At 34.4% G+C, this 72,089-nt stretch overlaps 1 protein-coding gene and 1 non-coding gene across 2 annotated transcripts; both read left to right on the top strand.

Annotated features, from left to right (window-relative positions):
• Window positions 1–4,843: 4,843 nt before the first annotated feature.
• Window positions 4,844–4,915, top strand: Trnam-cau (transfer RNA methionine (anticodon CAU)). The gene has a single exon. It is a non-coding gene; the product is annotated as a tRNA-Met (tRNA).
• A 2,251-nt stretch (window positions 4,916–7,166) lies between these two features.
• On the top strand, window positions 7,167–14,709 carry LOC127878600 (uncharacterized). The gene is made up of 2 exons (XM_052425123.1): window positions 7,167–7,943; window positions 13,876–14,709. The coding sequence occupies exons 1-2, from the start codon at window positions 7,167–7,169 to the stop codon at window positions 14,707–14,709; spliced, it is 1,611 nt and encodes a 536-aa protein (XP_052281083.1).
• Window positions 14,710–72,089: the final 57,380 nt, after the last annotated feature.

Below are 72,089 nucleotides of genomic sequence, written 5' to 3' on the forward strand. Positions count from 1 at the left end.
TATTTACAAACGAAAAGAAGACGACTACTCAATGCCTATGCATAGGCGTTGCTGGAGTTGCCGTCTCGATTAACTTGTTTATTGTTTGTGTTTTTAAGTCCCTTATTGTAATTTTAGCGTTGCTAATGTTCGTTATGCCCTTTGTAGCGGCATTCACAACGCTAGTAGTCTTAGCCACAGACATGGTCACGCCTTGGTGGGAAATGCAAAGGAGTCCCTTAGTTATATCAAAACCTTTAGGTAACAAAGGTGGTATCTTGGTTAGTCTAATCTCTCTGTTTTTACAACAGTCTGTGCAGAATTTTGCAATTACGGCATTTTTGGCTTCGTCATAGTACCCAAAACTAACTCTTTTGATGTTACAAATAACGCAACAAGCGTTTAATCCCAATTTTTCCCTGTACAAATCCGCCACACTTTTTCTACCCTTATACTGCATCATATGGAGCGCTTTTTTCTTGGACCCTGAACAAAGTGCGGCAGTCTGGTCTAGTGCTCTAAGAATAGTCATTTCCAAGATCGTGATTTTCTTTTTCTTAATAACGGCCTTTACTATTTTATTGTAGATGCGACAAATCGCGTCTGGCATGTATTGCGTAGCGGCATGACCTAAGGCAGAAATGTCTTCGTCGTTTAATTCTTCGTCGTTCGTCTGTTTAGTCGTCTGTTTAGAAGTGCTAGGGGCATGCATGTTTTCGATTTTGACTACGTCGCTTCCTGGCGCGAATTGGGGAGACCACAGAAGGAACGTTTTTACGTCCTTTGTTGTGATATTATTAACCTGGTTTTCCGCGTCAATCAAGTCTAAGTCATAGATCAGCGATAAAAACAATGCTGCGGGAGTCGAATCGGCCGTAATTACCGGTTTTGGTAACTCTAGTTTTGTCTGTTTCTCGTCTTTGTCGGCACCTTTATCGGCACAAGGTAACTTAGCCAATACGAGTCCCATGCATTTTGAGGCGAATCTATTATAATTTTTACTCATTAACATAGACTTTTGGTCAACGGGGAGAGAAGCTTGGGGGGCCGCGATTCGAGAGATTGACTTCATAATATCGTCTTTGAAACGTATTATGTCGTTTTTCACCGTCTCGTTAGTCTGTTTTATGTCAGCCACGTCTTTTGTTATGTCGTCGGTTTTGGTCGATTCGTTAATAACATTTTCTTGGAAAAGCTGTCTGTTCTCGTTCGCCAGTTTTTCTGCGCGATCTGCGCTCGTCTTTATAGTTTCGATTGCAGTCATTAACGACTCTAACTTGTCGCTTATCTGTCCGAAGATTGCTCCAGCAACCTTCTGCATGGCATTATTTACAACTTCTTTTATGTCAAAGTCGAGAGGCGTCGTCGTCTTGGCTTTTTTCATGGGAGGTTCGTCTTCAACGATAGACACGTCAGAATACTGTCTCGAAACCGTCGGATTTTGTACGGGAGAAGATGTGGGGGATAAAGGTCTTTTAACAACTTTTTGCGACTTAACGGCTTTGTACGCTATTTTGGGCATTTTTCTCTTTAACTCCGATAGAACCTTGACCGGTGACATATGTACCTGAGGCGTAGGTGTTGGAGGAGGTTCGACATGAGTTAAACCGAGGTCATTAGTGTCATAAATGTCCATGTCTGTAACGTCGTCGGATTCTAATGCCTCGTCATTCAGGGGGAATAATTTTTCATTATATGTCGGAGTTGGGGGCGCATTTGTAGCGAAAGGTTTGACGTTGTCGTCGTCGTCTTCGTCGAATACCATAGGACGTAATTTACTTACGTCTACGACGACTTTAAAAACATCGTCGTCATTGTCGTCAATAACTGGCTGTACATCGTCAATAACTGGCTGTACAGCACTATAGGAACTAGAGTCGCTTAGTGCTCGGTCCGATAAGGCGTCAACTTCCTCGTCAGTCAAAGTACTGAGTATTGCCTTATTAGTCATTTTTACGGAATCTGGTAATTCCGTAAAGGTGGTGTCGGCGACAACATCGGCGTTTACGTTTTGTCCGATGTCGTCCTCATCGTCGCTAGCGCCGCTACAGTTCTCGTCGTCACAATACTCGCTACCACTTTCATTGTTGTCGTCGTGGTCGGAATTCTCGTTATCTCTATCGTCGTCGTCACCCTCGTTCTCACTTATGTATTCGTCGTCATGTTGATGTGAGGTCGTCGGTATCTCGTGCACATTCTCTGGTTCTAGGTCATTTTCCTCACTGATTATAGAAGCCGCATTATTGGCTTCTTCGGGAGGAAACAGAGACCTCTGTCTGTTCTCTTCGTCCGGAATTATGTGGGTGGGAGAAGGGTGTCGGTCGGTGTTTTCGAGATGTGCGGTTGGGGACATTGGTACAAACTTAAGTTTACTATCTACTTTCGACTTAAGGACTGACATTAACATAGAGTCTTTGAAGCTGATCTTAGCGTCAACGGGAAACTTTTTCCTTAAGGCTCTTTCTACTTCAGTAATTTTTGATTTAAATTGTTTTGGGTCTACGTCTATCTTTTTGGGTGTCAGTACTTTGTCGAGGTAATGTATGACCTTAGTGTCCCATGTATTCTTTGATATGTAAAGTGGGTGTTGTTTTGGGAAACTCTGTCGAATTGCCATACATATGATCATGTTTTTTGGGTCAGCGTAGTCTTTGTCCGTCTCGTTATACATTTGACTGAACAAGTTATTAAGCTCGTAACATTTTTGTCGTTTGGTGTAAAATTCTGGTACATTTTCCACGAAATCAGTAAACATTGCTACAGACTGGGAGGGATTTGCGCAAAGTTTGCTAAGGTCCATGAAAAAATTGACAATATCTTGGACTATAAGATTCAGTTCGTGGACCGAAAAAGTGTCGAAAATGTTTTTCTTAGTGGCTAAGAAAGCACAGTAAATTAGGAACCTGTGCTCCTTGAGTGACCTCCTTACGTCGTTGATTTTATAAGCGACGATCCCCTCTAGAAGTTGAGCCTGCATCTTCTTAAGATCCGGAGACGTTTCGTCATACCGGTCGTCGTACATGTCCCCCAAAAGGGCCCTTATCGCGAACGGAACCGTATAACGATTCAACCTCCTTAGCTTGTTAAACTCTCCCAGACTGCCCAATTCTATTAAGGAGTCGTACCTCGTCTGCAACCATGGCATGGGATCTTTCTTGGGGTTGTCAGATCCGGTTCCGTTCTCCAGCGTTATCAGCGTGATAACGCGAGCCGCTATCATAAGTTTGTAACCCTGAAAATATACATACATAAAAGGGGGTAAAGTAAAGTGAAAGAAGTATATATTCCACGTAACGTATTAACAATAATGGTTTCGATATATGTTTACGAAAAATAAGCATTAAAATCGCTTTATACGTAAACGAATTTTATGAACCGATAATAGTAAAGGAAAACGAACATGTATAATTCTTACCTCTGATTGTATATCTATATCCTTTGCCGTCTTCTTTGAGGTTTCCGCCTTCTTCGAGGTTTTTGTTGCTGCAGATTTCATTGTAGTTTGTCTATTAAAGGGGCCTTTCACTGGAAAAGTAGCGCGAGATGCTTGAGTTGTATTAGATTTTCTAGCAGTTTGTTTTGTACGTGCCATTTAGTTGTCGTCCTGAATACTAAGAACCAAAAAAAAACTTTAATATTGAGTAATAAAGCGAAAAAAGGAAATGAAATAAGTCTAACACTACTTTATTAAATTAATATAATATCTAAAAAAAAACGAGGCATTATAATCACAAACTAGTTAAAATTACGAGAAGACTAAAAAGTACATAAAATAAAGTAAACTGATCAAAAACGTAATGAAAAATCATCAAGATATCGAAATAATGAAATTAGTAAAATTAGCGACGAAACGTACTAAGGCCTTTAAATCGTGTAAAAAACCTACAGAGTTTGTGCAACACTTATTAAATGTAATCTACAATGTGTGAGTATAATTAGAGTTCAAACAAAAACTTATAGATCTAATAAGAGTTGTAACAAAACCACTTAGTGTATTTTATTAACGAATCAAACCAATAAGAATTAAATATGTACAAACTAAACAAATTCCAAAACTAACAGTTAGAAAAATAATCAAAGTCTAAATTGGACTTAGAATATTTCGTCGCATTGTAAAATAATCAGAGTCCAAAAAAGACTTTGAAATTTTTCACATAACATACTTGTAAAATAATCAAAGTCCAAAAAAGACTTTGAAATTTTTCACATAACATACTAGAAAAATAATCATTGGACTTAGAATATTTAGTTGAAATATTCTGAGTTCAAAAATATCATAGTCCAAAAAAGACTTTGAAAATTTCGCATAACATATTCCAAAAATATCAGAGTCCAGAAAGGACTTAGAAAAAAACATTAGCAAAATATACTTACAGTTTTTTGCTGCTAGTAATATCCTAAGTCCAAATATTCACAAGACACTTCTTTTCACACACACACACTATTATCCAGTATTTTCACTAGGGGTATCCTGTTGATGTTATACTGCTTGGAACGCTGTATTCCGATGATTAACCTTCAATACAACTGTCCCTTATATACTACCAAAACAAGGGGGGGGGATTTGTGTAGACCCCTCCCCCTATACCATAGAATCGCTAGTTTTTTTAACTTATTAATAGAAACAATACTAGTCTCGGGTAAATTTCTATAAGGACGAGAAATTAAACGCTCCAGTTTTTACCAAGTCCAGCGGAATAGGGATAAATAGCAAACACCAACTACTCGTCAAAAAATACTAAAAAAAAATATTTTCTAATTTAAATTTAATCAAAAAATTTAATACGCGTCGTCGTCGTCTTCTGAGCTCATCAGAGAAATTTTTAGCGATATTTAAAAAACTATACGGGTTAATAATTATTATAGCAGAATGGCGCAGTGGAAGCGTGCTGGGCTCATAACTCAGAGGTCCGAGGATCAAAACCTCGTTCTGCTAATAAATTTTCTTACAGAGTTTTTTCCATTTACTAAAAATTTGACGAAGTTAATTAACTTCCGATAACTGTAGTATTTTATACATAATCCCACAATTGTTTAGCCAGTTTAGTCGTGACAGTATAACGTGTAGTACGTTACATTGTGGCTGCAAAGGTTCAGGTTCGACTCCTGATCGCGACATCATGACTTTTAAATCGAAAATTATAATAACTACAACGCGCCCTACAAAAACATTTCGAAATAAGGTATTACACGCAACAACTGTAATAAAAATACCAAAACGTTCGGATGTATCAAAAAACGCTTTAACAGATATACCGTCTCCGGGCGTTTGCGTTAATGCGAAATCGGTTAAGGATATAAATTTTTTGTCAAGTTTTGAATTCCCATTATTGAGCGATGTGAATGATTTTTGTGTTTCGTACGAATAATAAAAAGGTTAATTAAACGACTGAAAGCGTATTTTATATATATATCAACCTAATTTGTGCTAAACATACTTTTATTTATAAAATGCGTTCTAAAAAATGGTATTTAGGGTTTTATTTTGATCAATCGGACTACGAGTCGGATAATGTTTCTGATGAAGAAAACGGGACTCCAGTGATTGTTGAGGATGATATAACGCCAAAATCAAACGCTGACGACGGAGATATAAAGGAAGAAGGCGAAAAGGATTATGATAAAAAGTACGGAGACACCGATAATAAAGACATAATTGAAGAAGAAAAATTAAAAGCGATCTCGCCAGTTGCTAAACTAGACGATTTATTGGTATACGATACGGATGTTAAAGTCGTTACTTCACCTATAATTGACGGTAAACCCGGTTTTTCTATAATATCAGTAAAACCAAAAAGAAGTCGTATTATAACTTATTCAAGCAGCGATTCGGATTCGCACTTGTCTCGTGACGAAACTAGTACTACTAATAGTGTTGCAAATACTAAAAAGGGTAAAAAAGGTAAAATAACGAAACCTGATGAAAAAAATGGTGATGAAGATGGTTTTATTTTTAATGTGAAAGTTATTGATGGCGGTAGTTCCGACGAAGAAGAATACGATGACAGCGATCAATCTGACGAATCGTTTATAGTTTCAGATAGTGTCTCTTTATATTCATCTGAATGCGAAATAGATTCCGAAAACGAAAACGACTCCGATTCTTGGGAAGAAGAAACGGTTAGTGGTTCTGATAACGTAACTTCTAGCGAAGACGAAATATCTAAACCAAAAACTACTTATACTAGCGTAAGTGAAAAAAAACGAAAACTATCTACAACGAATAATGACGACGATAATAATGCGTTAGAGCCTTATGACGATAGTCTGGATAAAAACGTTGAAGACACCTCTAAAAAGGATAGTTTACATTTTGTAAATGTTAAAAGAAAGAAAATAAAAACATAAAACCATGTATTTTTTGTCGTTTTTATTTTAACATAAACAAGGGAGACAACTGAAAGCAGTTATCTCCAAACATAAAAGGTGTGTAGCGCACAGATAATCTTGTAACTAAAAGCTAAGAGTTTTTATACTTGGTTAATTGTTGAAGTATAATCTTCCGTATGTTGTGGTTTAACAAGTCGCTATTGTCGCTGTTTAAAATCCACAGCTTGTGCTTTAGCATAAGGTCTGGAATTTCTTTTGTTGACATACTGGCAATAACCATCATTATGTATTCCGAATATCTTCTAGTTTCGTCTTTAGCGTGTCTGGCTATGTATCCTTCTCGTAATAAAGGCCATACGTCTTTACAGAACGATTCCGAAATAACGTAAATGACCACTATAGCTTTATATATTCCTTCGTTTACAGTTTTAATCATTGATTTGGTTATTTCTTTGTCTAAAATAGCGAGTTTAACGTCTAGCATCGGTTTACTCGAATCCTTTTCAAGTATATCTTTGATGCGGGAATTTACAAGAGATTGTACAGTATTCTTAGCGTAATCCGAATCCTCTTTTGAACAAATTATTAAGAAGTCGAAGTCGCTCATTTTTAAAATATATCGTATTTTCTAACGTACGTATAATAAATATATAAACAGATGTGATAAAAATCTCTTAAATACCATTAAAGCGTGTTATTTATAAAAAGGGTAATTAAGTTTACTAAATTACCCTTTTTCATATATTGTAAATGTGTAAGGTTATATATTACCATATATGTTATAAAAACCATCTACAATTAAGTTTTAAAATTCGTTTATATGATATTTTATTACGAGTACAAACAACGACTAAAAAATGGAACAAGGGTTTTATATTACTACTGATAACTATACATGCAACACTGCGGATAATCTCGGCAATGGGGCTACAGCGTCAGTTTATCTCGGGCATAACCGGGAAACTGGAGAACCAGTTGCTATGAAAATTTTTAAAGATTCGAGCGAGTTTCATAAGCATATGAAAAAAGAAATTGAGTTTTTGAAAACTATAAATCATTATAATATAATCAAATTTATTTCGAGTGAAAAAGAAATGCTGAACAAACAACAAGTGTTAATTCTAGAGTACTGTTCAACGTCTGTCCATAAGATGTTAGAAACTCCCGAGTATAAATACGGACTCGGCGAAAAAGAGTTAGTATTATTTTTAAGAAACATTACTTCAGCAATGAATTATCTTAGATTGTATGGATATGTGCATAGAGACATAAAACCTGGAAATATACTAAAAAGAATTGACGAATATGGACGAAACTCTTTTGTGTTGGCAGACTTTGGTGCGATTAAACAATTATCTAAAGATGAAAAGTACTACTCTATACAAGGTACTGACGAATATTTACATCCTAGAGTTTATAAAGCTGGAGTGTTAAAAGAGTTTCAAAGTTTCACAGGTTATACGGAAGCTTGCGACTTGTACAGTTTGGGAGTAACCATATATCATGTAATAACTGGTCAATTACCGTTTCGACCGTTTTTGGGACGATTGGATAAAACAACTATGTCAAAAATAATCACCGAAAAAAAACCGGGTGAAATGTCCGGTATTCAATACGAGAAAGGCGGACCAATTGTGCGTTCTAAACATTTTCCCGAATTGATTGTTTGTAATAGATCTTTTGCAAACGTATTGAAGCCTTTGATAATAGACATGTTGCAATCGGAGCCTGAAGTTATAACGTTTGAGGATTACTTTAAACGAATTGATGAAATATTAAGCAGAATAAAAATGTCCGTTTTTCATCAAGAAACATCATTACTACACTCTATATACTTACTAGAGACGGACACTTTATTAAGTATACGGGAAGCTATATGTAAAATAACCGACATGCATACCGATAAACAAGTGATTTTGATAAATGGTAAAAACATAGATATGGTAGCAAGAGGGTTTAAAACGGTTGGTGACTTTCCCAGATCCATAGTAGAACAACGACTATTTCTTTACGATTCAACTATATCTGAAGAGTATAAATATAATTCAATGTACGACCAAACGCCTGACACACCAAACTTACCTCGTGATACCACATCGGAATACGATTACAATGTTGCGTACGCACACGCCTGTGTAGCGTGTTACACAAAACGGAAAAATAAAAATATTCAAAAAAGACAACGACTGCAACGAGAGGGGTGCGTTCAACTGTATAACTACGTAACGGACTTGTTACAACAAAGTTATTATTCGGTTTCATATTTCGAAACTATCATCGATAATTTTAATAATAGGTTATTTGTTATAAATACTAGCGCTGAAACCGTAAATCAATCGGAATTAATAAACGACGAAGTTATAAATCTGGAGTACGGAGATATTTCCAATCTACATGCTAACACTGACTCCGCTAATAAATCAATAACAACTGCTATGGAGCGGTTAACTGAACTAATAAAGTTTGTGAATGAAATGCAAGATAAACTTACAAAAAAGGTAAACCCCAGTATTATAACTGAAGAAGGATGTTTTCCTTTATCCGGATGTTTCATATCGGACACATGCGAAGATAAAATGAAAAACTATAACAAAAAAACACTAAACTTATATTCATCGTTTTCGCATTTTAAAGAAAGAACGCGGTATTCTCCTCACAGACAACTTGTTCACAACGCTGAAAAAAAACAATTGAGTAATAACGATACTCAAATGAAATTGCTACATCAGTTTCATTGCGTTGGTAATTTAGAAAAGCTAACCAACGCAGGGAAAAAATATGTAAACTCTTTAAAACATCACGCTTCTCAAATATACCAGAGTATCTATAATGTAAGTGTTCTAAACGGTAGCGTAAAAAATTTGAACACTACGTTACGAAGAATTGAAAGATGTTATACGGATTTGTTAAACAAACATATATCATCTCAACACCAAACGAACATCGATAAATGCTGCACTAACAATCATGGAAAATTAGGAGAAAAACGAAAGTTACATCCATCTATATTAACTGAACTCGAGACTATAGCCAATGGGCAATTAGAAATAAGCAAAATAATAAATGAGAATTCCAAGAGGATAATAAAACTTGCTAGGCAAACCCCGCCCTTAAACATTGAAGATATAGGTCATTCTATAATTACGCGTGATCATATATCGGAATCCCAAACGCAATCACCTCTTGGAATTCCGCAGGAATTACCCTTAATTTTGTTATTGGAAAGCCCGGCTGAGAGCTATATAGCGGACTAGTTTGTTCATTGTATATTAGTATATATAAATCGATTAATCGTGAAATAACTTTATACTATAAAACAATGGCTAGCGTAATAAAACGTACGCTATCAAACCAGTCTGAAAAACGTCAATGCGAAAAAAAACAAAAGTATTCAGCATCGGTTATAGATCTTTTAGGACCTAATGTGCAACTTGTAGACGATTACATATCCAGCAATCTAGATACGTTGGTTGACGAAAATTCGATAGACCGTCTTTGTTTAAAACTGAAATCTGTCGACTTAACGCCAAAAGAAAACGAGGATTTGTTGGGTCTAGCATTACGAGTCAACAATATCCTAGAGTCTAATAGCGACGCTACGAGACAACTCGACATAAATGCTAATACGAATAGTTCAACAACCGATTCTAAACTAGACATCAGCAAATTGCAAACCGATGCGTTCACTAAAGACGAAGATGGAGATACGTTTTTGCATGTAGCCATAATTTTGAAGTCAATAGAATGGAGCGCTATATTTATCGCTTTAGCGAAGAATCAAATCGAACTGTCTCTCTTTAATAGAGATTTACAAACTCCTCTTCATTTAGCGGTTATTACGCGCTTGGAAAACATTGTTCGTCAATTAGTCTGCGGAGGTTCGGACGTAACGGCTGTCGACAAAAACGGAAATACGCCGCTTCATATAGCGTGTCGAGACGGATTAACGATGATAGTTGAACACCTGGTGACGCCCGTAAAATACAAAGAAGTAAAAGGTCTCTCTTATACGCCTCTGTACCAACCGGTTCCTCAAGATTTCGATATAGCGAACTATGACGGCTTAACCTGCCTGCATCTAGCGGTAATGAATAACCACGAGAACGTATTGGGAATTCTCTTAGATAAAGACATAAACTTAAATATCGTTGAAAGGAAAGAAGGAAAAACCGCTCTTCATATAGCGGCCGCTAAAGGAAACATCAAAATGATAAATATACTGGCAAAAAACAAAAAGGGCAACATAAACGCTCAAATGTACAACGGAAAATCCCCTTTAGACTTGGCTTATGATTGTAGACAAATCGTAGCGAGTATAGTTTTAGGCAGTATTGGAGGGAAACGATTTGTTGAATGCACAGATGATGAATTATAAATTAAAATATGCAAAAATAGTTATTATTTTGAAACTGTATATAATGTAATATGTGATATATGTATATATGTTTTAGTGTATATTGTTGTTTATTCGCTTGCAATAGTTTGTACAGAATTATACGATATGTTAAGTTTTTACATTTCAAATAAAATATATAAATTTAACTATACGTCGTTGTTATATACGAACAAGCGCGTTTCAGAATTATCAACGTAACTTTATATTTTAAAACACCATTTGAGTTTTCTTAACTCGAGTCAACGAACGATTTTAATACGTTTTATTGTCAAACGACATGTTACTACATATATAACAATACGCATGCATAAACTTATTTACGAACGCATAACAAAAGTAATGTTTTAACATTTATACACTTTGCAAGCACCCTTTACAACAGTCTTGCACAACTCGCACCTACGCATATGCGTACCTTTACCACAATCTTCGCAAGTAATCAAGTGTCCGCAAGGTAAAAAGACAATACTCGTTTCTTGTCTCAAACATACGACGCACATCTCGGCCATTTTTAATCTCTTATTTTCTCTAATTAGTTTTTTCTTTTTTAACAGTAATTCCCGCGCAGCCTCCGATTGAGCGTTAGAGGCTCCCGCTATAGGTTGTTCATTGTTTCGAGTAGTAGTAGTAACTCTTTGAGCGGCGCCGCTGGGCGGCATACCGCGTTCGAGGTAACCTAAGTCTTGGTTCAAAGACGTTAACAGGCTCGTCAGTTTAAAATTGCCGCATTTTTCTTCGTCGTTCGTAACGCTAACGTTGACTTCGGGGTTTCTGGTAAAAAACGGACAGTTGCGGGACATATTTCTATGAATCATCGCGGGATTGTCGAATTCGCTCAACTTCGGTATGGTCACGCCGCAACAATAACAATGGACTTCGTAACCGCCCTCATTTTTGTAGTAAAGACCCGCTTTCGCGTACCTTATCGCGAAAATCGCTCCGTCCCGCGGATACCCGATAAACGAACGTAACCGCGCACTTTCGTACTTCATAGAGTCTTTAAAATCACGCCCTTCTTCCGCGGAGGCCATTCGTTCTTGCGTCAAAGACTAGTCCGCTACATGGCGTAACGACGCGCATAACCTAAAACGTAGCCTCCTAAAACATTCCCTCTCTATAAAACGCACTCTCCTCTAAAACATCTAAAACGCACCCTACGTTTGTGGAAGAAATTTTTGCAAAAAAATAAAATACGTTCGAGTGGCGAGCGTACGTTTGTGAGAGAGATAAACTTTTGTGGAAAAAATAAAATACGTGGTTTGGGAGAGCTTTTGCTAAAAATCAAATACGTTTGTGACGGTCGTAGCGTTCTAAAAATGTTTTTTGAGCGCGCGCATATTATATAGATAAACAAAAACGAAAGTCGTCAGCGAAGGTTGGGGATTTCCATTTTAAAACCTATATATAGTAGGGTATTTTGTTATTGGGATTTCGGCATTACCGAGTTCTAAGTTTAACTTGTCGCGGAATAAACGTTAATTGAGATATCTTTAATGGCGTGTATATATATATAACGGTTTACGCGAAACGATAGACTCGGGAAATGAGTAACTACAATATTGAAAAAGAACGATTTATATCGTTTCAAAATGTTCCCGATGATTTGAACAGCAAAATATGTAGCCTTCGTCTATCTAAAAATGGTTTCTTTTATGCTGGAGAAACGCTCGGTATATTATGTTACTTCTGCAAGTTTCGGTATAGGCCTAACTTTTATCTAGAAGACTTTGTGACTCTTCACGGGAAAATGTCGCCGTTTTGCGCGTTCCTCAATGGTAAAACTACGAACAACGTTCCTATGCAAAAGCCTGAAGACTTGCTTCCGTGTTTTTCCAGAAGTAGACAAAACGCAGAATCGGCCGACTCAGATCGGCAAAAATATCCGCATCTATACTATAAGCTTAATACGCGAACGACTTATGGTGGTAGTGATGTCGCCGCTACTACTTTCACCGCCACCACCACCACTACTACTAGTACGGCTCAAGGCTCAACTGGAAGTTCGACCGACGCATTTCGCCTAAGACATACGCCTCAAAGCCATACGCTTATTACACAAACAACATCTAGTGGCCGTACCGCTACTACTACTAGTACGGAGCATCAATCTAAAGCAGCGACTGAAGGCGCAACTGGGAGCTTGGCCGACGTAGCTCGTCAAAAACATTCGCTTCAAAACTCTACGTCCTCTACGTTAATCAATAATTTCGCTCAGAGCCTACCCGCATTTCAAACATATATTGCGCAAAAACCTGAAACAAAAAGCGAAACGTTAGGAGCTCGCCCTAAAACTACGACAGCGCCCGCAGAACAATCGGCGGCGACAGACTTCTTAAACAGTCCCGAGTTGCAATTCGCCGTATCCTTTGTGGCTAAAGCCGAGACGTTAAGACAAGCGATTGATGCTAACAAAGGAAAGGGTTTACCCGAAAATTTTGAAGGTTTATTTTCGGACATGTACCGTCAATTGGAATCGCGAGTAGGTAGTATGAGTCTCAACGACGACAACGGTGAAACTCCCAAACATCCTCAACTGCATCCTTATTTATGTAAGCAACTGCAAGAAGGAGCTCAAGTTTTACTTTTTAATAACCCGGTACCGTTAGCGTTACCGAACGCTGAAGACAAATCAAGCGAGCGCAATATAAAAAAAAAGAAAGCTGCGAGACGTAGAAATAACAAAAAACTAAACGCTATACGAAAAACCACTTATGTCACCGAAGCGCCTACATCTAAAATAGAAAGTAGTACGCCCGATAACGCTGTTCTTACGGATATTGAAATCAAAGCGATTAATGAAGAAAACTCAGAGATGAATTCGCAAGTAAACTGTAAGGTGTGCTTGGACGCTGTAGCGGTAGTATTACATCAACCGTGTAATCATATATCTGTGTGCGAAATATGCGACCATAAGCTTCGAAAATGCCCTATCTGCATAACTAGCATAACGGGACGAATAGTCTGTTTTAAATAAAGGTTAATCAAGTTATAGGGTATATAAGATACAAATTTTTTTTTCGTATTTTAATTTATACGTTCGTTTTCTAGCGCGAAGATGTATAGGCTAAGAAAACGTAATGCGGCCGCTTCGAAAAAATTGCCGAGTAAAAAGCCTAAATTGGTAAAAAAAAAAAGATAAAAACGTTACCCATTTTGTTTCTGAAAAACAGGTAAAAGCCAATTGCGAGTTAAAAGAGTTAAAGACTATTGGAAAACGCGTACGCGTAACTACGATAGATCAAGCTAAAGACTCTAGTTTCGCAAAAGTATTAAGGTGGGACTTTCCAGTAAATGCGCAAAACTTTAGCGTTGAAGATGTAGAACCGCTTGTGCATAATGAAATAGTTGCTAGCCGCGATGATAAAGAAAACGATGATAAAGAAAACAATAATAAAGAAAACGATAAAAATGAGAGCGAAACGGAGGACGAGAGTGAAGAAGAATCTACTGAAGATTCATACGACTCATATCAGGAAAGGGAAGACCGGAGACGAGAGGAAAGACGCGAGAACAGAAAGTATCAAGAAATAATGTATGATCAACGAAAAACTCGAATGGCGGAGGCTAAAGATTTTAGAATCGAAAGCCATCGTGAAAGAATTGCGAAAAAAGAAAAGCTGTTGCCTAAACTCGGCATTTTGCAAAAACAAGTAGACGAGGAAAAACTGGACAAGGAATACGCTCAAAGAGTGCTTGACAATATCGAAGTGAAAATTCCGAAAGTTTTAAAATCTACCTTCTATTACCCGAAAGCAATAAGTAAACTCGTCAATAAACTGGAAAAAAAACGAACCGCGTACTCTGAACAGTTGCGAACGGGAATTTTCGATAAAGTGTTTATGAACGAAAAGCTCGCTGAAGTCAAACAAGCCTTGGATATAATAGAGCAGGACGATGCCGATTCTTTGATCGCGCCGCATAACGAGAGTCATTCGTCGCAGTATAGTCCACTACCCAGTACGCCTTCCGATTCTACGACATTAAGCTCTACGAACGATTCTTGAAAAGGCGTAAATTTGCGATAAAAAGGGTTAATAGGCTGTAAATTTTGTATATATAGATATAAATAAGTATATGATGCAAATGACGAAACGTATAAAATTAATAAACTACCAACTAATCAATTAATTAATTATGAATTTAGATAATTTCTTAAATGTGTTGAGGAAAAGAGAATGTCAACCTCAATTGATTATCGTAGAAGACTTTCGAGACTCTAAAGATGCGTCGCGAAAATCGATGGCCGAAGAGGTTGCTGAGCGGTTGAACGCTACGTATTTTAGTCACGGAGCCCGCAAAGCCGTATATATTTCGTTCGAAAAACAAAAATGGATACGAGATTATCCAGTGAGCTACGTGTACAATAGACAGATAGGACTCAAACCTAAAAGCGGGTCCGAAGTGACTCGAATAATAGAAGAATCCAACGACTTCGTTGCGGATTTACGGCGCGTCATAAACGCCGAACTCGACAAAAATCGATGGATCGTAATGGAACGGTACGTGCACTCTCACATTTGCGAAATCCTAGAGAGAAATTTGGTCAACTTATCGCTAAGGTACTGCGAAGTGATGTACGGACAATTTCCAGTTCCAGACGTTATGATAGTGGTTATCGCGCCGGACGAAGACCTCGGTGCGCAAGAACGTCTAGCGAAACATCGACTACGAACCAGCACCATTAGACTCGCTAAAGAGCACGGGACTATCGTCCATATATGCGAGGACTCCGAAATAATACCGGTCACGATTTGCGACAAAATTGAAAAAATGCTATGCTTTATGCCTTCGAGTTCGATGTTTCTACACATCGATAGATGGTTAGATAAAACGAATTTATATTATTGAAGATTGTTAAACGCATTATATTTAATATGTATGTATGTATGTATTTGCTTGTATACGTTTGCTTCGTTAATACTTTTGCGTATATGAAACGGTTTTGTAACTAATGTATATTATTATATGTCTGTATTGATTAAACGAAAAAACTTAATCTTATTGTTGTTGTTTAACTATCATTTCGTTAAACGCTCATTTTCAAAAAACCAATGCCCGTAGTATACATCGAGTTTTCAGCTAGCAGACGACGATTGGACAACGTTAGTCTCTCCGTCTTAGGAATCCCATTAGGATATAAGAGTATAAATGTCTATATATATATATCGACTAATAAAAACTCTCAAAATGGTTAGATACGAAAGGTTTAAACTCTGGTATTCCAGACTCAAGACAACAATTAGGAGTACGAGTTTATTATTATAATTTTATTGTTTTTTTTGTAAATGTTTAAAATTAACGCCGTTATTTGTCACAACAGAATTTTAACGATTAACTGCGTGTATATATATCGCGCTTAACAAAAGTATAGCTATTTAGTTTAAGAGTTAGTACATATATATAACAGCGTTTTTCCGTAATTTAGTATTTTTAAAAAAGAAAAGAGTTTTTGCGCAAAACCGATATATAAAGTTTTTAGTCAAAACGATATCGCTATAAACTCTTAAAACAAAATGTATTTAGTTTTATATCGAGATTCGTTTGTAGTATAAACTGACATACAATAATAATAATATATTATTAAGTAATATCAGTTTTCTAAATAATCGTATAGGGGTATAGTTTATACGTTTCGTTTCTTTTTACTCATAAATGAAGTAAGGATTGTACGTTATTCTCGTAGTAGTAGTAGCGGTTTTTTGTTACAAATTCAAAATACGTATACATACATACGTACGTACGTATATTCATTAAATATTGGTAGTTTTATTTGTACGTATCGGGTTTTATAACTCGATAAAACGAGTTAAAGCGCTGTTGAGTTTTCTTTTACTCCGTTATATATCTTTTTACAGTTTAACGAATACGTAAAGAGTCGTGCAGCCCGTAAATTCGAGTATAAGGCTAAAGGTAACGGGTTTCATACAAAGGTTATTAATCGTTCTTTTCTAAACTACCGTTTTTAACAACAAATATCGAGTTATAGTTATATTTTTGTTTAATACATAAAACGATAATAGTTTTTAAACATATGTACATAAAATACATAACATGTTGAAAGTTTACAAACGCACACAAATCATCGTCGTAGTAGTAAAAGTTAATATAATTAATAAAAAGCGTCACATTTCTTCTTTTTAGATTAGTGTCCAGTTAAGCGTTCTTTTTGCGTTCGAGCAAAGGTTGGCTTTGTCCGCCTTCGACGTCTTCTTCGTCGCTCGACTCTTCATTATCGCTCGTTTCGGTGTTGTCGCTGGATTCTTCGTTATCGCTCGTTTCGGTGTTGTCGCTCGATTCTTCGTCTCTGGCGCGGGCAGCTCCTTTCTCGAGGTCCTCGTTCATGTTCTGAGAGTTTACGATGAAGACGTTTGCGGGTTGTTTAAAGTCGAAATTGGTCGCTGCCGCTTGCAGTTCGTCCAGTTTTTTTTGCGTTACATTAGGTTCTTGCGTTACATCAGGAGATTTGTAATAGTTTTGACAGTCCCAACAGTTTGGACATTCATCTTCTCTTACGTTTGTTTTCTCTACATTTATAGTATTATCTGGTGTTGCTTCCGACGACATTTTAATGCAAAATGTGCTTGCTGTAGTAATAATACTTTAATTTCTAACTAAATAATTTTTGCTTTATATATGTTCTTGTAGTTGATTAACCTTTTGTTGTCAACTAGTTTATAGGTTAATTATTTTTATTTTGTTCTTTTGGGCAGCAGGGACAGTTTTGGGGAAATCCAAACTCATCGCAATTTACTCCTGGAACTTCAAAAAAACTTGTAGGCAATATCCGTTCATTTAACTTTTTGCTGTTGTTGGGTAAGTTTAGACGGGGTTGCGTCGTATTATTGTTATTTATCCAATGGGTAATATCTTTTAAAATACTCTTATCGCTCATGTTTAAATGCTTTAAATATAATGATGATGTATTTCAATTTGTTTATAGCGATAGTGCCGATAAGATGGTTCAGCTAGCTTTATCCCGCAAACATAACATTTAAATCAATATATCGTGTTTAATATAAACACGTTTTAGGTATATTAACCTTTTGTTGTCATTTTATTGGTGTAACGATTAAAACGTTGGTAATCTATCAAGTACTTATTTAATTTATGAGAGAAATATTAAACAAGTAAATCTCACTCGTTTTCACATAAAGACGTTAATTACACCAATAATTAATACAAAAACAACGATTATTAACATAAACCGGTAAAATTTACTCATCGATGTAGAAACAAAACTTTCAGCTCCTGAGTAATGGGTGATATTTACGGGAAATCTAAAACTGTAATGAGGAAGCGTTTCGGTTGTCATTGTCGAAGTAACGGTTTTAATAGTGTTCGCTCCGGTAATTACAGCGCTAAGAGTACTAAGTGTGTTACTAAGACTAATAGTACTCGTAGTTGTTGTACTAGGTGTAGTAGTACTTGGAGTAGTAGTTGAATTAGTAGTAATAGCGGTCATTGTGAAATCTGTTGTAGTGGAGGTGCCACTGCACGCAACTAAACTTGCTAACAATAGCAACGCTATAGCGGCTACAAAAACTTCATTTTTTTGTTTTTTAATAGCTATATACTGAATATTTTACATTTTCAAAATGAAACCAATAGCTATCATCACAAGTAACGCAACAAAACTCTCCGGTTTAATCAAACCGCTAGAATCCGTTTGATAAAATGTTAGGTTAACAGGAACAATAAAGTTATCATCTTTATCCGGGATTATAACGGTGGTAGTATTATTAGGAATAGCAGTAGTAGTAGTGGTGGTGCTAGTACTAGCAGTAGTAGTAGTAGTAGTAGCAGCAGTAGTACTAGCAGTAGTAGTACTAGCAGTAGCAGCAGTAGTAGCAGCAGTAGTAGTAGTAGCAGTAGTAGTAGCAGTAGTAGTAGTGGTGCTAGTACTAGCTGTTGTAGTTCTTGTAATTGGTATTGATCCATTGACACATGTTTCACCATTTGAGAGAGTCTGATAAGGCAACGAAATTGAGTTGGAACAACTAAGAATATTTAAATTGCCGATTTGTTTTAAATATACAACGAAACTTTTAGTAGTCATATCCAAAACAGCAAACCATCCCGTAGGAGTAGTACACGCTAAAAGATGAGCTGCATAACCGTCATAAACAGGACTACAAGTAAACGATGGCATAAGATCTACCGGAGGCGCTGAATCTTCGGGTCGTTTATATTGATACGCGCTACTAGCAAATCCAGTGCAAGCGCAAGAATGCGTACCTGGAGTGGTTGTTGCCGATATTACAGACAATAACGCCACAGCTAAGACAGCTATAAACACCATTGTTATTGTTTTATATGTAAAATATAGTTAATTTTGTATAAAAATCAAATATAACACATACTCGCAACAAAAAGCGAAATACGTAAAAGACGTCACCTATACACTATTATAAATTTTGTTAATGAACAATATTAAATACATACAATAAAACAAAATAAAAAAAGGCTACACATAAACTTTTATAAATAGCGTTGTTATAAAGTACGTCAAAAATCACTTGGGTAATTTTAATACAGTTTTAGTTATTATTTCTAATACAATAGACAAGTAAACAACAAAAAAGCATATATGTGTATAAACACTACGGAAATAAAACGAACGATTTGTCCAAAGTAACATTTGCATGGTTTTTAGTTTCTCATGTTTAGCATAGTTTCACTACGCCCAATTGTATTCTTCACGGGCGCGCAAAGCAGGTCTCAAAAATCCGCAGTGTGGAGCCAGTTTAGCGTGCTCGTTCCAAGGATTATCGTCTGGTAGCCATTTATTAAATACTGATCTACACCAATAACATTGAACCGTATCTGGTTCTTTAACATAAAGAAATCCGGCTCTGGCCAATAATTCCGGCGTTTGAAAGTTTTCCTTTGAATATGAGGATGTAAACGATTTTAATCTAGACTCGTAGCTTGCGTACGTAAAAAGGCACGCGGTTTTTTGAAGGCGACCATGGTAGTTTTTTAAAATATCGTCAATAGCGGTTTGGTCTTCAATTTCGATTAATTTTAAACAATATTCCTTTTTTTCCTCTTTTGTTATCGGAATATTTGCAGAATTGTAGCCTGACGCAAAACCGCACTCTGAACTTAACAGCCGATGCCTTGATTTTATGTCAAACTCACAGACACTAAAATCTTTCATCGTTACTCGGCAAAAAACGCACTCAACTTCATCATTGTTTGTCGTGTACATAAACCCATTTGCCGCTAGTTTGAATTTATGCACGTTAAGTTCTTTAGACCAATTTGGATGGTCATACGTTTTTAACCGTTCCATTTCTCTGTAATACTGTTCGTAATATTCTGAAGGATTTTCAGCGACGTCTTCGCCTATGTCTTGATCATCATCAGAATGTTCTCCGTCAGGATGATAATTTTTTGTACACCCCATGATGTTAATAGTTAGACGATTTTTATTACGATAAGACATTAAAATACACAAATTGAAGGTTTACGGCTCGTTAATACTTATATAGGTTTATACATGTTTGGTTAACCTTTGTAATGTAAAAAAGGTTAATTGCCTGTTGTTACAAATGTTATCCAAAATAGGTTTTTATACTTTTTTCTTTTCTTTGTCTACACATTACGCATTTCTTTATTTGTTTATCACATTCAAAACACGTGGCAATATGTCCACACGGAAAAACTAACATACAATATTCTTTGTCCATACACACTTTACATTGTTTCATTTCTTTAAGTTTTTTATTTACTTCTTCTTCTATAGCTTTTTCGTTTAAGTCCGATTGCAATGCGGCATTGAAAGCGTTTGATGCAGAATTATCATCTTCGGGAAGTGTTAAACGATTTGTCGCTTCATCTTTAAATCGTTTAGGACTCGCTTCAACTGTTTGATTGGTATTTAAAGATGATGCTGGTTTTTCCTCTTTGATTTTTAGCTTTTGATTGAAAGTGTTTGAGGCAGAATTATTATCTTTAGGAAGTGTTAAAAGATTTGTAGCTTCATCTTTAAATCGTCTAGTACTTGTATCAACTGTTTGATTGGTTTGTAAAGATGATTTTGATCTTTCACCTCTGAGTCTGAGCTTTTGATTTAACGCAGTTTCATAATCAAGCATATCTTCATCTTGATTTTCTTGCGAGTAATTACTACTAGCGCCGTTAACAGTATTGCTAAGGTTTTTAAGTGCGTTTTCGTCGATTAATACCGCGCTCTGTCTTAACCCAGCTTGTTTAAACTCCAGTGACATTTTTAAAGCGATTTTTTTAGCATTTTCGTCTTCGCCTATGTCGTCGGAACATTGGACGTTCGAAAACTGAGATTGTGGATACGGGTTGGCTGATTTATTTAAGGTTTTAGACAAATTGTTAGCGTGTTTTGTAGAGTACGTATTAGAAAATGAACAGTTTGGAGATAAGGTACAATGAACTATAAAAGGGTCTTCCGTCCATATAACGGGATCATAAGTAGCTTTACAGTCTATACAAGAAACTGTAGAAGTAGCCATATCTTTGTAAAAAAACCCCGCTTTAGCGAGCGCAACGAGAGTGTCGTAAGGCAAATTTTGGCGAAACTTAGAAAACGCAAAATGCGCATCAAAATGTTTTTTGAATATTTTTTTAGACGACATTTTAAATGTTTTACTGTCATTTACATGCATATTCGTTGTGTATTTTATATATATATTGTTCAATTAACCATTTAGTATTCTTAATTTTTTATACAAAAAAACACGATGGATATGATTCCCGTTGTACCCATAATAGTAAAGCTTAATACTAAGGGTAATATATTTTTATCCATATCAGTCTCTACCATAGATTCGCAAAGTACTTTTTTTTGAACTGCAAGCTCTTGAATTATAGCCGGTGGTCCATTTTCTACATAATATACCGGAGATCTGTCCATCGTCATATTTGGACAAATATAAAACGTATGATATATAGGAGGAATAGCTTGTAAAAAAGTTACTAATTTTAAGTGAGGTATTATTCGTCCGTACCACTTTCTAGTACAATTAACCGACAGGTCGCATAAACCTTCGTAACTCTTTGTAGCATCTTGTTGATCTGGCATAATAGTGCAACATAGTTCTTCTTCTATATACAACAAATCCGGAGAAGTTCGTAGCATTTGTATATTGTGATGAGCGATAAAATGATTCGTATATCTTAAGTAAATATGTTGATGAGTAATATAACACAAATCAACTAATTCAACTCCGTACACGGCCGTAGTTGTAGTTAGCGTTTGTTGAGCATAGTTCAAATGCAAAATTAATAAAAACATAGACGAATGTAAAATAAGTTTCATTTTATTACTTATTAACAATACAAACAATTTTTATATATTGTAGTACATATATATATTATTTACGTTTTATACATTTATTTAAAGCATCTAATATAACAAATAAAATACGTCCGTTTATTTCTAAGTCATTGGGGGGGGGGGGCGGCGTCCCCTTTTAACACGATTAATATCCAATATATGAAAAAACACACTTCAGAAACATTGGTGGTTTTCCTATACTCTTTAAGAGCTTCTCGTAAGGCAATATGGATAGGAGTTATATTTTGCTCGTTTAACGCGAACAAGGTTCGTTTGCTTGCGTTAAGAAACACTTTTACAGTTTCTAATCGAACTGCATCTGTAACGCCAGATTTTTTACAAATAGCTAAATGTAAAGGTACGTTTTCATATACATCCTTTACATACAGATGCTCTTTTTTTAGTTGTATCAACTTATGAACTGTTAAAGGTAAACCATGTAAAGCCGCTAAATGTAAGCTCGTCCTGGACAAACCATCTCGTTTGTTTAATGTAGATTTGTTAAAATTCACATTTTTCAAAATGGATAAACTTTCAGCTTCTTTTTTATTTCGAATCGCAAACTGTAGATTTTCAATTGTAGGTTCTAAAACGTCTATCGCTGTCGTCGAAACGTTATTGCTCCACAGCTCTAGTAATTCATCGGTGCAATTAAACGATGATATATATTCCACATCTTCGATATTCATAAAATCCTCTATTTCGGAATATAATGGGATTGAATTAGGATAAGAATTCATTGTATTGTTAGTAATATGTTTGCTAGTATAGGTATATAGTAAATGTTAATATAAACTATAATTTTATAGTATAATATATATACGCATATATATTATCGGCATTTTAAAGCTCGCTAAATAACCTTTGTAACAATTTCACTAGTTTAATATCCAAATCATTGACAGTTTTCCTTTTATCGTGTGTCGCTAGTTGTTCAGCTACATGCAAATATTTCACAACATACAATTCCGAAACATATTGTAAAATTTCCATCGCTGACTTTTCATAGAAAAAATCTTTTTCAAACAATCGGTTGCTAATCGACCTAACCATTTTTTGAAAAGGTTTTCTTTTTATTAGATTTTTATCGGTTGTTTGATATTTTTTAATTTCCCGCAAAATCTTTAATTCCCTTTTGGTTTTTCGCTTTTCTTTAACACTACTGGAAACGATACCAGTTTTTTGTTTGCCTCTTATGTTACTCTGTTTTAAAGCAACTTTTTTTTTTTTTGTTGTAAATAACTGCCTTTTTACTGGTAATTTTCTTTTTAATTTTTTTTTCTCTTGTTGTTGATCAGCCATCAAAGATAAGGCATTTATCACGTTCCGAATCTCTATTGGACTATGCTCCTGTTGAGAAGATACGCGTTTAGGCGATTTTGATTTGCGATTCTTTTCAACGTTTACAATTTTATCATTCGTTACTGTATCCACACACGCATCGCCATTACTAGTATTATTATTATCATCCATGTTGATGTATAACTATTTTTATATTCGATTCAAACGCGATAGCTTTCCTTTAATCGTTAACAGTTAAATGGTTATTTTAATAAAATACCGCGGATTTAGAATCTCTTTAATATGCCACGTGATGTTGTTGCCGAATTAACCTTTTTCATATTTTATACTATTAACCCTTTTATTATAGGATTCTTCATATCAAAACTATTAGTACGCAGTTTGTATTAGTACTGATAGCAAAATTACGTCTATTATTGCAGTTAATAACGTAAATTACAAGTATGAAGTTCGTTATCTATACAATCTTTTTGCTTTTTATAATTAACCGCTCTTTAGCTCAAGAAGCGGTTGTTATCATAACTGTGGACACGCTTCGCAACCTACCTGGTAGCATAGGCGATCAAGTGATTGGTATTCCCGGTCAAACGAACGACGTGTACTTTACCGCTGTTGGAAATGCAGCGAAGTATTCTACTTACACTTATCAAGACTACGATTCAAACGTTACTCAACCTGCGGACTATCAAACATCCGTAATAACTATACTTACCGAAACAGAAGCCATAATTCGAGTAACATTTACTCCTTTACCTGCTGTGTTGTTTTTTCAGCCAGGATGGCCTGTCGCTATAGGTATAAACGTAAACGGTACAAATCCGTTTTTTTTTACTTTTTACCAAATAACGGAAGTTACTTTGATTAATTGCTTAAACGATATAATTACAATTAAGTCTCCAGTAACTAGAAACGAAACTTATTTAGCGGTTATTGGATACGAAAACTTACCGGAATGCAGTTTTAAAATTAACATGCCTAGCACTCTTACCGTGGATATTCCAATGTCCGCCTGCGGTATTACCTGGGAAGAAGAATTTTCGCTAAGGTTTACTCGTTTGGAAGGATTTGAAGGCTTTATGGACGATCTACAATCTAGGTTAAAATGCAAAAGGCTTACTAGTCAGTTTGTTGTAACTAATACGGACGTGCTAACCAACTACGGAGTTACCTTAGAAGATGATGAACTGTCTTTGGAGCATAACGTTCAAATCGCTATGTATCTACATCAAGTAAACAATAAGTCAGCAGTTATTAGTAATGCTGGAATTATAGTAAGAACGCCAGTGTCTTTAGCTATCGAAATTGACGCTTTGTACAAAACAGACTTCGACGTTATACCATTAATGTGTTCAGCCAACGGTATAACCATATTGGGTTCGTACGAATCTTTGGTGACATTTAGTCCAGATAAAACGGCCATCGAAATGCCCGGCGTAAGTTGCGCTAAACAACCGTTCAGTAATTTCCAACGAGTGTCTCCCGGTCACTACAGGTCGGATTTCACAATGTTTCGAACCACCAGAAACGGAATAAGCGACAATTTTGTCAACTTTGAATGCTTACTGAATGTATGTAGAGTTGGTGAATGTCCAACTCTAACTTGCATACCCGATTTATAAACGCATAATTAACAAAGACAAACAAAAAATATACAAAAACGAATAATGTTGGTTTATTAATTATTTTATTTTCTTAAATTACAAATTGCATATATATGTATGTATGTATGTATGTAAGCAAGATTTAAAATAAAATAATAAAAATTTTAATGTTTCTTCGGTTGTTTATACAAGTCTTCGTTTTTCAGTTTCTTGTTCACTATCTGACGATTCCATTGTTGTATCCTCTTCCTCGTCGTCTTCTTCTTCTTCAGATGAAGATGTTGAATCCGTGCTGTTTTTTCGTTTCTTTTTGTTTTTCTTTTTTTTAGAATCGTTACCTCCAGCCATGTATTTTCTGTATATAACGTACGCTACAACGCCTCCTACTAAAACGAGTCCTCCGATAACCGCAATTGGCATTACTAAAGACGTTAAAGTACTCGATAATGTATGTCCAACACTCGAAAATACGTTAGCGCCATCGTTTAATGTAGTATGAAGCACGGACCCCCCCTCGTGTATGACTGTTGCTAAAGCGCTAGCTCCTCCTTTTAACACTTCACTTACTCCGTTTCCTAACGCACTAAACAAGTTACCAGCATCAACGCTGCTTGTCGAATTGTCGGTATAGTCGCTAACTAACCTTTCTTCTACAGCCTGATCGAAATATCGTTCGTACACTTGTCTCATAACCAAATCGCTTATACTAATAGGCAAAGACTGAATTTCAGCCACGGTATACATAGCTGAGCTAAACAAAGCAAATGGCGCAAATTGAAATCCGTCCAATACGGGAGGTGGTGTAACTTCTAAAAATCTAATCTTGTTTAGAATTTCTTCTAAATCTGCATACTTTGGCGCGACTGTTCCGTTTTGCTTTAACGTGTCTTGAGATTTTTGATGTAAAGGGTGTTTTGTTTGATAAAAAAGTTCATCGGAAACTTGGTATTCTAAAATGTAGTTAGTAAACACGTACGCCTTTTTTTTAAACAAAAATATTTTGTGATTCGCACCTAAAGAGTTTCGAGAGCACGGTTCTATTAACTGAGCCTTGTCCGTATGAATGATTCCTTCAACGTCAACTTGTCCAACCAGCTCGGTAGATTGAGCCGTTTTGTCTGGCGAACCCACTTTAAAAACTACCAATACTCCGGCTAAACACGTTAAGTTAGATGGGCTTACGCTTAAATTAGATACTAAGTCATTCACTCTAGTTAAAACTCCATTAACTTTAACCGCTACCGAACTATTGGTAAATAAAGTTGGGATAACCGAAACGATAGTAACGTCCGAACAAGTACGTACTGAAAAGAAATTAGTGCCCGCGTATTTCGCTTGAATGGGTTTTTTCGTTTTTTGCACAATTAACCTCGTAGGGTTAACTACTAATGTTCGACTCATATCGTCGTACTCTCTTTGCGATGACACGCACATTTCGTGAGCTAGCTTGGCTATATTTTTCTTTTGCGTTTGTTCGTTCAAGTAGTTGTTGTAATCCGCGACTTGAGCGCCGGTCGCTGTTCCCGTCGTATTTATGCTTTTAACTGCCTGAGCAAACATTATATCGTGAGTTTTTGCATTGCGATCTATATTAGGCGATGTATAATATTGAGTAGCATTAATGGCTACCGCTAGTCTTTCTCCAGTATCGATAGTCGGTTTAATGTTTTGAACAAGGTTCAGGTTAGTATTAATCTTAGATGGGTGGCTGTTTGTAAGCCCTACACTGGCTATGCTTCTATCTGGAGATATAAGCAAATGTTTGAAAGACGCTTGCGGGTACTTAATTAAAAAAGGAGCTACTGGAATGTCTTCAAACTTTAGCAATGATTCGCTGTTGGTTGTAAACAGTACGGAGTTTGCCGGTCTAGTTATGCAGTTGTATCTTACCGACATTTCTACTTCTTTAGTGCTATCAACTGCCTCAAACAATTTTAGTTTTTCCGCAATAAAGTAAGTGGTGTACTTAACGTCGGGAGTAGTAGACTTTTGATTGTTGTATTGTTTATGTTCGTATTTAATAGACTCCGCGTCGGAAGACGCGTAAGGCACGTGCGTACATATGTCGTAATGTTGAAATGGTCTCCACACAAGTCGTCCTTTGTTTTCCACAACGTACGTTTTGTCATACAACATATTCGTGGGAATTTTACCAAACGGAGTAACAATTTCCAGACTAGGCATTTCAACGGTTAATTCCGATTCAATTAAATACGCGTCGAAAACGTCTCTAGTATCCGATCCGCACCAAGGGTATTTAAAAGACTTATCGTTGTTTGTAGAGTACGAATCGTCAATCACTTTTTTTAATTCACCCATGTCCAAAGATGTATGATTATTAACCCACATCCAACACTCGTCTTCTGTCGGAACGCTATGCAACTGAATTAACGGCCTATTGTCCCATGTGCTACCAAAAAATCGCTTACCGGAATTAATGTGCGTTTTTGTCTTAGTACACCAGTACACCTTATGAATCACCGATACAATGTTTTTTTTATACATCGTTAAACGACCTTTAGTGTGAGTTCCGTTATCGCGATCGTGAATGTCCGGGCAAACCGGTCTTTTACCTAGCGAAAACAAATCTCCGTTATATTCATTGCCTGCGCAGTATCTAAGAGGAGTCGAGTCATCTTCGTTGTGGTCATCCGTTTCTTTTTGTATGTAGTTAAAAGAACTGTATCCGAATGCATCTATGAATAAAATAGGATGGTGATATGTAAACGTGTGGGAGTAAACAAAATCTAACTCGGCATCATTGGTTATTTTAGTCTTAAAAAGAATTTTACAACCATAAACCGCATAATCTATTAAATCTTTCATGTATGTATAGTTGTTGCCGGCTTTAAAGGCGTCTATGTTTGAGTGTATTTTATCGGCTACTTGAGTCGACGACAAATCAACTACAATTCCTGGTATGTTCTGACTACATACATACAACGTGTCTTGAAATGCTTGAGCAAACGTTAAACTCGTGTTTATTATACCCTGGCTAGTAACGCCTAGAACGTTTTTCTCGTCAGTAGTTAAACTTTGATAAACGGCGTTAGTATAAGTTCCTCTTATTGTTACCTGTTGATTAACCGAGTCGCCGTACAAAGTGTTGTCTGGGTGAAATATTACATTAGTAAATCCCGTTCCATATGCCGTTTGAAAAACGGATAAAATAACGAAAATTAAAATACCCATTTTACAGTTTATTTTTCACAAAATGTAGTTAATAAACCAAAATATATAAAGTTTTAAAACAAACATCTAGATAAATAATTAAGACTCTTTAAAAGAATCCATTACTATTAACTCCAACAAAGACCGAACTTTTGTTGTGTTTACATGCTTGTTTCGTCCATAAATACTATTTTTGTTAATGCTTTTTACAGATACAAATATATCTCCGGTCATTTGTCTAGGAACTGGTAATAGCTGACTTATTAATCTCCAAACGCCTCTCTGATGCGTTTGATAAATAAAGGAACAATCCGTTCCTACTTGACTTCTCGTAAAACAAACGGCTTCATAATCTGTGCTTAAAAAATACGGAAAGTTGGACTGTCTACCAAAAGAGTTGGGTATATGTAGCGATAAAACTCTATGCCGACTTTTATAGTTATATAAAAATAGTGGTTTTGAAAAACAACATTCTATAGTGTTTGTTTCTTTATGCCAGCAAACAGTTTTTCGTTGTTTTACAGTACTATCTTGCCAAACGTTTAATAAACAAACATCGATATTTATAGATTCTTTAAAGAAACCTATTAACTTTTTAATTAAACGTTTAACGTTGTTAATAGACAATATATCAGTGTCAAACACGTAGACGATTAATTTAAACTTCAAAGGTTCTTTTTCTTCTTCTTCAGTCATCTATGCTTTTTTAATAGCATGTATAAAGCGCAATATGCATATTTTAAGTCTGTAGATTTTAGCTGTCTAGAAGAACCTTTACAATAGTATTTTAATAATGTAACTTTATCGTTATCGATATTACTCTGCGCTTCTTTTTTTAAATAATCAACGGGTATTTTATTTTTGAGTTTTTGTAATAACCTAGTATCCGCATATTGAGAATTTTTCCAGTTGTTTAAATCTTCACAGTGCTGTTTAAAGTCTTCGTAAGAAGACACTTTTTCCCATTCTTTCGGTAAAGGTTTCAAAATTATATCAAACGCTCTTTTTTCCACAAATTGTCGATCAACGTTTTTATATTTTAAACTGTTTGGTTTTAAACGTTTATTATCCAATGTTTCTAAAAACTTCAGTAGGGTTTCGTCGGGTCTATTAAACAAAATCACGATTTTATTAACCACACTCAGTAATAAACTTGACGTTTTAGGCTGGTGTACAATTAAACGAAAAGTATCTAACGACATTTTGTAACATTCGCTTATAGCGTTTGATAATTTTTTTAATTTTTGAGGTTTGACTATATACGACTTAACGTAATTAACCAATTCGACGTAAGAATGAGAGTTGGTTAATTCTTTGCCTCCGTAATACTGAACCGTTGCTTTAGGATTTAAATACGTCTTAGCTGCTACATATATCCTTTCGTAAAATCTTTCTTTGGATATTAGCAAGCGTTTTTCAGCTTCGTTTAACCTACATATATCCGATTTATCGGATATGCTGTTTAAATAAAATTCGTTTTTTTGTGTAATTTGTTTTAAATAACATGACGAATAGTGTTGAACGTATAAATATACGTTTTTGGCCGAAACGTTTCTGGTTAACTGTATTAAATTAAACAAAGAAGTGCTTTTAGCGATTCTATCATCTATATATATAAAAAATGTATCTGCAAAACGTAACATCTTTTCGTGTTCTTCAAATATAGTTGTAACTATAATTTCTCGATCAGGTATTTGTTTACGAGATAACCAATATACATCTTTGGTTTTTTTTGCGTTGTTTTTAAACACTGGTGTTGTTTTATTGATAGTTTGAAGATCGAAAGTTTTTCGCACTTTAGTTTGTTTATCCGATACAGATTTGAGAAGGTCGTACGTTTGTCGAGCGTGAACTACATAGCTACATAAGACGACAATTTGTTTAATGTCGCTTTTTTTTGTAGTCGCCACTTGTAACAGTTTGCAAATAAAATCTCCTTCTTGTATGTTTGTGTTAATTTTGTGTGTTCTCCAAAAACCTTTAATAACTTTTGTTTTATAATTTTGGCTGTGAATAGTTCGACTCATTAAGTCCAACGAAGATGGATCTTTTTGTACGCACGGTAGCACATTTTTCAAAACTTTGTTTACTACAGTGGATATATTACTGTGACAAACAGTAACGATAATTTCTTTTGTATAATTTTGAAGCTGGTTATCTTCAGGCATTTTAGCGAAATGAACCACTCTGTTTAAATTAAAAAACTGTTTAAACGCTACCACTTCGTTACGAGAAGGCGCGTACCTGTCGTTAGTAAACAATATCTTATGACAGTTTTGCATGAATAGTCTAAGTGTGGCGACATAATTGTTCAGTCGCTGTATTTTATTAATATCCGTATAAAACATGTAAGGTAACACATTTCTCAAACCACAATCTATAATAACGATGTCGTATTTCATCGAAAAGACAACTTTTTCACCGGAATTTTGTCCTATAAAATTATTAATAGCCGATAAAGTAATAACTAGTCTAGGATAAGTTTCGTACGTTAACGTTTTATTTAAATCTGTAATGTATGTTAACCGCGATAAACATTTTGGAGTTTCTTTATTATAATCGTATAACTCTTTCACTCTCGTTTTGTTCTTGCATAAAACGATAATTTTTACATCGGTTTGCGGGTTTTTGTAAACTGGTACTATTTTATAGTACCTATCTGTAGTATCGTTACAAACGACTATAGTGTGTTTATGTTCAGTGTTATTAGTAATATAGTCAGTTACATTAGGAATTATACACGGAATTGACTTAATGTTTTCTACATTTACCAAGTCGGGGCGATCAAAAGGAGTCATAATATAGTTTAACATTTTAAAATAATTTACTACCAACTTTTAAACTCAAAAGATTTTATATAGGTTATATCGATATTTAACCAAAAAATTGGTTAAATATCAACCGGTAAAAATGATGAGTGTGGGTATAAAAGGCGATAAAAAACCTAGCAACGGGGTCACTAAATGTATGACAAACTACCAAAAAAAATGTTTAATTAATGGTAATAGTCGACACAAGCGCTTTGGTAATATTTTATCTAGAGACATTCGTACTTTTGGTGATTGGAAAACTTCAAAACGATTTTACATAAATTCGTTGCGGGAATACATTATTAACAACCTATTACCAGACGAATGTATACCTCATAATAAAAAAGTTACTATTTACCAAGAAGTTCCCGTTTTTTGCGGTTTAAACGGTCGTTCAGATAGAAGAGCTGATATATTAATGCATATCGAATCGACCGCTTACGTGCTAATAGAATTCAAAACGACAAATGATAAAAAGATTATTAACTGTTTAAAGGTTAATAAAAATCATAAAAAACAGGTTATAGATACATTCGTTAACTTTAAGAACAACGTTTTGTGTTATCATTCTAAGTTTACTGGTCAACAAAAAAACATCCCTTTAGTAGCGTTACTCGTCACAAAATTTTATTCAGGTTTAAAATCTAATACATTATGGATAAGTCCGGAAAACGAAAAGAAGAGGATATACGATGGGACGGTGGAAATAGTGAGAACGACCATTCCAGAAATAAACGTTTCAAAATTTATCCAAGAACAAATGTACCAACAAAAACTTCAAAAACCACTAAGTATAAACCGTTGGAATTCGAAGTGGTCGGTAAAAAAGAAACAAAACAACAACCAATCGATAATGTATCCGACCAAAACGCAACAGCGGCGTTGGAATGTAAAGAACGCGACACAAACGCCGTTAAAAAAATTACCGAAGAATGTGACGCAACAAACGAAAACCCAATAAACGATGTTAAAATTCATCAAGATAGCGAATGCGAAGCTAATATGATAGAAACGGAATCTTATGATACTGTATGCGAAAATGAATCGGAAAACAAAGTGAATAAGGAACTTTTAGATAAAAAACAAAAAGAAGTAGTAAGAATACTCGCTAAAAACATACCTTGTTTAGAAGAAATTAACAACGGCGAAATGACAGTAAATGAAATATGCAAAACCATATATGACGCCAGTTTAAAATACCCAAATGTGTTTTTAAACTTAAAATCGCACTTCTTTGGAGCAGACGAAGCGGTTGGTATTATTTTGCCAAAACGGGATACTACAGAACCTCCTATACGTATGATTCATGCGGAATCTAAAACCGGAGTATCGTCGCACAAACAATTGGAAAAGTTTGTAAAAAAAAGGACAGATTTAACAAACCAAAATGAAACATCTTTTTTGCCCAGATGGAGCGTTTACGGTAATTTTTTTGAAGTTAAATCGAGACCGGTTATAAACTCTATTTACAAAAACAAAATGATAGCGTTTAAAAGCGGATCATTAGTTTGGGATTTAGGAAACTCATTATCGTCAACTCCAGATTATATTTTGGTAAAATCGAACAATCCTATGACCAAAAAGATGAAACAAGAACTAGACTTTTCTAACAAAAAAAGAATGCCCTTGCTTTTGCCTATTGAAACTATCAAGAAAAAAGAGAAAAACGTAGAACCCTACATTGACTTCGCTAAAGTAATGCAAAACGTTTTCGCCAATACCGCCTCTGCCAACAAAATACTCGAAAAAGTATTGAATAACCCAAAAGAAAAAAGTGAAAGAATTTTTACCTTTTTAGATGGCAGCAAAGCGGAAATAGTTAGCGCGTCTAATGACGCATTGACTTCTTCAAGATTAAATCGCGCGACAGTGTTGGGAGTAGGAGAATGTAAAACGTGCAGTATAAAAGACAACCAGATCGAGGAGTATAACAAAATGTTAGCATTAAAAAGCGACATTTGTTTAAAAACGTTATTTGAAACAAACAACCTAAAAACTTGTTTTATACATAAAGATGCCGATAAGATTAGAAACATAGCCGGAGTGGATAGAAATCTCATCGAAGATCTAAACAATTGCTTAAAAACGTCCATCTGGAAGCTGTATGATTGGAAAACAAAAGAATTAATTACAATTAACAACCATAACCAGTGTCAGTTAAAGTTTTTTAGGTTAGGTCTCGGAATTCAGGTGTTAAATGAGATGATTGCTATTATGGATTATGTGACTACCCAACCCAGCGTTACTCTACTAGTAACGATAAACGCTATCAAAGACCGTAGACCCACCACCAATACCGAGTCTTTAGAAAATAATGAAAACGATTTAGAAAACTCAAACTCCAATGTTAAAAATTTAGACGGAATATACACCCTTATCAATAAAATTAAAGTTCCTAAAGATCTGCTGCTTAAATTGAAAACTATAGTGGTAAAAGCTCATGTCAAATGTTACAAAAAATATCACTCTGACGCTTAAAAAAATTCGTTACAAAGAAACTCGAGTAATAGGTTTGATGCTAAGATTTTAATTACCACCAATCTATATTTAGCAATGACATAGGTTAAAGGTTAATTAATATGGCGTATATATAGTAAGGTTAATACAAATTATTATTATTGTTACAACTACATGACGATATACCTCGGATATTATTTTGTGTTATAAGTGGTGTTAAATTATTTATACTTAGTATAAAAATGCATCCGAAAAAAATTTTTTTGGAAATGTTAGACATTTTAGATGCGGAACCGGGCATTAATAGCGAACCAAGATACTCTCCTCCATTACCAGACTACGTACCTGCAAATGAGTTTGAGCTTGAACTATATAGGATATACGGTCAACCGGCATTGGATTTAACATCAGACGACGATTCGAGTTCCGATTCGTTATCCGAATGCGATGACTTTTGTTATATTCCGGACTGCTTTTGTAAGAAATCGGATTACGACGACGAGTCATCAACGTACTACGATTCAACTTGCTACGATTCAGACTGTGCTTTGGACCGCGAGTTCAGTTTAGTAACACCTGAATTTCTTGATTTAATAACTCAAGGAAAATTCGGAAAACGAATCTATTCTGACTCGGATTCGGAGACGGACAACGAACTGGAAGAGGATGTTTACAGCCAGCAAATTAAAAAAAGAATAAAACTATAAACTTTGTTACTTGAACATTACAAAGACACTTTAAAACAACTGTGTTAATAACGATAATAACAGTTTTGTGTAATCGGATATTTTAATAAAAAAATCAAGTAAAAAATTAATTTGTCGTTATATATATGCATATATTGTACACATAATCAAGTTGTATGAACAATAAACTCGTACATTTCGATTAAAATTGTTTTATTCAAGCTTTGAATTTTATTATTATTTACAACAATTTATCACAATACATACATACATACATACATTGGTTTGTTATATATTCGTAGTGCTTATTATGGCTGGTTTTGATTCATCAACAAGTCCGTTTGACTTAATAAAGTTGGAAACGTCAAGTCGTTTTCTGGTTTCTGAGGGTAAAAAAGTACGGTTTTCTTCTTCTTCATCGTCGTCTTTATGGCTTTCGTCCAACTGAAGATATTTAGTTTTATTAGCAAAACTAGAAGCGACTAACTCCATAGGTCTTGGTTGATAATGGAGTTTACGTTTTTTAATCACGTTTTTTCTAATGTTGTATAACGCTATACCAAACAGCGTCATGATAAAGAAAAACCAAGACAAACTAAGAGCTATTTTAATGTCGTAATTTAATTCTTCGATTTTAAAACCATCCGTATCGACACAACTACCAGAGGATGGCAATCCTTCTGTAGTGGAAATTGAGTTAATTGGAGGCATTTTTCAATATATAGTTTTCACTTATAAGGTTATAAAACAATGCAGAGTATGCTCAACTTCAAGAGACACCGATATATAACCAAAATAAATTATAGAAGAAATGTCACGTAAAATAATAAATCCGTCAACTATTGAGAATTGGTTAATTTGAATAAATTGTTTTGGAATTTTTGTTATTCCCAAAACAGAGTTTATATAACAATGGTGTAGTTCCACTATCGTAGAAGACGTACTAAAAATTGAGTTTTTTGAAACGCTAGAATATTTGGTTAATTGTTGAGGCAAGCGGTTTTCTTCTTTTTCGTTTTGATCCGTAAACTTTTCAAAAATTAAATGAGTATGATCTTCGTACAAACGTTCTTCCGGATCGGCGCTAAGTAGTATTTTGTCAGTTTTTATTCGTTTAATAACGTTGGCACAAGTTAATCGTTTTACTCCACTTCCTTTATCAAATATTAACTCGTAAGGGTTACCGAGTTTTGGCGTTAATACTTTAACTATTAATGCGTAGTTATTTGTTCCGTAACAGTTTATAATAGGAGAAGGTATATTCTGTAAACTAGTAGTGTTGGAATAATCGATGTACTTTATTGACCCGTAAACGGTGTATTCAGTTAACTTATAAACACTGTTAAATTCATTAAGTTCTTTTATACAAGTGTCTATTAATATTTTCACTTTCGCAGAATCGTACACCAAAAATCGATTGTTTATAACGTTTTTTTCTTTGCATAGCGATTGATAGTTAACGTGCGAGTTTTTTATTAGATTAACATAATACGTTGTTGAATCGGTGTTAGATATAAACAAATTTCCAGCATTGTTTAAATGCGTTTGATACTCAAACGATACATCTTCGAATCTCGCATTTTGAGATATTAATCCGTTAACGTTCGCTGTCCTTCTTAGGTATTTTACAGAATAGCAGCTACAATAGAGCAAGCTACCGCTGCAGTATATAATAAAAAAGACACGGTCATAGACTGTTGAAACGTTACGTTAATCGGACTCTTCATGTTGATTATTTAGCTGTTGGGTTTTGTCGCAAGACGTAAATTCCTTTTTATTTGGGACTTTTTCTGGTTGTACGGTCAAGTATACGTGTGAAGAATATCGTTTAGGGTTTAATAGTAAACAACCAATATTTATCGTATAATTAAAACCTCGAAAGTTTATTAGCATTTTTTCATTAACGTTTTTTTTAATATTCACACAAAATGTTCGTTTTAAAAACGACTTTATAGCAGAACGTCTAGTTAATCTTTTATCCGGAAAGAGATATGTAGACTCGGAATATCTAGTAGAGTCTGTTGAAACGTCAATGCGTATACCGTCAAAACCGTAAGCGTTAATCGTAAACGTCAAGCTTGTAGAATTATCGGTTACCACTATATCTCGACGTTGTCCTTTTTCTGCGTTATAAATTACGGTGTCAGATATTTTTTTGTTCTTTTCATTACAATCTACTCGAAGATACTCTTTAGCATTAGATGCCATTGTAATAATATGCGTTTATAATATGAGCATGTATAAAACCGTTCGTATTTGTTAGTAATTTAACAAATATTTAAATTAAGCGTTTTGTTAGGTAACATACAAAGAACTAGTGTAGTCTTTATATATTTTATTTACACAATACACATATTTTGTAAATACATAAAAAAATAGCAAGCACAAACAAGCATAGAAAAACCAATCCAGCAACAACAAATCCGTTTTCCTCTTCTATATTTTTTAGTAACCAAGCGTTAATTTTGTCAGTATCAACCATTTCTGTTAAGTTTTAAACATATATTTTTGAGTATTTTGCATGTTTTATTCCGTACTGATCGTTGTCGTATAAATAAATTTGCAATTTGTCTAATAGATTACTGTTATCATTTTTATTCAATGGAGGTTCGTGTACGTTGCAAAACTCCGATTTTCTTTTTCTGCTCGTTGGTTGTTCTTTATCATTTTTACACAGTACACTGTCAATTTTATCTTTCCCGATAGTTGTTTCTGGTGGAATAATTAAGTTGGGAAACAGCGACTGTAAATACTCTCCTTTGTTAAAATCGTTAAATCCCGTTAACGAAATTTGACTACTAAGAGGTCTATGATCCAGGTTTTGGTTAGTTAACGCGCACACCAAACAAGGTCCTCTTTCGGGTAAGTTAACTAATATAGAGTAAGTGTCTTCTAGATACTTTAGCATTTCAACATTTGTCGCTTTTAGTCTCATATCGTATCCAGCATATATTCTAGGAAAAAGCATTCTAGGGAAACGAATTCTTCTACTACAAAATACAGTTCCTTTTACATTTACTGTAGATTTTCTACAATCTTTGATAGGTATGTTCGTACCTATACAATAAATGTTATTGCACGGCTCACCAATTATGTTATCTATCAAACTTATAAACGGTTTTTGACTATTCGTAGTTAGATTAAAATCTTTAATTAACTGTTTTATATAAGCTTTTAAAGCAAACTGTTTAGGAATTAAAGCTAATAGCGTAGTGTCCGTATTGTATTCTATATCCTCTACGTGATGTTCCTTTTCGGGATCGTATTCTACCAAAGTTAATGAGTAAGGAGCGTCTTTTTCTTCTCCAACTGCTAAGTCCGATTGTAAAAAACTGGATAGTTCTTCAAATGGATCGTTTATTTCTTTTTCGTTAACTCCATTGACTAACTCAATCGGAATACATGATGATGACGATGTTGAACCTTCTCTAGACGTATTAACCAACCCAAGATTTCTGTGCTCAATAATATTGCCTTTTTCTAAAACACTATTGGCGGTAATATTGTCATCCATACTGTCGGTTTGCTCCAAATAACATTTAGAACAAAAAACTAGCTTATTACACTACTAAGATTATTAACCTATATAAAAGGTTAAAATCGCGTAGTTATTTTAATAATCTACGTAGTAGTTCTTTCTTCGTTAAAGGACGAATATCAGGCTTAATTAAAGCAACGCGATTAACGTGTTGCTTATGTATTGACGAATACTGTACGGTTTGATCTTGAAGTATTTTCTTATGAGTTTTTTCAGAACACTGACGTTCTATTTTACATTTTTCCAAAACGACGTCGCTAAACAACTTTCTTTTACATTTCATGATTTTATCTGGGTTTTTACAAAAACCCATTTTTTTTTTTTATTCAACATTTTAATGTTAGTAACCGACATAGGTTGTCTACATGGGCTGTATATTAACATCATGAAATCCTATTTGCCCTATGTACGCGAAAAGTTTAAGGTTATAAAAGAAATGTAGCAAATCCCACCGCGCTTTTGACATTTCAATTACACATTTCTTTATTTTATCAACTTCATCGATAGTTAACTCCCAATCATTTCCCAAACTATTATTAACCTTTTCCAAACTAAGATTTGCTTCCGAAAATATTTTTGGAAACAATACAGCAACCGCTAAGTGAAAGCTCGAATATCTCGTTATCAAATCGAAATTGTAGCAAACGATTATCGAGACGATATTTAAGCGATCCAATTTTTCTTTAACCGAAACATTGTATCTAAGAGGGTTCCCTAAGTTACCTTTACATAATTCGCACGTAGTGTTTTTTAACATACTTGCCAGGTAATCGGCGGGAATAAACATTGGCACATTCCAGTTAATCCTTTTTAATATCAATACTTCCATATGTAGCATTTGCTTGGTACAGTATGCATTGTCATTAAAGTAATTGAGGGCGTCCATTTCAACATCATCATGCTCGTGAGTTTTGTAGCTTATTAATAGACAAGTTGAAGCCGCTAATTGCCAAAATTTTTTTTTAAGTCTAGGAGATTTTGCTAAAAACGAATGTAAAATATGCACGGCTGTCCAATATACATTCGGTATTGTTAAAAAAAACGAATCAGGTTTAATTAATAGTTTAGGTACGTCAAATAACACATCGAGCATCCATTGGCACATCTTATCTCTATGTATTTCATCCATGTTCCTGCAAAGACGTGTGTCATTTGTATTTTCAGTACTAAAACGTTTTAATCTACTTAAGTTTCCGAAACATTCTAAAACATGAGTATAAGACTTTCCGCTGTCTCTTGTTAAGGCGCTAATCTCAATTTCTTTGCATAAACAAGGGTTTTGGTTAAGCGCAGCCATTTTTTGTTAACAATAAAGATTGCTTTATTTATATATATATATATAATGCATATACGTTTTCAATTAACCTTTATACTACTTGGCTGTTGGAGGCTCTTTAGTAAATTTTGCTATTCCCTTGAATATTACGATCTTCGTTTTGGGATCTAAAAACAAAGGCGGCCATACCATTTCACTAAAGTAATCTCCTTGAGTGTAATATTCGCTTATTTTATCACTTAAGAATGTATTTAGTTTTCCTCCTACAACTGGATAATATTTTTTATCCAATATGTATACTTTTGGAGAAGAGGTATACATCAAGAAAAAGATTTTAATTGATTTTTTTATAAACTTTATTTTCGAGGTATCGTTTTGATCAACTGATTCAAAGCTATTTCTTAATATCGTACTTTTCGCGTTTTGTATTGAGGTTTTAACATTTTCTCTACTCCTTAACTTATCTAAAAATACGAGCAGTTTGATATCTAAAAACTTTCTTGTCGGCACGTTCGCTATATATTTATCTATAAGGCGGTACGTATAACGTTCGGTTGCTAAAGAAACGGCGTATAATAAATCTAAGATTTCTTTATTCGTCATGTCTTTTTCTTCAAGTTCGGAATATGCGTTATTATACAATTTACCATACATTTCTGCTAGCATTTGTGGTCTGTAAGGGTCGGAAAGATTACCAATGGCAGGATCCCTATATGAAGAATTTGAATCCATTACTTTAATAAGCCTAGATTTTGTTTCGTCTAACTCCTTAGTTAGATTATCTATTTCAGTCTTTTGATTGCTAATAGTTATTGTCAACTCTGCGTTATCTTTTGTTAATTTTTGTATTTGTACGGTTTGTTCACGCAATCCCGTCTTATCACCAAACTTTGATGGTGTTTTAGTATTACTCGTTTCTTGTTTGCTTAATTGTTCTTTAAGGTATACTATTTGCTCTTCCGATTGAGCAATAATTTGATCTTTAAGTGATAATTTTGCTTCTAAAGTTTTTACTTGGGCCTCACATTTTTTTGACCATTCTTCATACAAATTGCTATCGAATTTTAAATGTTCAATCTCTTCTTCTAATTCTGAAACTTTCAATTCAAACTGATCTCGAGTTTTGGTTTCTAGTTTTAAATTATCGAAATATTTATCACGTTCGGTAGTAACTATTTTTAAATCTTTTTTAAAATTTTTAATTGAACTGTTAGATGTCACTACATACCAAATTTGGTAGCCCTATGCCTTATGGTTAAGGATAAGAGAATTTTTTAAGTTTTCACAAAATAGGCACTATATAAGCATATAATCGATTTTGTGGCCCCCAGGGCAGGGTCAAATTTGACTCCTCGGGCATAATTTGAACAAACTAAGTGGAGGACTATACAATGTCACTACATACCAAATATTGTAGCCCTAGGCCTAATGGTTATGGACAAGATTTTTTTTTAAGTTTTCACAAAATAGGCAATATATAAGCATATGTTCAATTTTGTGACCTCCGCGGCAGGTTCAAATTTGACCCCAGGGATAAAATTTGAACAAATTTGGTAGAGGACTATAAGATGTCACTACATACCAAATTTGATAGCCCAAAACTGGATGGTTATGAACAGAAAGATCTTTGAAGTTTTCACAAAATAGGCCTTATATAAGCATATGTTCAATTTTGTTATCCCCCGGGGCAGGGTCAAATTTGACCCCAGGGGCATAATTTGAACAAACTTGGTAGAAAACTATAAGACTTCACAACATACCAAATTTGGTAGCCCTAGGCCCAATGTTTATAGGCAAGAAGATTTTTAAAGTTTTCACAAAAAAGGCCTTATATAAGCGTATGTTAAATTTTGTGACCCTCGGGGCATGGTCAAATTTGACCCTAATTTGAACAAACTTGGTATAGAACTACAAGATGTCACTACATACCAAATTTGGTAGCCATAGACCCAAAGATTATGGAAAAGAAGTTTTGAAAGTTTTCACAAAATAAGCCCATTATAATATATATTCAATTTTGTTACCCCCCGGACAGTTTCAAATTTGACCCCAGGGGCATAATTTGAACAAACTAAGAAGAGAACCATTACATGTCACTACATACCAAATTTGGTAGCCCTATGCCATACGGTTATGGACAAGAAGATTTTTGAAAGTTTTCCAACAATAGGCCTTATATAAGCATATGTTCAATTTTGTGACCCCCGGGGCAGGGTCAAACTTGACCCCAGGGGCATAATTTGAACAAACTTGGTAGAGGACTATAAGATGTCACAACATACCAAATTTTGTAGCCCTACCCCGTATGTTTATGGACAAGAAGATTTTGAAAGTTTTCAAAAAATAAGACCTTTATAAGCATATATTCAAATTTGTGACCCCCATGGCAGTTTCAAATTTGACCCAAGGGGCATAATTTGAACAAACTAGGAAGAGAACTATTGCATGTCACTACATACCAAATTTGGTAGCTCTATGTCATACAGTTAAGGACAATAATGTTTTAAAAGTTTTCACAAAATAGGCCTTATGAAAGCATATGTTAAATTTTGTGACCCTCTAGGCAGGGTCAAACTTGACCCCAGGGGCAAAATTTGAAAAAAACTTGGTAGAGGACTATAAGATGTCACTACATACCAAATTTGGTAGCCATAGGCCCAATGGTTATGGACAGAAAGATTTGAAAAGTTTTCACAAAATAGACCCTATAGAAGCATATGTTCAATTTTGTGACCCCGGGGCAGGGTCAAATTTGACCCCAGGGGCATAATTTGAAGAAATTTGGTAGAGAACTATTAGATGTCTCTAAATACCAAATTTGATAGCCCTAGGCCTAATGGTTATGGACGAGTAGATTTTGAAAGTTTTCACAAAATAGGCCTTATATAAGCATATGTTCAATTTTGTGTCCCCGGGTCAGGGTCAAATTTGTCCCCAGGGGCATAATTTGAAGAAATTTGGTAGAGGACTATTAGATGTCTCTACATACCAAATTTGATAGACCGAGGCCCAATGGTTATGGACGACAAGATTTTGAAAGTTTTCACAAAATAGGCCTTATATAAGCACATGTTCAATTTTGTGACCCCCAGGGCAGGGTCAAATTTGACCCCAGGGGCATAATTTGAAGAAATTTGGTAGAAGACTATTAGATGTCTCTACATACCAAATTTGATAGCCCTAGGCCCAATGGTTATGGACGAGAAGATTTTGAAAGTTTTCACAAACCAGGCCTTATATAAGCAAATGTTCAATTTAGTTACCCCGGGGCAGGGTCAAATTTGACCCCAGGGGCATAATTTGAAGGAATTTGGTAGAGGACTATTAGATGTCTCTACATACCAAATTTGATAGACCTAGGCCCAATGGTTAGGGACGAGAAGATTTTTGAAGTTTTCAATAAAAAAGGCCTTATATAAGCATATGTTCAATTTTGTGACCCCCGGGGCAGGGTCAAATTTGACCCCGGGAGCATAATTTGAAAAAATTTGGTAGAGGACTATTAGATGTCTCTACATACCAAATTTGATAGCCCTAGGCGCAATGGTTACGGACGAGAAGATTTTAAAAGTTTTCACAAAATAGGCCTTATATAAGCATATGTTCAATTTTGTGACCCCCGGGGCAGGGTCAAATTTGACCCCAGGGGCATAATTTGAACAAATTTGGTATAGGACTATACGATGTCACTACATAACAAATTTGATAGCCCTAGGCTCAATGATTATGGATAAGAAGATTTTGAAAGTTTTCACAAAATAGGGCTTATATAAGCAAATTTTCATTTTTGTGACCCCCGGGGCAGGGTCAAATTTGACCCCAGGGGCATAATTTGAACAAATTTGGAAGAGGGTCACCCCAGGAACTTTCCTGTGAAATTTCATCAGAATTGGACCAGTAGTTTAGGAGAAGAAGATGTTTTAAGGAAAAGTTAACGCACGCACGCACGGACGCACGCACGACGGACACAGGAGCATTACATAAGCCCCGCTGGCCTTTGGCCAGCGGAGCTAAAAAACTAATTGAAGGAAAAGTATTATTTTGATCAAATGAATTGTGTAACAAGTCCTAACTTTTATTTGAGAAAATGATTATTTTCATAAGAACACAAAACAAGAGGGCCATGGTGGCCCTGTATCGCTCCACTGTTTTTTATGCGAAAAAAAAACGTGCAATGTGCATGGGTTGAAATTTACTCAAGCATGTGACTTTCTCTTTCTATCCCTCGTCCCACTGGGCGCTTAAAGTTGGAAGGGTGAGCATTTTTATACATGGAAAAAGTTACTACCGTGTTAACTAAACGGGTTAAAAAGCCTGGGAATTGTTGCACAGGTCCTTTGCTTATAACGTAGGTATATTTATCTCTCGAAAAGATATTGTCGTTCTTTCTATTTGACATATTTTTAGATGCTGAAGATCATTTCTACTCATTTGATTTCAAACAGATTCACAAGACCCATATGAATCAAAATGCCTCAACCCTTTACCAAACGACACATTTTGGACATTCCCAATTTGAAAGAGGTTGCAGACGACAATTAAATTGTAAATTAATCTGAAGGAAATGATCAGGTAGGGAAGAAATAATTGTGATAAAAGGAGAAATTGCTCATTTTGAGCAATTTCTCCTTTTATCACAATTATTTATAAAGTCGTCAGCTACAAACCTGTAAAATTCTGTTACTGTTTGGTAAAGGGTTAATAATCTCTGGTTCCTTCTTAAGAGCCTTTCACACATTTATAACAATACAATAGTAGCATCTTTCTTTGTAAAGAATCATCTCAAAATGTAACAAGGGCTGTTTGTAAAACATGCATGCCCCCCATATGGGCTGTCAGTTGTAGTGAATACGTTGTGTGAATACGTTATTTGGCACTGTGACCTCGACCTTTGACCAAGTGACCTAAAAATCAATAGGGGTCATCTGCGAGTCATGATCAATGTACCTATGAAGTTTCATGATCTTAGGCGTATTAGCTTTCTTGAGTTATCATCCGAAAACCATTTTACTGTGTAAAGTCACCGTGACCTTGACCTTTGACCAAGTGACCTGAACGTCAATAGGGGTCATCTGCGAGTCATGATCAATGTACCTATTTAGTTTCATGATCCTAGGTGTAAGCCTTCTTGAGTTATCATCCAGAAACCATTTTACTATTTCGGGTCACCGTGACCTTGATTTGACCTAGTAACCTAAAAATCAATAGGGGTCATCTGCGAGTCATGATCAATGTACCTATGAAGTTTCATGATCCTAGGCATAAGCGTTCTTGAGTTAACATCCGGAAACCATTTTTACAATTTGGGTCACCTTGACCTTTGACCTAGTGACCTGAAAATCAATAGGGGTCATCTGCGAGTCATGATCCATGTTCCTATGAAGTTTCATGATCAAGCATTCTTGAGTTATCATCCGGAAACCATTTTACTATTTCGGGTCACCGTGACCTTGTCCTTTGACCTAATGACCTGAAAATAAATAGGGGGTCATCTGCGAGACATGAACAAATTTGGCAGAGGACTATTAAATATCACTACATACCAAATTTAGTAGCCCTAGGCTCCAAATTTATGAACAAGAAGATTTTTAAAGTTTGCACAAAGTAGGCCTTATTTAAGCATATGTTCATTTTTGTGACTCCCGGGGCAGGGTCAAATTTGTCCCCAGGTGCATAATTTGAACAAACTAAGTAGAGACCTATTAGATGTCACTACGTACCGAATTTGGTAGAAATAGGCCCGATAGTTATGGACAAGAATATTTTTAAAGTTTGCACAAAATGGGCCCAATATAAGCATATGTTCAATTTTTTGACTCCTGGGGAACGGTCAAATTTGATCCCAGGGGATAATTTGAACAAACTTGGTAGAGGACTATTAGATATCATTACATACCAAATTTGGTAGCCTATGCCATACGGTTATGGACAAGAAGATTTTTAAAGTTTGCACAAAATAGGCCTTATATAAGCAAAATTTCAATTATTTGAACCCAGGGGCATAATTTGAAGAAACTTGGTAGAGGACTATAAGATGTCACTACATACCAAATTTGGTAGCCCTAGGCCCTATGGTTATGGACAAGAAAATTTCTAAAGTTTTCACAAAATAGGCCTTATATAAGCAAATTTTCAATTTGTTTACCCTCCGGGGCAGGGTCAAAGTTGACCCCAGGGGCATAATTTGAAGAAACTTGGTAGAGGACTATAAGATGTCACTAAATACCAAATTTGGTAGCCCTTGGCCCAATGGTTATAGACAAGAAGATTTTTTTAAGTTTTCACAAAATAGGCCTTATATAAGCAAATTTCATTTTTTGACCCCCCGGGGCAGGGTCAATGTTGACCCCAGGGGTATAATTTGAAGAAACTTGGTAGAAGGACTATAAGATGTCACTACATACCAAATTTGGTAGCCCTTGGCACAATGGTTATGGACAAGAAGATTTTTAAAGTTTCAGAAAATATGCCTTATATAAACAAATTTTCAATTTTAAGACCCCCGGGGCAGGGTCAAATTTTACCCCAGGGGCATTATTTGAAGAAACTTGGTAGAGGACTATAAGATGTCACTACATACCAAATTTGGTAGCCCTAGGCCCAATGGTTATGGACGAGAAGATTTTTAAAGTTTTTACAAAATAGGCCTTATATAAGCAAATTTTCAATTTTTTGACCCCCCCGGGAAGAGTCAATTTTGACCCCAGGGGCATAATTTTGAGAAACTTGGTAGAGGACTATAAGATGTCACTACATACCAAATTTGTAGCCCTAGGCCCAATGGTTATGGACAAGAAGATTTTTAAAGTTTTCACAAAATAGGCCTTATATAAGCAAATTTTCAATTTTTTGACCCCCGGGGCAGGGTCAAATTTAACCCCAGGGGCATAATTTGAAGAAACTTAGTAGAGGACTATAAGATGTCACTACATACCAAATTTGGTAGCCCTAGGCCCAATGGTTATGGACGAGAAGACTTAAAGTTTTCACAAAATAGGCCTTATATAAGCATATTTTTTATTTTCGACCCCCAGGGCAGGGTCAAATTTGACTCCAGGAGCATAATTGGAACAAATTTGGAAGAAGTTCACCCCAGGAATATTCCTGAGAAATTTCATCAGAATTGGACCAGTAGTTTAGGAGAAGATGTTTAAAGAAAAAGTAAACGCACGGACGGACGCACGCACGGACGCACGCATGCACGACGGACACAGGAACATGACATAAGCCCCGCTGGCCTCTGGCCAATGGAGCTAAAAATTGTAGGACAAGTCTTTATTTCATCAAATGAATTGTGTGTCTTAAGTCCTCAATTTAAATCATATAATGAATTTTGTGTCAAGCCCTTTTTTCAAATGATAGATTATTTTGGGGAAATTCTAATTCGCAAACAACTAATTTAGGGTAAGTCTTCATTTTGATAAATAAATTGTGTATGAAGTCCTCACTTTTATAATAAAATCAACAAGAAAATTCGTTTGATATCCGTCAGCGAATAAATTTTGTTTATTAATGGGTGCAAAACTAAAAGAAAGCTTATTTGTAGGGTTGTGCCTTTTCTCACTTTTTTGTAGTTACATCATACAAAAACAACAAAGGGCAATAACTCTTATTTCAGAAAGTGTAGGCTATTGGTTCTTCTGCATGGCAGATATCTATACACCCATAAGTTTCATGTTGAAATTTTGTATCGTATCTGAGATATAGCCCTGAAAAGTTAAAACATACAAAAACAAGAAAGGGCAATAACTCTTATTTAAGAAAGTGTTTGGTTATGGTTCGTCTGCACCACGGCACTCCTCCTCATTAATATCTATACACCCATTAAGTTTCATGTTGAAATCTTATATAGTTCTGAGATATAGCCCTGAAAGTTTGTGACAGACGGACTGACCGACTGACGGACAACGCCAAATCTATTTCCCTCCGTTTTTTGCGGGGGATAAAAATGTGTTAAGTCCTTGTTTACTTGACTTTGTGTTATTCTGTGATACATATATAAACTGCATTAAATGTTACAAGAAAACATTTCTTATTTATACAAACATTAATTTAACTAAACAATTAATACTGTGTGTCAGAACTGTTTTATCTAAAGATAATTGTTATTATTGCTGTTAATTGAGTACTTTATGGAAATAAACACTAAAATAATCAACACTTTGTGAATTGTTTTTGCGCGTCTTCCAAATTACGAACTGCGTCTCAAACACCAATCATTCACTGTGGCATAATGCATGTTCTATTATTTGTGTGACCCACATATCGGCATTTTCTAAACTGTATTATATAAAATTTCATTAAATATAAATAATGGTTTTGCTGTACATGCATTGCAAAATGTCATATGTTTGTTGTAGACTTAATTAGACTAATACCAATTGAAGTATGTGCTGTTTTCACACATGTAAACATTATCAATTTTACAGATTTTTAAAATAAAGTAGCTATTTAATATAACAAGCGGGCCATGATGGCCCTTAAGAACTCATCCGAGTTCACGGACACAAATTTACCTGATAAAAGGCATGAACTTGGTAAAAGAAAATATAATAGACCTAAAAAACAAGACATGTCTTCATAAGACACAGATGCCCCCACATTCCACTTTTGTCTCAAAACTCCGCTTATGTCAAACAGACCTGTTAATGGCCAAATTTGACTATTGACCTGTAAGTGCGACCTTGACCTTTAAATTCAGCCTCCTCATGTTAGTCATTTGTAAACCTTAAATTTTGGAAGTCCCAGGCATTAAATCTGGAAGTCCCACTTTTATTTCACTAATTTACTGTGGGCGTTTAAATACAACAAAACAAAGGGTTCATATTGCACTTCAATGCTAAGAGTATAATTAAACCATTACAATGTATCACATTATAATAAATATTAATTTTAAATTTAATGTGTTTTAAAAGAGAACAAATGTGCGTGGGTCATTTAACAGTTGTTGTCTGATAACCTTTTCTTGATTGAGTTATTCTACTAGTATTTCATTTTACACTTTCCCCCATAAAAAGCAAAGTAAAAATGGCTTTTGCAAACAGCATAAAACCAGAACAGCCTGCGAGTAACTCACAGTCTGTTCAGGTTTAATGCCCTTTGCTGCTCATCAGTATCTTAGGTTAGAAATAAAGCCTTTAAAACTTGAATATAGTAAGAAAGGTTTTTAATTATATGTAACTTTCTAAGAGATACCAAATGCGTAAAAATACATTTCTAAGTGTGAAAGGGTTAACTGTACCTCCACTCTGGATCAGCAGACGATTTATTCCATAAATCAATCTCTGGGTTAATGGTCGCCATCTTACGAACTACTTTCAAAAGTACTACAACAACAATATAAACAGTAGAAGTCAATTTTAATTGCGAAAATTTGAAAAATTGAGTACATGTGTCACGGTTGTTGAATGGAATAGTGTTATGTTCAACTGTGTAGATCTACGAACGCATTTGAACTGGTAGTGGAATTGTTGGTGGAAATGGAATTTAGAAATATATCTAATAATTCATCATCGTGTAGAATTATCATCAGCATCATTTCTGTGGAACATTGCAATATTACATATACACGTGTTTCATAGCTATGGTGCTTTTGACATAGTTCACAAACCATCAACACTGAAATAATTCCTGCACACAGGTAAAGTAAATAATTGAATTTGTGCAGAATGTTTATTTTTTTTACAAATTATCATATATTTTAACCAATTCATTTTAGATAGATTGCACTGAAACTTAAATTCTAAAGCTTAGTAAGACACTAAAGCCAGTTTCCTGAGTAATACTTGTTCAGATTATAGCAGGCTCATGCTGCCTCTGATTTATTTGACCTCTGCCTTTAACCTGGTTCGCTTAGATTTCAGGTGTTTAGCCCCCCTATCAACAAGGTTTTCTCGATCCTATCTGTACTTATTCATTTTGTTTAAAGATTTTGAGAACCCTCACTTAGTGCCAGTGGGAATAAAACAAGGACGTTCTAATAGCTAGATGAACACAACCAATATGCCAGCATCACTTTGTAATCAATAACAATAATAATTAATGATTCTGTTTTTTTTAATAACTACATTTCTAATTTACCAAAACAATGTGAAACACATGTTTATGCCCCCGATGGAGGGCATATAATGATCGCACTGTCCGTCTGTCTGTCTGTCCGTCACACTTAGCGTTTAGGTTTCCAAAAATGCTCATAACTTCTATGTCGCTTCAGATGATATATTCATATTTGGTATGCATGTGTATATGGACAAGGCCTTTCCATACGCACACAAATGTTGACCCCTTTGACCTTGATCTTAAACTTAGGGTCCGCGTTTAGGTTTTGAAAAATGCGTTTAGGTTTCGAAAAATGCTCATAACTTCTATCAAAGCGTTTATCGCTGGCATATGTCATCCTATGGATAAAGCACTTAATTGTTTTTTTGCTACTGTCCTCTGCACAAACCATGATATATCTGCATATGCATCCAATCAAATCAGTAAAACTTACTGTCACTTAATTACAGTAACTTTATTGCATGTTAACTTTTCAACAATATATATATATATGTTATATATAACAAATCTTGACAAAAAAAACACACATCAAACTTCACATTTTTTTAGTAAATTATAGGCTTTAATTGGTATTGTGACATTGACACCACTCATGCATGCGACTATACAATTATACAAGTTACAAATATGGGACACATTATTTATGAGAAATTCCAATACATCACCATATCATCTCAGATTAAAGGCACATAATCTAGTGCTTTTTTGCTGCCATTTTTACTATTACACATTTTTCATTTTATGTTATTTATGTTATTGATCTTGTTTCTAAATTAACAAAGCAATCATGTTAAACTTTTGAAGAGAGATGTTGTCTGGTAAATAATGAAAATATAATCACTAAAAAGTGAAAAAAATTCAGTTGAATACTGTGACCACTGAAGATTTGCCAAATAGCAATTCCGATCATGAATTAAATTAAAGGGGCCTTTTCACAGATTTTGGCATGTTTTGTAGTTTGTCATTAAATGCTTTCTATTGATAAATGTACACATTTGCTCTAAAAAGCTCCAGTAAAAAATTAAGAATAAAATTCAAAAAAGAAAAAAAAGTAACCCTCAACAGGGCTTGAACCACTGACCCCTGGAGTTCTGGAATAAATGTCACGTACTTAGACCCCTCGCCCAACCTTCCGCATACAATGCACGATGTATTTTATTACTATATATAAGTAATCCTCGTAGTTTCACAAAATATAACACAAAACAGAACTCTCCAAATTATCTAATTGTTTCGCGTTGCAACGCTTTATAATTTTCAAGTTTTTAAATTGTCAAAAGATGCATGTAATAGCTATATTAGAGCATGGTAAATGTTAAGTATTACTGTTTCCTCATAAATATCATAACTAAATCGAAAATTTGCGAATCTGAAACAACTGTTTAAAATTTGGTCAATGTACCAAAACGTGAAAAGGCCCCTTTAAATACAAGTACGATGAAAGTCTGCCTATGGGATCCCAGTTAAGCCTGTTTTGTCAAATCTGCACATTTGCCATTGGCCATGTAAAATTGGGGACTAAATACCATCAAGTCATGTAAAAAGGAGCAGGGTGTAGAACGCTGCTATTTATCTCTTTAGTTTTCACATGAATTGTACGGGTAATTTTCATACAACAAATTATATTATATAGTGTAATGATAAAGCATATGAGCACAAATTATATCTCTAACTAGTGGTGCAAAAATCATTTAAGTGTCACATTTCAAAAGAAAATTTATATAAAAAGGTATTATAAATTGTTAAAACGTTATTAAAAGATTATTTCAATTCACTAAAGCATTTAATTACATGAAAAAAGTGTATTTAATGTCCATTACATGTAACAGTATTGGCATTGTATTTATCTGCATTTAATGTGCATTTAATACACTTAAAAATGCAGACAAGATACACTTCTAACAGAAAAAATGTTGTTTTTTTTCTGCATTTTTCCAGCATTAATACTCTTCAAGTGTATTTTTTATCATCCAAAATACACTTTACCAGGAAAAAGGTATGTTAAAATCATTTTAAGTTTGTTTTAAGTATATTTTCAAATGCATTAAGACACTCTTTTGCAAAAAACGTCGTACAAAACCTTGGAAAAATACTGTGTATTAATATTTGAAGTTTTGTATGTGCATCAAATACAGTGTCAAATTCATACCAGTGCCTATTTAGTAGCAGTAGGCCTTATATGGTCTACTTGTGGTAGAAATAATGCATTGTGTATACTAGTAAATACAACATACATTTCTTAAAAAATATAGCTTCCCATACAGTTCAATACAATGTTCGATTAACTACACTATGCAAAGTTGGAATATGACATCAAGCTTGAAATAATATTTTCAATAATGTATAATATGCTGTTTTAATTTATAAGTGAAATAGACACTTGCATATGAAAACTGATTTTACATCAAAACTAAATTTTTAATTTGATTTTTTAAATACTCAAACAATGAAACCGTGTCCATGCTTGCATGAACACAGTTTATAAATGCTGTCAGAATGATAAAATTTGCAATAACTATAAATACAAATGCCAGATAAGTGCTTTTTGTACTAAAAAATCGAATGAATATTAATATAATACATTCTTAATATGTAATTAACTGTTTTATCTGAAAAAATCACAAAATATTTATATATTTATTAAAATTCACATAAATCATATTTCAAAAACACATAGTTACTTCATATCCTTTCACACAATGAAAAAAAAATTGCACAGTTTATGATTGTTATTGATTCTTCATTAATTTATACATGTATCATTTTTTAATCTTGATGCATCTTCAATTGTATTATAAACATCCAAATCTGTTTAACAATTATAATATATTAAGATTAAGGCTGAGTCAGTAAACTAATTATCCCTAATTTCTGCAGTACTTGCAGACAAACAAGGAATACTGCTGTGATATTTATTTATGAAATGGGATATTAATTTGGCTTCAATAGAAACAAATCAAAGCATAAACATGTGTATATACATGTATATTAGTGAAACTAAAATGTATTGACCATTGATAAAAGATATTATAATATATGTATATATATATACTTGTAAACTGAAAATTAAATATGTATGTTTCTATTACATCATTTAAGACTTTTATTTTCAGACAAAGTAGAGTGAAGATTAAAACAGTATCCAATTGTAACAGTCAATTTTGGGAAATTCAACCTTAGAATTATGTTCTGTGTTGGTCAATGCCATAATTGGTATAACATCTATATTGAACTGGAAGTTTTCTTTGTTTTAAATGATAACATTTGCTTGGTCAGCCATAATTGTAACACATTAGTGGTCTTTTTACACTGTAGTTTTCTCTCTGACTGTGGGTTTGTTCTGAGAATGAGCCACACCAAAGTACATGTATCATTGGGGAGATGAGTTGTCAATGTTATGCTTATCAGTCTTTCATAATCCAGTACACAGGGATAAGTCTCGATTTTTTATGCCCCCCTTCGAATTAAAGGGGGGCATATAGTGATCGGACTGTCCGTCTGTCTGTCTGTCCGTCTTTCTGTCACACTTTGCGTTTAGGTTTCGAAACATGCTCATAACTTCTATGTCCCTTGAGATATAACCTTCATATTTGGTATGCATGTGTATATGGACAAGGCCTTTCCATACGCTCACAAATTTTACCCCTGTGACCTTGACCTTGAACTTAGGGTCCGCGTTTAGGTTTCGAAATCTGCGTTTAGATTTCAAAAAATGTTATAACTTCTATTTCCCTTGAGATATAACCTTCATATTTGGTATGCATGTGTATATTGACAAGGCCTTTCCATACGCACACAATTTTTTACCCCTGTGACCTTGACCTTGAAGTTAGGGTCCGCGTTTAGGTTTTGAAATCTGCGTTTAGGTTTTGAAAAATGCTCAATACTTCTATGTCCCATGAGATATAACCTTCATATTTGGTATGCATGTGTCTATGGACAAGGCCTTTCCATACGCACACAAATTTTGACCCCTGTGACCTTGACCTTGAACTTAGGGTCCGCGTTTAGGTTTCGAAATCTGCGTTTAGGTTTCGAAAAAAGCTCATAACTTCTATCAAGCGTTTATATGGGGCATAAGTCATCATATTGTGACAGCTCTTGTTACTATATACTATATATACTAACGTTAGTATATATATAGTATATAGAAAAAAATCGAGGCTTTTCCCTGTATACCAGTATACCTGTTAAAAGTGAATTTGTAACTAATAATCACACAATTTACACAATCAAAATTGTATGCATTTAGATTTATTTAGTACTGCACATAAATCATTTTCCAAAATTATGTAGCAACAATATATTATGTAATGCTGCAATACTAAAATAATTAAAGGTCGCTGATGTGTAACGGATGTGGTGTCCACCTTATGATTTGGAGGTCACTGGTTTGATCCCCAGTGTGGGAGCATTCTTAAGAAATCTCCAAGAGACACCAAAGTACTGGTTCTAGGCCCAGGAAACGAACTCAAGAGCATTTCAAATACATGTACGTAGTTAGTACTTTAAATTTAGTGGAAATAAAAATAGGTTAAAACTAAAAACTGAAACCCTTATTCATACATTTTATTTTGAATCAAGCAAATGTGGAAATTTATTAAAATAATGAGTAAAATTAAAAAATTCTTATTTAAAGTAATAATGATAATATAAGCTTTTTTCAATTTTAAGAATAGTAAATGATGATAATGATATGATTCTAAATTACCTAAATGATAATAATAACACATGAAATGTTAATTTATGAAAAAACGTTTTAATTTATCAATTTCATGGTATTTACAACCAGATGCAGGTAATTATATCAGAAACGTGCATTAATTATATTAATGATCAACCCAGACATTTGTAGTGATTTATGGTCACTATTTTGATTAACGTTCTATACATGACCTGTCATCAAAGGTATTTTTTAGCCAGTGCTACAATCGGCAATGATAGTCTAGTCTGTATTGTATACATATTCTATCGTCTCTGATCGATTCGCTTCCTCAAACTGAACATATATTTAATGTTTACATAGCGTAACGTAATGCATACAGTTGCACTTTCGGTTTGGTTGGTTTTGTAAATACCGTAATTGCATCTTAAAAAATGGAAAATATGGTGATTAAATAATAATAGAAAAGTAAATCATTTGGATAATAGGTCAAAATGCAACACAAATGAACGTTTATAGGGCTCTAAATATCAAAGTTTCGGTAAAAAGTTTGGCGCTAGTTCAACGCGCATCGTTTAAAGCCTCATAACAATAGACTGATAACCTTTTGGGTAGTAAAGTAGTAATACAAGGCAAGATGGCGACCGTTAGCCACGAGGCCTATCTTACGGAGGAATCCGAGATAGCCGATGTATCACGATTGACTGTACCTCAAACAAGATATGTTAGAGGACAGCGCGCTCGACTATTCGAGTGCTTGACAGTATAACGTAAGCCATCATGGGGAATTCGTTCATATTCTATGATTTATTAGACGATATTTCAAAATTAAAAAAGGGGAAAAAAAATGGGGTGGGGGGGTAGGGGGGGTGAGAGGGGGGTATAATGTGGGGTGTGGTCATTTATAAGATGATCTTTCAAAAATAAAAACAAGGAAAAATATTGGGGGGGGGGGGGCACGGATTCTGGGTTGGGGCGTGGGGTATTGTTTGGGTGGAAACCATTGTGGTATTAAGTGTTGTTTTGACAAAGTATTAATTAAATCTGATCATAAATAAAGAAGTTATGGCAATGTAACAACAGTAATATGCATATTGTAAATAGAAAAAGGGCAATACTTCTTACAAAATACTTGATACAGTTGTCTGCTCTTGTTTATAGATTGGGGTCATGTTGGTAAAGAAGTATGCAAAATATAAAAGCAATATGTCAAGGGATATAGAAAATATTTGAGGTGATATGCAAACTTTAACACAGAAAATCTACATGAAAAAAGGCCCATAATTGTTAAAAATTCTTGATACAGTTGTCTGCTCTTGTTTATAGGTTAGGGTTGTGTTGGTAAAGAAGTATGCAAAATATGAAAGCAATATGTCAAGGGACATTGAAAATATTTGGGGTAGAACGCAAACTTTAACATAAATTAATCAATAATATGCATATTCTAAGAACAAAAAAGGGGCAATAATTCTGTCAAAATGCTTGATAGAGTTGTCTACTCTTGTTTATAGGCTGAGGTCATGTTGGTTAAGAAATATTCAAAATATGAAAGCAATATGTCAAGGGACATTGACAATATTTTGGGTAGTATGCAAACTTTAACAAAGATTTATCAATAATACATGTATGCATATTCTAAGTATAAAAGGGGCAATCCTTCTGTCAAAACGCTTGATAGAGTTGTCTGCTCTTGTTTATAGGTCGGGGTCATGTTGGTTAAGAAGTATGCAATTTATAAAAGCAACATGTCAAGGGACATTGAAAATATTTGGGGTAGTACGCAAACTTTAACATAGATTTATCAATACCATTAATATTTTAAGTATAAAAGGGGCAATAATTTTGTCAAAATGCTTGATAGAGTTGTCTGCTCTTGTTTATAGGTTGGGGTCATGTTGGTTAAGAAGTATGCAAAATATGAAAGCAATATGTCAAGGGACATTCAAAATATGTGGGGTAGTACGCAAACTTTAACATAGATTTATCAATAATATGCATATTTTAAGTATAGAAGGGGCATATATTTTGTCAAAATGCTTGATAGAGTTGTCTGCTCTCGTTTATAGGTTGGGGTTATGTTGGTAAAGAAGTATGCAAAATATGAAAGCAATATGTCAAGGGACATACAAAATAATTGGAGGAGTACGCAAACTTAAACATAGATTTATCAATAATATGCATATTCTAAGTATAAAAGGGGCAATAATTCTGTCAAAATGCTTGAAAGAGTTGTCTGCTCTTGTCTATAGGTTGGGGTCATGTTGTTAAAGAAGTATGCAAAATATGAAAGCAATATGTCAAGGGACATTTAAAAAATTTGGGGTAGTACGCAAACTTTAATAACATAGATTTATCAATAATCTGCATATTCTAAGTATAAAAGGTGCAATAATTCTGTCAAAATGCTTGATAGAGTTGTCTGCTCTTGTTTGTAGGTTGGGGTCATGTTGGTTAAGAAGTATGCAAAATATGAAAGCAATATGTCAAGGGACATAGAAATATTTGAGGTGGAACACAAACTTTTACATAGATTTTATCAATAATGCACATATTCTAAGTGGAAAAGGGCCATACTTCTTACAAAATGCTTGTTGAAGGGACATTGAAAATATTTGGGGTAGAACGCAAACTTTAACATTTGCACGCTAACGGGAACGCTAACGCCGACGCCGGGGTGAGTAGGATAGCTCCACTATATATATTTCATATATAATAGTCGAGCTAAAAATGAAATCATAATTATGAACAGTTTTCCTAATCTAAAGATTCTCTAATACATACCTAGCTAAAAGATATTTATAGACCCTCTGGTCGACCACTGAATGCATATATTTTCTGACTCTATTCATGGCGTTATAATCCAACATAATCACTATTTCTATGTTCAAAAGCAAAATATGGCCTTTCTTAACGATAAATGTGTTTCAGAATTTCATACAAATGTAAATACAAACGTTTGCCAATTTTAAGGAAGAACATGTATAAAATGAATTTTGGACACGTGTAAATCAAGTACCGCGATGTGCCCGCATTGGGCACTTTTCATATTCATAATTAAGGACCAATCAACAAGTAAGCCTTAATTCCACTCCAGGAGCCATTATGAGACCGTAGCTCGTGAGCGGAGTTGACTTAATTTTGGCACAGTATTACGAATGACCAGACTGGAATTCCTGTCAAGACTTGTATGTCATGTGTATTAAATAACAGCGTATGTGGGGATTACAGTATCATACGTCCAAGGGACTCCAATAGTTTGTAAAATAGACGTACAACTGAAATTTGCGGGATGAATTTACGACCGGACATTCATTAACGGAAGCCCTGACCAACTGTGTAAAAATTCAATTGATTGATACAAACATACCAAAATTAATTTCAAATATTTACAGAAAGACTAATATAACAGTCTTTTTATAATACTATAATAAGCAATTAGATTTCAGGCAGCTTATCCACAAATGGCACATTCCGCGTCGCAAAATTCAATGATTATTATACTGTGCCAGTTACGTCATTGACATTGCGAAAACGAAAGTTCAGTTTCTTTGTGTAGAGTATTTTGATCTGTTGGCAACTTGTTTAAACTTTCTTTCGGCGTGGCAGGAATTAAGGCATTGGATTTCTATTTCCGAAAAACCTAACTCGACCAACGTTCAACTTCTGAATCACAAGTTTGCAAATTCAAACCGACGAGTGGATTTTTCAAGGCCTGCATTACAAATATTTAATAATAGTTTTATTCTATATTATTTTCTTTAATCTATTAAACACATTTTTTGTCACAATATAATAACAATTCCAGATTCATTTATTTACTTACATATTTTTAATAAACATTCAACTGATTATGAAATTCATGACACATGACCAGTGACAGACTATCTGGAAACAATTTTGTTTAAGCTGCCTTTTCTAGATTCTATTGGGACAACAATGGAGAAGTGGTTGCAGTTTTTCAGTAAAATAATAAGCATCAAATATCCTGGATTGCGTTTTCGTCATGGATGGATCTACATAATAGATAAGTTTTACACTATAACGAGGCTCGCGATGTGCAATTCTATAATGGTAACTACCGTCTACATATTTGTAGCAGTTATTTTAAGTTTATTATCTATAAATAATCAATAAATTTACTTATTGATAAACACAATTAATTTATTATAAAACATTATTATGAGTGGCATGATATCAGTAAAGTGTCGCTAATGAGAAACAATTCAATTTAGATACGTCTTATTTCAGTCTGACTGACAGTCAACGTATTGCTCACAAACCGTGTTTTATAAATTCCGCTAACTACTCATTAACTGATGAAAATTCCCAGGAATTTCCTTTGTATCACACATACTATGTGGAACTTTAACGCGATGTAAACACACCTCTTCAATATGTGTTTGTACCACACATAGTTCGATGGACAATAACATCAATGTGATGTTTAAGTAATGCTTATTGCCAAAACATTCTAGACCCATGGGTACCAAAGTTCCCAATTTATTGCCTTTTTTGGGTAATTGTTTAAACTTTAATGAAATAAGCCATGATGGATTAACTGTGACAATCATACAACTATGATTCTAAATGACATTTTTCAATTTAACCCTATCTCACTCAAAAGTAAAGTGAAAATGGCTATGTGCAAACAGCATAAAACCAGAACAGCTTGCCAGTAACTTGCAGTCTGTTCAGGTTTTATGCTGTTTGCTGCTCATCAGTATCTAAGGGTGGGAAATGAAGCCTTTAAAGCTTATTTTTTGTAAGAACGGTGTTAAATTAAATTTAACTTTCTTAGTTACCCATAATGCGTCAAAATACGTATCTTAGTGGCAAAGGGTTTAAAAATCATTATGCCTATCACAGTTACATGTACGTTATCAAAAGAGTATAGGCTGCGATCGTTAAAGATATTTTAACACACTAATATGGGAAGTTGGTATAAGCCACCAATCTTGGAATAAACTTTTTTTTTCAGTAATTCATTATATGCAATTTTACCTGTTGTATTTACCGGTATTCATTTTGACAAATTTTTAGTAAAATAGACACTTGCATTATATAAATACATCATTTTAACAGATTTTACTACAAAACTGGATGTTTAATTATATTTTTTTAAATCCTAAAAAAATGAAACCGTGTCTATGCGAGCTGGAACACAGTTTAAAAATACAGTTAAAATGCAAAAAAAAATCACTGTGAACGAAAGTCATGGAAAAGTGGCACTGTGCTTACATTGTATTATACTAAACATATAGACAGATTATTACAAAATGGCATTCAGAACACGAAATGAACAGTTTTGTTCGAGAAAATCACCAAAATGATGTCCATTCCAAGTTATATCTTATTCCAAATTCCCATAATACAGTGTTCTTTGTATTATAAATGTATTATAAACTAAGAATTAAAAACAAATCAACAAAATTAAGTATCTTCAACTGAGTAACGACAAATTAAACAACATTTCATTATTTGCTTAACAATTTATCCTCTGAACATTATCATGCCTGTAAAGGCTATCATAGCTTCCACGTCGCAAGCCTCGTTCTCAATTTGATTTATACAGGGAGGCAACCCCTGCAGAACTCGATATCAGGAATGTAAAAAGGGTCTATTGGAGAATTACATGTAAAAAGGAATACAAGCAAATCGTTATGACCAGTCGTTTGATTTTTTTTAAATAGTTTAACTGATCAGAATTGTACACTTAAAAAAAATATTACGGTGGTTTAAATAGAAAATAAAGATTAATGGATAGGAGAAAAGAAATTACCGTCTTAGCTCATGGAAGTGTTGAATTTTTATTGTAAAAAGCATGTGAAACAACATCTTTTTCATTTGGACACTTGTTCTTGGTAACGTCTATTATCGTTATAAAACAAATACTTAGTACACATGCATTAAACGGTCCAATATGTTTAATATACATGTACCGATATTTTTAGAGCCGATACAATATTATCTTAGTCAGTGGTGCAATAGAAAGCACTGTTGGGTGAGTTTTCATGGTAACTGTCGATCAACTGTCAAATTCTGGAAGACTTTTCAATAGAGGTTTTCCCATTATGACCCAAAAAGTGAGAAAATATACAGAGCGAAATTTAATGTTATGGTAGCAAGAACTAGTTGATTTCATTTCTTAAAAATAAATTAGTAATATAATTTTATGCAATGTTTTATTACATAAAATATATAAATAAAATTATCACATTTAGGCCTACATAAACTAGAACATTAATAATAATAATTAATTTATATAAATATGTATGTTTTAAATATGTGTTATTGTTCAAATAATAAGCAAAATATGTTCAGAATCAAAGCTTCATACAATTAAATTTTCCACTAATGTTGTAGAGCGTTGTCGGGTATTTTTGTACTGTCTGGTATTTTCGAACAACCTTTTTATACTGTTTTCTTAATTAATTAAATAAGCTGTACAACATAAAAAATCCGGTCGTTCACCAATATCAATTGTCTTAGGAAGCGTCTGCTATATCTGGTAGGTACTGAATTTTCTCTGTCTAAAATTAGACTTTTAAATATAGCCAAAGACTAGCTTGACATTCCGCAAGCAGAAAATTATGGTAAAGGAAACAAAATCCGAAATATCGGTATTGTGAATCAATGATTCAAATGTGTACTTTCGTATGCAAGCGCCTACTAAATAAAAACAAAATTGATTCATTCAAGATTTATTGTTCGTAATTTAACGACAACAATTTTAATGTGTCGGGTAATTTCGAACCGTATTATCTTTACCCAGACGTAAAAACTCACTGGAAATGTACTCAATATAATGTCCCATTCAAAAGTGAAATAAAACTAATCAGTATATTTTTATAATCTACAGTACTTTTTTTATAAATGTATAAAAATGTATGGATAAAAAGAAGAATGTCATGTTAGCTGCTAAATCAATAGTCAGATGCCAGTTAACAGTACACACATATTTATTAAGTGTTTAATTTTATATCTAAAATCTCTTAATTAGTCGACAATTTGGTGTTAAGTCGTTGCACAATTACAAAGATGAGCCGTTTAGCCATGCTGTGGTCACCAACAAGGCTATATCCTCGCTACAGGCTTTCAATGCGTTAATTTGTTTATATTTTGACCTTTTTTAACATTTGAATTAGTTGTATACATAACGTTGGTCATGACTATTGACGTTGATAGCATTTATTGCATATCTATAATTCAAATGCACAATGAATTCTCAATACACTGCCGCAGTAGTAATTATTTAATCAATTATATAAAAATATCAAATTATTATAGATACCTTTAATTTAATTCAAACCTTAATATAATAGAAAAACAAATAAATTACAAGCTTAATTTAGAATTGTGCGTGGTATACAACACCGTTTACACAATTATCCGTGTTGTGACAAACATTTAAGTACAACTTTAATTGATTAATGTTTGGCCATTGTAATTATTGTTCGTTGTATATGACACCTTTCACACCTCTTACACACAGACATATAACCCGAGAAAAACACCGACCACAAGTGTAAAAGAGACACTAATTGTGACAACTGTATATTCGGATAATTAAAAGAAGACATAATATTTATGATTTATACTTATGACCTACTTATAAAATACAGATCATATTATAATCTTCATCTATTTCTGAATATTTTGGGGTGGGTGCGAGTTGACTTCAAAAAGTGCGAGTTGACCAAAAAACGTGCGAGTTGACTACCGTGCGAGTTGACTTAGGTACGAGTTGACCGGCACCCCCATCAGTCCATCTGTCAGTTAGTCTGTCCGTCCTCTCGAAAACTTTAACATTTCCCATAACTTTTGCAACATTGAAGATAGTAATTTGATATTTGGCGTGCATGTCTATCTCCTTGAGCTGAACATTTTGAGTGATGAAAGGTCAAGGTCATCCTTCAAGGTCAAATATATGGCTCCAATGCGGCGCAGTAGGGGCATTGTGTTTCTGACAAACACATCTCTTGTTTAATGGAATGTCCCGATTTGGACCTGCAAATTTCTGGCATGTATGGTGACTCTGTATCTAAGCTTTTCAAGTTAGAATTGGTTACTTTTGGACTAAATTTGCTGGATTGCTATTCGTCTGCAGCAAGAAAACTAATTTTCGATCAAAAATTATAATATTTACTTTTTAGCACCTGAACATGCATACTGCGTTTGTCTGCAAAACATGACATCCCAATACATATTAACTATATTTCAGACATTTGCGTTACTCAAACATGAAAGACAAAACTGTTTATTGTGAATCGTGTAAATAAGTTGACATTTTGGGCCATGGCTTTCATGAAAAAAAAAACTTCCAGTTTCCCGCTAGGTAGATTTTGTTTCACTATTTATGCACCAAGAGGATACTAATGTTATGATTACACTACGGTTGTATGTGGACAATTGTTATTGAATTTTCATACTTCAATTGCTCCCACGCATACTTTATGTTGATGAAAACATATATGCACATATAATATGAACATTTATTTTTTGCAGGATGCCGCGAAAAAGAAGAAACGCTGTAAGGGCTTTCATCAAGCGCATCATCAAACTCTTGTTTGCCGCTAGACAGATGTGAACCCTTTCTGTAGTCCGCAGCTGCAAGAAATAATTAATTTGAATAAACTGTATATTTATAGGTCTTTGAAATAGAATGCTGAAATAGAATGCCTTCTAACAGCAGTGATGAAGTCAGGTCGAATCAGGAATCAAAGGCGGTTTTATGTGCACAATGCATGTGTAACAGTAAGGAGATACTTGCCGTTGTCTATTTTTTGGATTGTGATGATATGTTTTGTGAAGGCTGTGGAAACTGGCACAGGACATCAAAGTTAAGCAAGGAACATAGATTATCAAAAGTTGAAGACGCGCCACCGTCAGATGAGGCTCAAATGATACAGAAACTCACCATCTGTCCGAATCATCCATCCGAAAAAGTGATCTACTTTTGTGTGGAAGAGGACAAACTGTGTTGTCATCACTGTGCCATCACCAACCACAGAAAGTGTGAGCACGTGTATTTAATAGAAGAATGTGTGCAAAAGCAGTATGTACCAGAAAAATTACCACCATCCTCTACACAGTTCTCACACTTTGATCGTAATATAAGAAAAGATGTTTATAAAGAAATAAAATCTCAAGTAAACCTGGAAGAATTGAATGATTGTTGCAAACGTAGTTCTGCTGGATTAAATGCATTGGAGAATGAAATGGAGGACCTAATCACACATGAGGCCAGCTTACAGGCTGAGGTGACCAGAAGTCATGAACAGGTCGAAGCATTATTGCAGGATATGCATGCTAAATTTGAATCTGCATTTAGCTCTCTTTCGATACAATTGAAGGACCAATGTCAAGCCAAAGTAGCTGAACTCATGCCAATAAGTCAGAAAAAGCAACTTGCAGTTAGATCCCTAGAAAACCAAATAAGAAAATACCAAGACAACATGAGGAACATTAAAGAAAATGGCAAAGATCAACATATGTTCCTTCTTTGTTATGAACACGATGTTTAAAGCTGTTCAAGATGATTCCAGGAAGCTTGTGGACAATAAGTCGATGTCAGTGGTAGGCATTGATAAAAAAACTTCTACAGGTGAAATTGTCGCAAGCATTCTTGATGCAATTGAAATTAAATTGATTCAATTTGATATAACAAAACAAACTAACAAGTGACAGTTAAAAATGTCGTGAACTTATTATAACTCTATACTGGTTTGCTTTTTGACATTTCATGCTCAAAAAATGATTAAAATGATATGTTTACGTCCCCCAGATTATACTAGGGGACATATTGTTTTTGCCCTGTCTGTTTGTTGGTTTGCGTCAAACTTTAACATTTGCCATAACTTTCGCAATATTGAAGATAGCAACTTCACCTTTGGCATGCATGTGTAGCTCATGGAGCTGCACAGTTTTAAGTGGTGAAAGGTCAAGGTCAACTTCAAGGTCAAAGGTCAAATATATGGGGGGCATAGAGTTTCACAAACACATCTTGTTTTTAACTGAAAAAAAATAATTGCATATTTCTTTTATGACCCCGAAGGTGGGCATATAGTGATAGCATTTCCGTCTGTCTGTCCGTCACACTTAGCGTTTAGGTTTCACAAAATGCTCATAACTTCTATGTCGCTTCAGATGTAACCATCATATTTGGTATGCATGTGTAATTGGACATGACCTATCCATACGCATACAAATTTTGACATTGACCTTGAACTTGGGGTCCGCGTTTAGGTTTCGAAATCTGCGTTTTAGTTTCAAAAAAAGCGTTTTCGGGGGCATATGTTATCCTATGGTGACAGCTCTTGTTTTAACTGTAAAAATAGTTGCATCAATGTAAAGTTCTACAAAATTTAATGCATTATGGAATATTAAATCTGCCTTTCACAGGAAACTTACATTAAAAATGTCGGTTTTTAACACAATTTCAAATTTAATATATAAAAAAACAACTCAAATGTAGAAAAGACTGACATATTTTTGACTTTGAAATGAATCATCAATTTCACACTTTCCAGCAAAACATAAAAAATGTACCTATAAAGCCAAAATGAACGCATTTGCATTTTGTGCATGTAAATGAGTAATTATTGTTACTAATAGATCTATGTGAAATAATAAGTCAGGTAAAGTTTTATAGGAGTTATTTTTCTTACGCTTATAGACTGCTATTTGTTTACTTACTGTCAACTGATTGATAATTGATTTGTTAACCTTTTTACAAGTCCTGAGCAATCCGGGACCGTTTGTGCTCGTTTCTGTTTTCAACGTAGAAACACTTCATCAGCTTTTATATGAAGAAGGAATGATTGTGTCAAACACTTCGGAATAAGGTGATTCAAATATCTGAACTCCTTTGTTTCATTAGTCTAATAAAAAAAGAAACTACATGAGCAAGTAACCTCACTGAAATTGGTAATAACTTATGTAGAAAGTCAGTTAAATAATTCTAGCTGTAACTGTTCAGATTGGTTCCCAAATAACCAGGTTTGTACTAACATGTATATATAAAAGCAACGTTATATTGTCAATCACATATAATTAAAAAAGACATAAAACCTAGCTGTCTTTTTTGTGGTTGTTGCATGCTTGTGAATCTAAATCCAGCGCTAAGTCTTTGACCTGCTTTTATATGTTTATCTTAATTTCAAATTCTTTTAATAGAGTTATGAAATATATGAGCAGTTACTGTAATATTAACATCTTAACACATCAAAAATAATTGAAAAATGAATGCAATTTTTGGTGTTTCATTACCGTACATATTCCATGCTTTTTTTTCTTTTCTTATCATTTATTTTTATTAACATAGTAAACTGTCTAAAACATTATTTTGACGTTTGCATTCTTATGATTGTTTAATGTTATTTATTGTATGTTTTACACATGTTCTTCTGATACCCGTATTATCTATTTGTCTACCTCTGTCTGTCTGTATGCCTGCCTGTCTATTTTTCCGTCTGTCTCTCATTTTGTCTGTCTGTCTGAGGGCCACATTGAGAACACACAAGTTTTGTTCTTATGTCGAACCGTTTGCCTGTCTGAAAAAATTGGATCATGCAATAATTCAAACAGTACTCCAACATTATAAATCAGGTGTGGGACTGCAAAGTTTATTGACAACATTATTATCCCCGCTCATTCGGAGGGGATATAGTAATAGTCTCCGTCCGTCTGTGCGTCTCTGCGTCCGTCTTTCCGTCCGAAACTTTGTCCAGAGCATAACTCTAAATCTACCGAAGGGATTTAATTGAAACTTGAAATATAAACAGATGGCAAGTCGGAGATGTGCAGTGACTAAGAACCATAACTCTATCTACCTTTGGTTTTGAATTAACTCCCTCTATTTAATTACAAAGTAAATTTTTGTCCGGAGCATACCTCTAAATGTACTGTAGGGATTTACTTGAAACTTGAAATATAAACATATGGCAAGTAAGAGAAGTGCAGTGACTAAGAACCATAACTCTATCTACCTTAGTCTTTGAATTCTCTCTCTCTCTTTATTTTATTTCAAAGTTAATTTTTGTCCGGAGCATAACTCTAAATCTACAGAAGGGATTTACTTGAAACTAGAAATATAAACAGATGGCAACTAGGAGAAGTGCAGTGGACATGAACATGAACCATAACTCTCTCGGCCGTAGTTGAATAAAATCTCCCTTTATTATTATTATTTTTTTAATTTATATTTTATTTATTTATAATTTTAGATTATTTTGTATTTATATTTTATTTTTTATAATTTTAAATTATATTTTATTTAATTATATAGTAAATGTCTAAGCTTTTCAATTTTTAATATCTCCCTTTATCTATTTTTACAATAATATTTTAATTTTAACACTGAAGTATTCACTGTTAAATGAATAGATGAGTTAGTTTATGGAAAAATACAGTGATCAACAACAGTCCCTTTGTTTCATTTTCATATATTTTATTCTCTACAGCATAACTCCAACACAATATAACTTATAGATCATTGAAATATAAATAGATGACACAGGTGCCATGTTTTACAAATATTATTCTACTCTCTAACACAAATGTTGTCATACTAGCAAACACATTTCGGCGGTGATTTTGCACTACTGTGACAAGCTCTTGTTCTTCTTTAAAGATAATTAATCAAGATTCTTTCTTTACGAATCAAAACATTTACTACGAACCCTTGTCAAGTATAAGTAACTATATTTCATTATAAAAGTATGTAATTCTTTATCAATGAGTCTAAACATTTGTGCAAGTCAAAGTACCAGTGATCTACATTCAACCATGTGCAAGTCAGTTATCTAAGTATGTTCCCCATCATGTCCTTGTTGTTTATCCATGGAGCAACCAAAGTCAATTGAAGGCAAACCTGTTAGTATTTCGAACTCCTTCCGCGCCTGAGGCCGCATTATGTGAGGACCCGGAGTGTGCCCTAGCACTCTTTCGCAATAAATTTACTAATCTAATAAAAGTAGGGACACATTTTGAATTAAAGCTTCAATTCCAAGCTTTATAGTGTTTTTCTTCAATTTTGGTGTAGTCAACGTAGCAACCCGAGGAAACCCCACTTGTCCCATATAGCGATTGTTTTGTTCCGTACATTTGTTCTTATGATACCTACATTTGTGAATATGTTAAATAATTTTTGTCATGGTTTTGTTTTGTCAATGTGTCGTTTAAGATATGTGCATTTATGAAGTTATGCTGTGCTAGCTTCACGTTTTAGCTCACCAAAGCACAATGTGCTCATGATGAGCTTTTGTGATCGCCTTTTGTCAGTCTGGCATGATGCTTCGTCAACATTTGCCTTGTTTACAATCTGGATGCCAAATTTATGGTCCGATTTTCATGAAATTTGGTCAGAAGATTTGTACTAATGATATCTTGGACGAGTTCGAAAACAAACGTATCAGGTTGGTTGAAAAACATTGCCGCCAGGTGGCAGGGCATTTTTCCCGAAATGGCTATAGTTAAACCTTTTTAACACTAGAGACCACATTTATTGTCCGATCATCATGAAACTTGGTCAGATGTTTTATCTTAAGGATATCTTGGACGAGTATGAAAATGGTTCCGGTTGGTTGAAAAACATGGCCGCCAGGGGGCGGTGCATTTTTCCTGATATGGTTATAGTAAAACCTTGTTAATACTCTAGAGGCCTCATTAAATGTTCGATCATCATGAAAGTTGGTCAGACGATTTATCCAAATGATATCTTGGCCGAGTTCGAAAATGGTTCCAGTTGGTTGAAAATCATGGACACCAGGGGGCGGGCCATTTTTCCTTATATGGCTTTATATGGCTATACTAAAACCGTGTTTACACTCGTGGACCCACATTTGTTGTCCGATCTTCATGAAACTTCGTCACAAGATTGGTCCCAATTATATCTTGGACGAGTTTGAAAATGGTTCCAGTTGGTTGAAAAACATGGCCGACATTGGGCGGGGCAATTGTATGCTCCCCCAGAAAATTTTCTGGGGGAGCATATATTCGCCGCTTCGTCTGTCCGTGTGTGTGGCCATCCGTCCGTGCACACTTTTTGTCCGTCTATTTCTCAGCAATTAATGACCGGAATTCAATTATACTTTATAGAAAGCTTTCTTCCAAGAAGAGATGTGCATATTATCAGCCGGTTCTGGTCGGATGATTTTTTCACAAAGTTATAGCCCTTTGAATTTTTTCTATAAACTGTACATATAGTGCAATTCTTGTCCCCACCCCCCCAACTACTAGACGTTTCCTTTTATCTGAATATATAGTGCAGTATTGTGAAAAAAAAACTTTGGGGAGCATCACCCGTCTCCGACGGTTTCTTGTTCATTATATGGCAATAGTAAAAACTTGTTATCACTCTAAAAGTCACGTTTATTGTCAAATCTTCATAACACTTAGTCAGAACATTTGTTTTAATGCTATCTTGGATCAGTTCAAAAATAGTTCCTGTCTGTTGAAAAACATAGCTGCCAGGGGTCGGGTAATTTATCCTAATATGGCTAAAGTAAAACATTGTTATCACTCTAGAAGATACATGTATAGTTAACTCTGCATGTTCTAATGATATATTGGGGCTGCACTGAGCAGGTCAGTCCCGTAGCATATCAGGTGAGCGACTTTGGTCCTTTGATGCCCTCTTGTTTAAATGTCAATTTGAATGCTTTTTACTAACAAAATTATAATGCATTCTTTTCCATTATAATACAATATTGTGTAATGCCGCTGCTTGGATTTGATCCTTCGACTTTTACAAGCAGTATCTAACGCACTAACACTCGACCATTGATGGCAATGCAGAATGTGCGTATTTTAAATGTTTGTAAAACGTGTATGTTCCAAGTTAACGAATAAAAGCGTTTTTAATCATTTCTGTTATGAAATTATACCTTGTGTGTATTTAATTGTCATCATCTTAAGTTTTATAAGTATGCATGACATGTGCATTTAATTGTCTTAAAGGAACTTTCCGTCACTTTTTTGTCTTGCGCGCGATCGAAATGTTGTGTGCAAACGTCGTCAATATTTTCGGTTATATTATATTTTACATTAGAATTGGAAGCATGGGGAGGAAAATTGCAGGAAGCACTCAAGCTCCTGCTCAAAAGTCAGATCGCTCAAAACGGAACACGAGAATCACGCGTGTTTGTTTTGATATGAAAGACGTATATTAGCGGCGTGTTGTTCTCGGCAAGTTCAACAGTTTTAATACTTGAATTGTTTTTATAAATTTCATCATGCCGAAATGAAGCCTATCATATGCGTCGTCCAAATTCCCGCGTTCTGTTACTTAACTCTTTACGCAGAACTGCACATTTACCGTTCTAACCCTTTGATTTTCTTTCCCAATAATTTGTATAGTTTTATTAAAAGGGGCCTTTTCACGTTTTGTTAAATTGACAAAATTTAAAAAAGTTGTTTCAGATTTGCAAATTTTCGTTTGATTTATGATATTTATGAGGAAACAGTAATACTGAATATTTACCATGCTCTGAAATAGCTATTATATGCATCTTTTGACGATTTAAAAAAACTGAAAATTAATTAGCTAAAGAAACTTCAGTGTACAGTTTATATAGTATTGACAGACCTGTACGCTGAAGCCAACCCCGTATCGAAAGTCAACCAGAGTCATAACATATTGAACAATTTTGAGAGTTTTGTTGTTATATTTTGTGATACTACGAAAATTGCTTATATATATAGTATAAAATGCATCACTCATTGTATGAGCGCGGATGGCCGAGTGGTCTAAGCGATAGACTTTTACTCCGGGGGTCAGTGGTTCGAGAGCAGTTGATGATTACTTTTTTTCTTTCTTTAATTTTATTAATTTTTTTTACTAGAGCGTTTTAGATCCAATGTTTACATTTATCAATATAAAGCATTAATGACAAACGTCAATACATGCCAAAATCTGTGAAAAGGCCCCTTTAAAAACTGATCTTTGATTATACAATTGACACCTTTAACACCTGCCTTATAAAATAACAATTATATCAAATAATTATGTAACATTTTGCGTGTTTAACATTAAATTTGCAGACAATGTAAATAATATGATTCATGGATACAAATTATATGATTTACGGACGTACTTTGTTATATGTTTCCCATAAAAAGTTACCCAAATAATTGTATTCAGAAGGGACCTTTGACAATTTCTCATGAGACGGTCACTTCAAGTACATTGTACACAAGAAAATTGCTGGGAACCAATAATGAAGTTTAAAATGCACGAAAAAGGTCCAAAGACATTGTACATTTAAAGAATATGTATGTCTTCACCACCATGTGATATATCCATGATTTCTTCCACGTTGAATTCACCAAACAATATATGATTCTCCTTACGATCGTGTTTTGAATAACCATGTAATGCGGATTCCCTATATAACAAGTTGTGTGTATACACTTATCCGACCGTCACTGACTAGCTGCCAAATAATCTTTTATATTCCTTTTTGAGTTTTGAATCAGTTTTTGCTTCATTCTATCATAGTAAAATTTACTCGCAATAAATTGTAGTCGCAAAATTCACTTGTTCTTGGCTTGAAAATGTATTGTACTGAGATTTCGAAGATTTCTATCATTGAATATCCTCATTAAAGTGAGATCAATTGAGTATCGGAACAAAAGAAACTGGCTTAGACGATCTATCTTCTTTACCGTTTTGAGATACTAGTGGTATCAAGGGACTGTTTTGCCTTTTGTGCACTATTTATAATTAACATGTTTATTTAACTGAGTGGCATTTTCCTTAAGGTCTTGTCTCTTTTTATGCTGTGTAAATACACATAGATTAAAAAAATAGTGATTACTGACATATGTGTGTGTGTGAAATGTTTTTTAATTAATTATTATTTGCCTTTTTATTGATATTGAAAACGCTTGCTTATGGTAAAGATTGACTAGTATAACTTAACCCGAATACAAACATATTCTTTATGCTTAACATGAATTATAAAATTACCACATGCCATCAAAAAATAATATACATTGCATGTCGTAGTGGACACATTTGCAGTTTCATTTCAATACACTGATATTAATTGAAATTATGAAAAATAATCGGAAATTAAATTCTTCCTTTTGGAGTCCGTTGTAATTGTTTTCTGAAAATGTCGTATCATGTTACGAATGTTTGAAAATGTCACTTAAAACAGCTTGAATAATTAGCATATTATTAATAAAAAAGGTTAAAAATAACGTGCTTGATTTGGTAGTTTTATCATTGAATATCGCTTGCAAATCATTACAAACTACGATAATTTCGAGAACTTAAGCTTATTAATTTTGAAACAAGATACATAAATGTAATTGTTTATGCATGTCTTTGTTTTAATCTTCAATTTATTTAAAGCATAGGATAGGTATATGCAACAGTCAAGGTATTTAAGTAGCTTCTTCACATAAAAGCGTCGAAAATAAATATCTTTCGGCCACATTTAAATACAAACTAACATTCATTAGCAATAGTCAGGCAGATTAACAACAGATTCGTATAAGCGCAGTTTGCTGTAGTTTGACCTTTTTAATGTAGCATAGTCGTTCACGTTTCTGCGCGATGAAACCCTGTCATCATTTGAGTCGCGTTCTGAGAAAACTTGGCATAATGCATGTGCGTAAAGTGTCGTCCATGATTAGCCTGTGCAGACCGCACAGGCTAATCAGAGACGACACTTTCCGCTTTTATGCTCTTTTTAATTTCAAGGAAGTCCCTCCTTACTAAAAAACAAGTTTAGGCGGAAAGTGTCGTCCCTGATTAGCCTGTGCGGACTGCACAGGCTTATCTGGGATGACACTTTACGCACATGCATTAAGCACAGTTTTCTTAAAACAAGGCTCATTTAGTTTTCATATGCAAACAAAAAGATGGCTTATTAGATGGTCGTAGGAAAACGACTGGTTGTCCGTCACACGCATGCACATTTGTCTACGTCGAATCCCGTGTCGCCGCTACAGGCAAGGGGAACATAACCCAATCCAGCCGAAAACGCCTGAAAAAACTTTGGTCCTAACTCTGGGATAGCCCGCTTATTGCACTCTGTAAGTTAAGTAAGATATGCATGATATTAACGACATATAATGGAATCTGCTGATATCAGGATTTTAATTGGGTTTTCAATACCATTTAAAAAATATGAAATTTTTACCAAAGCTAATCAGCGAAATGTATGTACTGTACATTGGTATTGCGTTCAAATTTTTGCTTGTCATCAATGAATACTTTGTCGTTATTATATTTGAGAATATGTTGATTCATAATTCAGTCTGACTAAAGTCAACACAGACAACTATTTATATATTGGCAATCATTGATGGAACTATGGTTGAAGTGAAAAGATACAATGCACATTAGCTAACCGTGGGAAGGAAATAACATTTCGTTGTAAGCAACCTCTCCTGCAATACAGTAAACAAATAACAGTAACACTTTATTAAACATAGTGGTCAATATGGACTAAGCTTGCTCACCTGTGTTAAGCGGTGGTCAGTTGCAAACCCAAG

The sequence above is a fragment of the Dreissena polymorpha genome, chromosome 4 (assembly GCF_020536995.1).
Source record: "Dreissena polymorpha isolate Duluth1 chromosome 4, UMN_Dpol_1.0, whole genome shotgun sequence".
NCBI classification, from domain to species: domain Eukaryota; kingdom Metazoa; phylum Mollusca; class Bivalvia; order Myida; family Dreissenidae; genus Dreissena; species Dreissena polymorpha.

Bases quoted from the DNA above. Each gene is read 5' to 3' on its own strand.
- LOC127878600 (XM_052425123.1), top strand. From the start codon at position 7,167: ATGGAACAAGGGTTTTATATTACTACTGATAACTATACATGCAACACT. The intron at 7,944-13,875 runs GTGCGTTCTAAA...TCTGAAAAACAG, and splicing joins ACGAGAAAGGCGGACCAATT to GTAAAAGCCAATTGCGAGTT.